At 38.8% G+C, this 72089-nt stretch overlaps 5 protein-coding genes across 5 annotated transcripts; 3 read left to right on the plus strand and 2 right to left on the minus strand.

The window, feature by feature from the left end:
• The first annotated feature begins 6460 nt into the window (after positions 1–6460).
• On the plus strand, positions 6461–42790 carry LOC107780390 (serine/threonine-protein kinase BSK1-like). The gene is given in 10 exon segments (XM_075254919.1): positions 6461–6664; positions 33840–33983; positions 34402–34535; positions 34670–34775; positions 35415–35500; positions 35838–36026; positions 39028–39179; positions 39181–39208; positions 39305–39418; positions 42197–42790. Coding segments are annotated over 9 exon segments (1101 nt in total). The 5' UTR covers positions 6461–6664; positions 33840–33946; the 3' UTR covers positions 42452–42790.
• Positions 28521–30819, minus strand: LOC142181922 (uncharacterized). Its single transcript, XM_075255612.1, has 5 exons — positions 30692–30819; positions 30235–30535; positions 29859–30153; positions 29306–29370; positions 28521–29171 (listed from the first exon to the last, which is right to left on the minus strand). The coding sequence occupies exons 1-5, from the start codon at positions 30817–30819 to the stop codon at positions 28521–28523; spliced, it is 1440 nt and encodes a 479-aa protein (XP_075111713.1).
• Positions 42791–45276: 2486 nt separating the features above from the next.
• Positions 45277–46824, plus strand: LOC107780391 (endochitinase 3-like). Its single transcript, XM_016600920.2, has 3 exons — positions 45277–45778; positions 45940–46093; positions 46219–46824. The coding sequence occupies exons 1-3, from the start codon at positions 45325–45327 to the stop codon at positions 46610–46612; spliced, it is 1002 nt and encodes a 333-aa protein (XP_016456406.2). The 5' UTR covers positions 45277–45324; the 3' UTR covers positions 46613–46824.
• An 11850-nt stretch (positions 46825–58674) lies between these two features.
• On the minus strand, positions 58675–61213 carry LOC107784433 (expansin-like A2; the record flags this gene model as incomplete). Its single annotated transcript, NM_001425834.1, is given in 6 exon segments — positions 58675–58935; positions 58938–59174; positions 59271–59403; positions 60386–60564; positions 60711–60820; positions 61035–61213. Coding segments are annotated over 5 exon segments (780 nt in total), but the record flags the coding sequence as incomplete, so codon positions are not given.
• Positions 61214–62042: 829 nt separating this feature from the next.
• Positions 62043–62744, plus strand: LOC142181923 (uncharacterized). Its single transcript, XM_075255613.1, has 2 exons — positions 62043–62235; positions 62329–62744. The coding sequence occupies exons 1-2, from the start codon at positions 62043–62045 to the stop codon at positions 62742–62744; spliced, it is 609 nt and encodes a 202-aa protein (XP_075111714.1).
• Positions 62745–72089: the final 9345 nt, after the last annotated feature.

A 72089-nucleotide genomic window follows, 5' to 3' on the forward strand; every position in this document is an offset into this window, starting at 1 on the left:
CATAGTTTAAACATCAAAGAAAGCAACAGTAAGTATGATTTGCTATCGAACTTTGTGTTCGCTGAAACACTAGAGTTTGAAGTACCACTATACCAGTATGTAATTCGTTCTATCCTGGGAGGAGATAATCCATAACCTTGGGTACTAGGAGGGGATTAAATTACTTAAGGAAACACTGTGAATTCAGTGGACTCGGATTAAAATTCTGTTTCTGTTTATGTTCATTTATATTTTCCAAAATTATTTGACAAATATAGTCGGTTTCTTCTCCAAAATCAAATGTGGACTCTCCAACCAACTTTGTTTCATACCAGTCGGACACCCATAAACATCAAAAGAATATATAACATCCATTTATGAGGATGATTTATGGCCAGTTTTCTGCAATATTACGTGTCGCAGTAGGACTGTATTTACTCAGTAGAACTTCCTTAGGCATCTAGTAGTAAATTGTAAAATGGAAACGACTATCTATTGGACTTTACTGATCAAAGAAAAGCTGATTGTTTAGATTTATCTTTTTTATTTATTTAAATTAACAAAAACTAAATAAAAAAGGATGAGGGAAAGAGGACAAAAAACAAGAAAAAAGGAAGAAACAGAGAACCTAAAAACACTTAAATATTAGTATAATCGAAATTGTTAGCATATTAGTGATTTTAGGAAATTACAATAAGCATGACAAAAAAGAGTATAGATAAAAAAAAATCTATAAAAAGAAGAAGAAGAAATGTGCATAATATGCCAGAATCAAAAGAATTAACTCATTCCGAATAAACTCTTCATTCATGACAAGAATATGTACATTAACAAATGAAGCAAATATGCAGAAGTTGATCGGGTCAGATTTCTTAGAAGAATATCCTCTATCAAATATAAGTAAATTGAATTCTCATAAAAACTTTAAAAAAAAGAGTAGATCCCACACAAGGAACTCTTTTTAATTAAAAAAAAAAAAAGTTAACTTATTTAAGAGTGTTTTACAGATGAAAAGAACTTGTGTGAAAGGCTCAATCAATTTATATGCCAACAACTCTCTATTTTATTCTTTCACTCTCTATCTTTTCAGGTAGAATATTGAGATGTTTGCAGATCCTAATTCCTAATCCTCCAAAAAAAAAAAGAGAGATAAAAGAATGTGATGTATATTATAGCGAATTGCTTTTCTGCTTATTCTAATTTGCAACTCCTTAGAGACTTGAAAAACTTAAGGTGAAATCCTAAGAGTAGTTCAATAATTCTAAACACTGAAGTAGAAATTTCAATACAACTACTGCCCTTCCACAATTTTATATATTGCTAGTAAGAAATTCTCAACACAAAGAATAAGGGAGGGCAAAAATTTGAGCTTATTAGTACTAAAATATGAGACTGAAAACTCCTCTCCGCCACTTTTCTACATTAAAGTGTGTATACAACAAAATAATATACAACAACAACGATCCAGTAAAATCCCACTAGCAAAGCAAGAAATATCCATTACAATAATTCAATTTATATTATTCCAATTCAGTTTAAACTCAAGAAACGGGGAACAATAAATACTAAAAACAGAAATTGAACTCCACAAATTAAACCAAAAAAATTGACTTCTTACCACTTTAATTTTCTTCGTTTTTTCTAGAGGAGCGATGGCCGCAAAAACTCAATATTGAGACAGAAAGACGAAGAAGCATAAAATGTCTTCTCTAACCCCATCCAAAAGCCCCATTATGGTCCAAATAAAGACCTTCCGATCAATCTTTGAGTAGTGCCAAGTCAAGCAACTTAGAGGTATGATTTACATCAGGGGCAACACTTCGTTCTGCACAAGGAAAACAAAACTGAGAAAGTCTTATCAGTGAAAACCTTCACAGGCACTATAAGGCGACGGTAAGCTGAGAGAAAGAACAAAATGAGAGAGGCTTGATGGTGAAACCCTTCAGGCACTACAAGTCGAATAAGGATCGTGAATCAGATTAGATAATTGGAGCATTGAAGCGCAGGTTCACGGTTTAGGGGTATAACAAGAGTTGAACATCAGACTTGCTTGACAAAATAGGCCACAGGTGCATGTCATGGTCATTAGAGTTGGTATCCACATATGATAGGTTTCTACTTTGTAGTTTTCTTGTTAGGAATCATCTATTTCCATTGTCCTTTACTCTGTTCCTTTTGTCTTGTTTGCTTCCTCTTCCTGAGTCTGTTTGGTCAGAACAAGTGAGAAATGACTTCAAAATTTTATACCAGCTTTTCAATTGTACAAAATAGGATCTAGCTAGCACATCAAAGTGGCATAAGTCAGGAAAGAACAACGTGCACACTGAGTTGGTAACAATCAACATGCTTTGGGGTTCACGTGAAATACAAAGGTTTGGTATATATCAATTCATGAACAATGCAACAGATAGAGGATGTTGGGTGAACGAATCAAAGGTATTCTCTGTGATGAGGTTGACAGAGAAAGTGGTTAACCAATGACAAGCAAGGTCTTCCAAGCGGAAATCAAAGTTATCATGGGAAGTGAAGGAGCAATTGCCCTCAAAGTCAAGGCCACAAACCAACCATCATATTTATAAACTCACAAGTTTTCTTTGTCTGAAACAGGGATGAAAATTGTGTCCAAATCAAAGCTTGGAAGTTTGATTTTTTTTCAAGTGTCATGCCCAAATTTTGTCAGCACAAAGGCGGTTTGAGAAGGGGAAAGAAAAATTTGTTCGATCTGCAGGAACCCTCCATGAGGAAAAGCATGGTTCAAGGGCAAAGAATTTTGTTCGTTCTGCAGAGATCCTCCTGGAAGAAAGCATGGCTCAGGTAAGTTCATTCTCGGCTTCTCAGGACCCTCCTGGATAATGGGATTTAATTTGAAGTTCTCAGGACTCTCCTGGATAATGGGACCTAGTTTAAAATTCAAAACATTCTTGAGTAACAAGATCTAGAATAAGTATACCCCGAAAGGAATATAAGTTGGCTTTAAAGTTTTCATTCTTAGGATATGATTCAATTCGAAATTTCCAGGACCCTCCTAAATAATGAGACTTAGCTTTAAGACCTCCATTAGATAACAAGATTTGGCCTAAGTTCTGCTGTAGGAAAGTATAGTTTAGCCTTAAAGTTGTCACTCATTAAAATAAGACTTGATTCTGATTTTCAGGACCCTCCTGGATAATGGGATGTAGTTTTAAAACTTTCTTAGATAACAAGATTTAGCAGAAATCATACCTTTAGGAAGCATAATTCAGCTTTAAAACTGTCATTTAACTAAGAGTTTTCAGGACCCTCCTAGATAATGGGATCTAGCTTTCAAATTCTTAGAGATATTTGGTAACATGATACAATTAACACTCACAGATGCACCCAGCTACCAAACTGGGGCAGAAAAGTTTCTTTGTTTTGTATATTTTGTTGAAATCAGGCACTCACCTGGAGAGCAAAGGAGAACAACACGAGTTTTAAGGATAGAAAGCAGTTCAAGTTCAGCAATAGGCACCCACCTGGAGAGCACGAGAATATAGTTCAATGTTTTGGCAATCAGGCGCCCACCTGGAGAGCACGGGAATACAGTTCAAGTTCAACAATCAAGTGCCCACCTGGAAAGCACGGGAATACAATTCAAGTTTAGGCAATTAGGTGCCCACCTAGAGAGCATGGGAATACAGTTCAAGTTTTGGCAATCAGGCGCCCACCTGGAGAGCACGGGAATACAGTTCAAGTTTTGGCAATCAGGTGCCCACCTGGAGAACACGAGAATACAGTTCAAGTTTAGCAATCAGGCGCCCACTTGGAGAGCACGGAAATACAGTTTAAGTTTTGGCAATCAGGCTTCTCCAAGGGAATACAGTTAAAGTGTTGGAAATCAGGCACCCACATGGAAAGCAAGGGAATACCGTTCAAGTTTCGGTAATCAGGCGCCCACCCGGAGAGCACAGGAATACAGTTAAAGTTTTGGCAATCAGGCGCCCACCTAGAGAGCACGAGAATACAGTTAAAGTTTTGGCAATCAGGCGCCCACCTGGAGAGCACGGGAATACAGTTCAAGTTTGGTAATCAGGCTCCCACCTGGAGAGCCCGGGAATACAGTTCAAGTTCAGTAATCAGGCGCCCACCTGGAGAGCACGGGAATATAGTTCAAGTTCAGCAATCAAGCACCCACCTGGAGAGCACGAGAATATAGTTCAATGTTTTGGCAATCAGGCGCCCACCTGGAGAGCACGGGAATACAGTTTAAGTTCAGCAATCAGGCGCCCACCTGGAAAGCACGAGAATACAGTTCAAGTTTTGGCAATCAGGCGCCCACCTGGAGAGCACAGGAATACAGTTCAAGTTTTTGCAATCAGGCGCTCACATGGAGAGCACGAGAATATATTTCAAGTTTTGACAATCAGGCGCCCACCTGGAGAGCACGGGAATACAGTTCAAGTTTTGGCAATCAGGTGCCCATCTGGAGAACACGGGAATACAATTCAAGTTCAGCAATCAGGCGCCCACTTGGAGAGCACGGGAATACAGTTCAAGTTTTGACAATCAGGCGCCCACCTGGAGATCACGGGAATACAGTTAAAGTGTTGGAAATCAGGCACCCACCTGGAAAACAAGGGAATACAGTTCAAGTTTCGGCAATCATGCGCCCACCTGGAGAGCACGGGAATACAGTTAATGTTTTGGCAATCAGGCGCCCACCTGAAGAGCACGGGAATATAATTAAAGTTTTGGCAATCAGGCGCCCACCTGGAGAGCGCGAGAATACAGTTCAAGTTTGGTAATCAGGCGCCTACCTGGAGAGCACGGGAATACAGTTCAAGTTCGGCAATCAGGCGCCCACCTGGAGAGCACGGGAATACAGTTAAAGTTTTGACAATTAGGCGTCCACCTGGAGAGCACGAGAATGCAGTTCAAGTTTGGTAATCAGGCGCCCACCTGGAGAGCAAGGGAATGCAGTTCAAGTTTGGTAATCAGGCGCCCACCTGCAGAGCAAGGAAATACAGTTCAAGTTTTGGCAATTAGGCGCCCATCTAGAGAACAAGGGAATACAGTTGAAGTTTTGGCAATCAGGCGCCAACCTGGAGAGCAAGGGAATACGGTTCAAGTTCAGCAGTCAGGTGTCCACTTGGAGAATAAGGGAAAACATCTCAGAATACAATTCAAGTCAGCAACAAAAGAAGCTCGTGGCAAGAATGCGAGTCAACAGTCCGAGGTGATCAACAGAAGTTAGTCACAATAAGGAAAAAAAGAGAATGGAAAGAAGGTAATCCAAATACAGAAGTTGATGAAAGATGTGGGCTGCTCAAGACATGACCGAGGTCACAAATACTGCATGCCCGGTTTTGATCCGAAAAGCTGAAGAAAAATGAGCTAGCACCTGCAACTAGCAATCGTCAAAGTTCAAATTCAAAGTCTGCATGAAGAACCATTCAAGACTCAAGATCAAACATCAGAAGACTTATAGATAGGAATCTTGTAACTCGTAGTTGATAGGCTTAGCTAGTCTTTTTCATGTTTTGATTTTTGATGTAACATCAAGACCGCGGACCGGAACCTCGGCGGAACGGCACCTCAACCGGCTCTCCACCTCGGCATACTCCATCATCTCACTCACTTCTGAACTACATGTGGCCTGATTCCTTTATAGCCAAGGATATGAAGACAGCTCAGATACCAGGGCTCGGTCACATTCCCTTTTCTCTTAATTTTGGTCTCCTTAAAAAAGGGTCGGGTAAAAAAATCTATCTAGTCGTTCTTTGTCCGAAAACTCTTCGCGTTTCCGGTCAAAGAGGGGCAGCTGTAGACATTTGATTTTTGACCCTCCCCAAGATTTTTCATATTTAGCACGTAAATATTTAATTTAGGCCTAATATCGTTATTTCAACTAATTTTGACTCTTTTACTTTATTTTATTACAACAAAATGAAAATTACAAAAAAAATATGTTTATTAATGTTTTGTAGTCATTTTTAATCTTGAAAAAATACCAAAAAAATAGTTTGTTTTAATGATTAGTCTTATTTTTAATAATTATTTTTATTTAAGTAGAGCTAATTAATATTTTTGATAATTTTTTTTAGTTAATTAAGCTAATTTTAAGTATAGCTAGTTATAAAGGCCCAATACCCAATACCCATTAAGCTAATCCTAGGGATTCTTCTAGACTCTTCTTTGGAATAAAAATAAATAAAAAGACCCTAAGAACCTAGGAACAATTAACACAAAAATACACATTTAGAGCTAGATGTATTATATATAATAAGGGTAATGCCTAATGCCGAAGGGGACTAAAATAAACACACAAAAATAACGCCTGAGACGGAAAAAAAAATCAGCGCCGCTTGACACAAAAATGGACAGACCCTACCGTTCTTGATTCTTCTTCAGCACAACTGAGAGCTAACCCCTAAATATATCAGCCAAAAAGAGAATAAAAAAGAGAATCGGTCGTTTAGCTTCTTGAGAGATCAAAGGAAAAACCAAAAAATAAAGAATTGACCTAAGAACCTAGACCCAAAAAGCACTCCAGCTTCATTCCAAAGAGCAAAAGAACGAACAGTCATCTCCCTAAAAGAAAAAGGGCTTTCACATTCATTTCCAAAGGAAGCTAACGCTTACTCTCCATTTCAAGAAGAGAGGTCACATTCAGGTGTTCAAGTTTCCGTTGCCGCCATTCGAGCTCCGGTCTGGGTTCGAGATTTTCGTACGTTTAGCTCCAAGTTTCTGCTTCGCTCTTCTATACAAGTTGTTATAGCTGTACTGAAGCTTGGTTTAGAGGTTGTTTATTTATATATGAAAAGTTCTACTCAGTTAAAGGTCCAATTCTAAACTTTCTTCTGCATTTTAATTCCTTGATTTATTCCTGTTGATGTTCGAATGAGTATTTGTTTGAATTGGTTTTTGCTTTTGCTCTTGCGTGGAAGGTACCGCGTAGCTCTTGTTTAATTAAATTAATTTTTTTTGGGTTTTTATTTAAAAGAAAGATGAGCCTTTAGGTGGGTTAGAGTGCATTTGTTTAATAGCCCCAGACTAAGCCGCTTTGAGAGTTAGTATTTCGTCCACTTTCTAATTTTCTTTTCATTGTTATTGACCTTGTAGGCCTACAGATCTTCTTGAAGTGACCACATGAGATTATGGTGTTGCTTTATTTTCTTCATGTTGTTTATAGTTTATTAATGTTTGTTTACTAAAGCAAGGTATGGAATTAGATTTAAAGTGAAATATAGCATTGTTGGGTGAACAGTTGGGTTCGGGCTATGGGTTCAACGCATTGGAATCAATTAATTGATAATGCTTTTAGGAGACAATCTTGAACATCCGTAGTTTGTTTTAGTTGAGTAAAGCTCTTTGGAATAATTTGAGGCGTGTCATGCCAAATAAAATCCCAAAACTCATGGCCCTCGCTTAATTAATTTTAATCCTTTAGAAATCGAGGTGTGCCATTTAGTTGAATTTTCCATGGCTCTCGCAAACTTGAAAAGGGCGTAGTTGCTTTGGGCGCGTAATTTAAATTACCTTCCTAAACTCGGGTGCGCATTTATGTGACCCAAATCCAAATCTCAACAATGTTATATAAAATGTGTTGCGGACTACGGGTGCATTTATGTGTCATGATTCAAGACATATTTTAAATGACGTTGCAATCTTCCTAAAAATGAATAAAAGCGGCTATAAAGTTAAAATCAAACCATAGGCTAAAACATGTACTAAAATCAGATAATAGGCCAATTGTAACAGTTGAGCGACTGTGCTAGAACCACGGAATTCGTGAATGCCTAACACCTTCTCCCGGGTTAACAGAAGTACTTACCCGGATTTTTGTGTTCGCGGACTGTAATACAGAGTCAATCTTTCCTCGATTCGGGATTTAAAACCGGTGACTTGGGACACCATAAATTATCCCAAGTGGCGACTCTGAATTTTTAATCAAATAATCCCGTTTCGATTGTCACTTTAAGTTGGAAAAAACTTCCCTATATACTCTCCTCCGGGGTGTAGTGAAAAAGGAGGTGTGACAAATGGAAGTGTTACAAAGTGGAGAAGGAAACACAAAAAAGGCAATGGAACAGTAAAGTAAAGTAAACTAAAAGCTGCGAAGAAGAAATAAGGAAACTAGGGCAAAAAGATAAAAGTGTTTCAATTCATAATACAAAAAGGAAAGCCTAGTACAATATATAAGAGAAAGAGGATAATTATTTCTATATCTGGTGGGACTACATATATAAAAAATATAATTTGGGCCAATGTGTAATTACTGCTAACTATATATCTCACTTAAGGGGGACTAAAATGTATATCTCAAGACTTAACTTCTATTTTGACAACTAACTATCTTAACGACTAAGTTTTTCTATTTAAGCTCTACGTACAACTCCTGAAGCCTCTCATTTCTCTACTTCGTATCAGATCTCTGATCTAAGCCAACCCTGCACCACTACAAAGTAGCGAGAGTGGTCGAAGCAGCTTTTACCCGAGAAGGTGGGGATCGATTTCCACAGGGAGCTAGAAATGGGAATTGAGTTTCTATCTAAACTAGAGATGCGTAATTGTTCCTAATTGCACTTCTAATCATAATTGGTTTTGATATTACTTCTAAATTTATACTACGAAGATGCTAGATTAAGCTAAGAGTAAGATATTTGAAGGTTGTCTAAATAGTTAAAAGGCACTAGGGAAGTGACTTTCTCCTAGATGGATACTTGACGGGTTCTTGAGTCTAAGGCTAGGTTGTCATATTTGAAGATTACGATATAACCATTGCATGATACTTCTCACTCTATACCTCTCGGTAGTTTGAGTGATTTTGCTCTAATTGACTTTCTCAAGACCAATTGGGTATGATAATTTGTGCAAGCAATAGAGATTCAAGTCGGGTGTTACTATCTCTAGGTTTAACCCTTTAATTGGGGCTATCAATCTCTTGAATACGCCCCAATTTCTTGTTGGACTAATTTTCCTAGATTTGGGCTCTCTTTCTCAAGAAGAGCCCAAGTCAAATAGGCATAAATTAGTGTTTGCAACCACTAATCCAACATTAAAACCATAAATTAGTCCAAATATCAAACACTCATAGACATTCAAGCCTTAAAACACAAGACCCATCAAATACCCATACTAGGGTTGAGCCACAACCCTAGCTAATGGGTCTAGCTACTCATGATAATAGAAGAAAACAAAGAAATAGATAAAGAAAAACCCATAATATTTAATTACAAGCTAAAATTTGAAGGTTCAATGATGAAACTATTGTAAAATTACTCAAAATAGTAAAAGGACACTATTCACGAGCGCAGCTCTGCTTAAAATTACAACTCATGACCAAAAAATGGGAAAAGAAACTATCTATACTAGTCCGAATTTTTTGGACAAAAATACCCCTACGAAGTAGTGCGGTCCGCACAAAATCGAGTGCGGCCGCACTGAGGCTCCTTGGCTTAAACTTCTGCTCTCTGAACTTGGCCACCGCAGGCCGCACAAAATGCTCCGCGGTCGCGGTGGCTTCTATTGCGGTCCGCACAAAAAGGACCGCGGATCGCATTGGCTATGATCCCTAAAATTAGAAACTCTCTGAACTCCAGCTTTGCGAACCACACAAAAACGAGTGCGGCCGCAATGAAGCCAATGCGGTCCGCATGAAATGCTTTGCAGCCGCATTGCTTGAATGTCTGAATTGAGCACCTCTCTGAACCTCCTCTTTGTGGACCGCACAGAATGAAGTGTAGCCGCATTGGTTCTATTACACTGTGCTTGGACTTGTTCTTGGTACTTGTGCATGTTTCACTCCTTTTTGAGTTGGTTTTGACGAATTGTCACCTTGTTGACCAAACCCTGCAATCAAGTATACCATGTAAGCCTTTGGGACTATTTTGTACATATTTCTAATCAAAACTCAAGTAAGAAGGAGTGTAAAATGCATCATAATCCCTAGTTATCAACTCCCCCAAACTTAAGCTTTTGCTTGTCTTCAAGCAAACAAAATAAGACTCATCCCTTAAGAGTAAACCCAAGAAAATTCAGCTGACCTAAAGTGACCTCATCTAGCATCAATTAGGACTAACAATTTCCCTCGATTCAAATAAATCATTAACAACACTCACTCTTTTAAGCACCATGGATTTAGTGCGACACAAGAGCATCAAGAGTTGACTCAACACATCAAAGAAACTCTTTCTATTACTTTGGTCATTGTGGAACCCAAACTCACACATCCTCAACTCTCCCTAAGCAAACTTCACCTTTAGGATTGTAGCACTCAGAACGAGGTAAATGGGAATACACTCATCTCCCTCAAAGAAAAGTCACAAGTCCGGCTCTAAGTACCATAAGCTTGCCCTTATGTGAGTCACCACTAATGTAAGCTTCATTCAACTCAAGATCATATAGGGCTTTTGTGGAGACATAGTGAAGGCTTTTGGTTCAGGGTAGGAAATGTTTGGTCTAAGTAGGTTCCATTTTCCCTTTAGCACTTGTTTTGCTTCATTTTGGCACATATTCTCTTGACTTTTTAAGTCATTTAACTTCTTTCTAAGGGGTTAGAGAGACAAACTGTCACTCTTTCTTATTCATTTCAAATCTTTTTCTCCTTTTCTCTACTTTCCACACCTTTTATTTCTTTACTTTTTTATTGAATCCCTTCATTCTTTTCTACATTGAACATTCTTTTTGTCTTTTTGATTTTCTTCCTTTTTCATTGCCTTTCCTTTTCTTCATTTTGTACATTTTTCCACTTTGTTGCATTCCTCGTCTCTCTCCCAAACTTATGTTTTTGCCCTGTGCTAAGGAAAGATTGGGTGCCAAGAGAGGGTATTTTAGAACGGGTAAAGGCTTGTATCATGGTTTTTGAAAGAAAAAGGTCTATGACTCAAAAAGATTGACTAGGGATTTTATCATTGGTAGGTTATGGAAGTGTTCAAGATATCATTCGGATCAAGGAGAGCCTATAATCACGTCTCAAGTCAAATTACACTTAGGATTTCGCTTAGACAAACATTCAGGGCAAGTTCTAGACCAATGGCTCGGGACTTGGACTTGCAATTCAAATTCTCACCGTACAAGGTATGGGATTGCTAAAGACACAGAGTCGGGAGCCCACAACAACCTTAGCTAAGATTTGAGCAACACAATGGTCCCGAAAAACCACTTGATGATTATCGGCCAACACAAGAGTTTCAAGGTCACAATTTTCACCATCCTATATATAACGATTTGTTTTTGACCATTTGATCAAAGGCAAATGTGTTAGGTCCAAGTGAAGCTTTGCTTGAGACACCCTTACCAACTAACTACTAAAAAGCAAAAAGAAAAACAGACTCAAACCCTTAAGAAGGTTGTCATGCCATCCATCATCGGGAAGAGCCACCCGGTTCACACAAATTCCACCTTTGAAAAGAACCGTGGCATTAAGAAAACCAAAGGCTTATTGCAAAAACTCAAAACAAGAAGTTACGAACATAAAATAAGAAGCTAAGAAAGGGAAAATGCCAAAAAGTGAAATGAATATGTACAAGAGGGGATTTAGTCAAATATACAATAGGGAAAATGAATATATACATAAGAACGTAACTTTATATACAGACCCAAAGTAAAAAGTACGAAAAGTGCAATAAAATAATAAAATTATGTACATACCAAAGGTAAAAAGAAAGCATAAAAAAGGTAATGTCATATATACAGTCATCCAAATAGGTCTACCCCTCAAATGAAAGATAGCATTGTCCTCAATGCTAACTAACCAAAATAAGCACAAAACAAGATAGAGAGGAAAAAGAAACTCCCTATTGGCCCTCCGTCTACATAGGATCCTGAGTCTGGGTCCCTGGGTCCTTGGTCTGCTTGGGAACCTATGACTAGCTCCCTGGGACCTGGGCCTGGACTGAGTTCTGGGCCTGTATTGGAATCTGGGGCTGGCTGGAGGAACCTCCCTGCGGGTCCTCCAACTGTATGACTGCATCGTCAGAACGGGGAATCACCATCTTCCTCTTGGGTGGCCTCTCTGACTCCTGCTCTGGCTGGGGCTGGGCTGCTGGCGCCGGGTCATGTAATAACAAATCTAAAGGCAGGTGATCCGCCTTCAACCTCTCTACCTCTATCCTTAGCTCCTTCACCGACTCTTTTGAAGCCCGAGTCTTTCTCATTTTCTTCGCCTCCCTAGCAAGCTCTTTCAATGTCTTTCCATGAGAGTCAACAACATTTATGAGCTTTTTATGGTTGTCCAGAATTTCCTTTAGAGTGCCCTCAACGGATTGTGGGACCTATGGCGGAGGGGGTGCTGATTGAGCTGCCACCGTAGTAGATAGTACAGACAACTTAGAAGTAGCTGTCTGCATCCAGTTATTGATGCTAGCGAGGGTCTAGCTCAGGCTGCGGGCAGTCAAGGGGTAGGCAGTGGATGATGGAATCTCTGGAGCTGAAGAAGTAGAAGGTCCTGGGGTCATGTCTGTTGTGCTGGACAGAGGCTAAGTAGGAGCCACTACCACTACTGGCTCTTCATACTGGCCAGTTGAAGTAGTGGCTTTGCCCTTAAAGTGCTTGCTTTTAGGGTTGTCATCACCCTATAGGCTGTACCAGGAGAATGGTGCCTTCGCCTTCACTTTCATATCAAATTTCCACTTCTCCACATCTAAGTCCTCGAGGTACATGGTCAGGAAGTTGGGGAAGGGATAAGATCTATCACCTTCGTTCACCACCCGATAATTACCCGGGACATCACATTCCCGATGTTAATCGGGTACCCCGCCATGATTGATGCTACCAATATAGCCCGGTGGATAGGAAGTGAGTTGTCGTGGGTGGTGGGGTCTAACCTGTTACACACAAATGTTTCCCACCCTTTTGCTTCAAAGTTCAATGTCCGCATCAGAATCTTCACTCCCACAGCCAACCAATTCGGTGTGGTACTTGGGATTGCCAGGTACTCTACCAGCCAAGGACGAGTAGCCTTACCCAATGCCATCTTCTCCAAATACAATGACTCATCCTCCTTCAGGAAGCCCAAGTAATCATTTATTGTCTTGCCATCAAATTTCACCTTCAAATTCCGCACTTTGGTCACTGTGGTGCCCTTTTTGATGTGGGCAACATTCGTGTAAAATTCCTTCACCAAGTGCTCATTGGCATCCTCCACATAGCCTATGAAATAATCCCATCCAGCTCTCTCTCTGAACTGGCTCAACACATTGGGGTTGTGAGGCAAAAGGTCCCGGGTGATAAATTTACGCTCAGGTATCAATTTCCTCTCGGGCCACCACTCTCTGAACTTGTGATAGGTAACCTCACTAAGAAACCGGTCCTGCCGTGCTTTCGGACTTCTGGTCCTCTCTACCCCTCCTACTTGGGGCTCACCCCCTTCTACTTCTTCCTCTTCTTCTTCTACGGGCCCCTCCCCGAATAGTGAAGCTGTAGGAGAGGTGGAATATTCATTGCCACTGCCTGCAGTTGAGCCCTCAGATGACTCAGAAGATATGCGCACTGATGCTTGGGCAGTGGGAGAGACTGGAGGTGTATCCCTCAACCTATTCCTCTCCGGCCAGTCAGGAACATACTTTGGCATGGAGCCTGACGATGCCTCCCGGGAAGGCTCATACTCACTCCCTAATTGGTCAATAGCTTTGTCTGCAGCTTTTATGAGCCTTCTGATGTTTTTGATATTTTGCCGGGCTTGCGGGGTTAATCTTATTATTCCATGTCCCCTACCCCGGGAGGACTCTCCTCTTCCTGATTGTTTACCACCTTTGCCTCGTCATTTCACCATTGTCTGCAACGAACATTTAATTAAGCCTTGTTAGTATCAATAGGATCAATGAAAGTCAGAATTGCAGGAAAATTGTTACAGAGAGTCAAAAGTTGCAGAATACGGACCGCACAAAATAAGGTGCGGCCGCAAAGTGGCTACCGCGGACCGCACAAAATCCATTGCTGTCCGCACAGAGGTGGGGTTCAGACTACCCACTCTCTAAATCTGCACCGCGGACCGCACAAAATACATTGGCGGTCCGCATTGAGGCACCGCGGACTGCACAAAATCCATTGCGGCCGCGGTCCTCAAGTGTCAGCTTTCAGAACTTAATCCACCGCGGTCCGCACAAAATAGTATTGCGGACCGCACAAAATCCACCGCGGTCCACGGTGAGTGCCCAACAGCAACACCAACCTATGGTTCAAGTTTTGTCCATTTTTAGTCCAAATCTTCACCTATTAATGATCCCCTAGGTGTTGCCTCAGTTTTGTAACTAATTATTCCTAATTAAAACAGGATTAACTAATCTATGCTACTAAATTAAAAGAAAAACGGGAAGAAAAGATGAAAAACTACGAGAAAATGAAAATCAAAAGAAAATAGCAAAATTAAATAACTAAAAAGGAATTAAAATTGCCAGAAATGAGATGTACTGATGATTAATCGAGACTAAACAGTTGAATTCGTGCAATTTAGAGAGTGAACAGTAATTTTTAGGTTTCTGAGAGTAAAAAGATCGAAAAGTTTAAATGGAGGGCCTCAGGTCCTGTTTATAGAAAAAGGTCCTGGCCCCCAGCTCACCTACCTACCGCGGCCACACAAAATGGCACCGCGGTCCGCGGTGCTCAGAAACATGAAGCACTGGGAGATTGGCCACTGCGGACCGCAAGAATTCCAGTGCGGCCGTAGTGGTCCACCGCGGACCACACAAAATGCAATGCGGTCGCGGTGGAGAACTTCAGAGACTCGCCACTTTTACAAATCACTCTGCGGTTCGCATTGATTTCTTTCCCCCGCACAAAGGCCTTTGCGGCCGCACAAAATGTAGTGCGGTCCGCATTGCAAACTTCAGAGAGTGATCATATTTCAACTTGGTCCTGCACTGCATCAACACAATCCTACAACATCTCACAACCAGTCAGTCCAAAAACAAATCCTACACTACAAAGAGAATCAAAGAAAAACAAAAAGAAAGACACATGGGTTGCCTCCCAAGAAGCGCCTGATTTAACGTCGCGACACGACGCAGGTTACCATCAAATCAATTTAGATGAAGAAGTGCCACCACGTGACTGTCATCAATCTTGCCCAGGTAGTGCTTGACCCTGTGCCCATTCACTCTGAAAACCTCACCATTTTTGTTCTTCAAGTAAAGTGCACCAAACGGAGTCACAAACACCACTTCAAAAGGTCCACTCCATTTTGACTTAAGCTTTCCTGGTAACAAACGTAACCGAGAGTTGAACAAGAGAACCAATTCACCCAATTTGAACTCCTTGCCACAAGCATATTTATCATGAAGGTACTTCATCTTGTCCTTGTACAAGGACGAACTGGAGTAGGCATGAAATCGGAATTCATCAAATTCATTAAGCTGTTCCACACGAAGATTTGCTGCCACATCCCATTCAAGATTCAGCTTCCTCAAAGCCCACATGGCCTTGTGCTCTAACTCAACTGGAATATGGCAAACTTTCCCAAACACCAACCGATACAGAGACATACCAATCAGAGTCTTGTAAGCAGTCCTATAAGCCCATAGATCATCATCCAACTTCTTTGACCAATCGGTCCTATTTGCATTGACCGTCTTTGACAATATACTCTTGATTTCCCTGTTTGAGACTTCAACTTGGCCACTCGCTTGAGGATGATAAGGAGTAGAAACTTTGTGGTTGAACCATACTTTGCAAGCAAAGTATCAAAAGCTCTATTACAAAAATGAGACCCCCCATCACTTATGATTGCACGAAGAGTGCCAAACCTTGTAAAAATGCTTTTCTTGAGAAATGCAACAACACTCCGGGCCTCATTGTTGGGTAAAGCCACGACTTCAACCCACTTTGAAACATAGTAACCACCACAAGAATGTATGTGTTCCCACATGAGCTAACAAACAGACCCATGAAATCAATGCCCCATACATCAAAAATGTCAACTTCAAGGATGGTATTGAGAGGCATCTCATCTTTCTTCGAAATTTCACCCGCTCTTTGACATTCTTCACACCTATTCACAAGTTTACTTGCATCTTTGTACAAAGTTGGCCAATAAAACCCACAACTAAGAACTTTGGAAGTCGTCCTCGCCCCGCCATGATGGCCACTATAGGGAGAGGAATGACAAGCCTCTAAGATACTCAATTGCTCTTCCTCCGGGACATTGTCGGATCACACCATCCGTGCAAATCTTGAACAAGTACGGCTCATCCCAATAGAGATCCAAACTATCCCGTTTGAGCTTCTTCCTTTGGTTAGAAGGGAGCTCACACGGGATTATACCAGTCACAAGGAAATTAGCAACGTCCGCAAACCATGGCATACCATTTACCGACACCGAAAGGAGTTGTTCGTTGGAAAATGAATCATTGATCTCTAGGCTATCATGAGGCCTCCCCTCCTCCTTCAAGCGGGACAAGTGGTCTGCCACTTGGTTTTCACTACCCTTCCGGTCCACAATCTCCAAATCAAACTCTTGAAGTAACAAGACCCATCGCATCAGTCTAGCTTTGGAATCCTTCTTCGTCATCAATTACCGGAGTGCCGCATGATCGGTATGGACTATGACCTTGGCACCCATAAGATATGGACAAAATTTCTCTATTGCGAACACAATAGCCAAAAGTTCTTTCTCAGTCACCATGTAGTTCACTTGAACATCATTCATTGTCTTTCTCGCATAGTACACCAGATGAAACATTTTGTTCACTCTTTGACCCAAAACCGCCCCAACCGCAATATCGCTTGCATCACACGTGAGCTCAAAGGGCAAGCTCCAATTAGATGCGGTAATAATAGGAGTGATAGTCAACTTGTGCTTGAGAAGTTCAAAAACTTGCATACATCTCTCATCAAACACGGACTTGGCATCTTTTTCCAATAACTTGCATAAGGGATTCACTACCTTCGAAAAGTCTTTGATAAATCTCCGGTAGAACCTCGTATGTCCAAGAAAATTTCAAACTCCCTTGACAGAGGTAGGGAGAGGGAGCCTTAAAATAACATCACTTTTTGTTTTGTTTACCTCTATACCATGCTTTGAAATTTTATGCCCAAGAACTATCCCCTCTTCTACCATGAAGTGGCATTTTTCCCAATTAAGAGCAAGATTGGTTTATTCACAACGTGCCAACACTCTATCATGATTTTTCAAACATTCCTCAAATAAATCACCTACAACACTAAAGTCGTCTATGAACATCTCCAAGATATCTTCCACCATATCGGTGAAAATGGCCATCATACACCGCTGAAATATAGCCGGTGTATTACACAACCCAAAAGGTATTCGAGAAAAGGCAAAGGTGCCATATGGACAAATGAATGTGGTCTTCTCCTGATCTTCCGGGGCAATCAAGATTTGGTTGTAAACAGAATACCCATCCAAGAAACAGCAGAAGGCACGCCCAACAAGTCGATTTAACATCTGATCAAGAAAAGACAATGGAAAGTGATCCTTGCGGGTCACTTTATTCAACTTGCGGTAGTTCATGCATACCCTCCAACCGGTGACGGTCCTGGTAGGAATAAATCCATTGAAAATGTTGGTTTATGTTTAGTTAACAATGGCATGCTGAAAATGTTGGTTTATGTTTAGTCAACAATGACATACCAATTGGAAGAGTTGGTGGAAAGAGTTGGTGTGGATGCTAGGAGGAAGCTTCCTCCTTTGATGTCACCCATGACATCAAGAGGAGGTAGTTTGATGTCACCAATGACATCAAGAGGAGGTCTTTACCTCTATAAATAGATGCACTCCTTCACTTGTAGATATCATCCCAAAATAATACAATACATTGTAGTGAGTAGAGAGTTAAGAGAGAAATTCTCTTAAGTGTAATTGGGAAATCTCCCCTTCCTTTGTTAATATTAAAAGGGCAATTGTTCTCTGGTGGACGTAGGATTATTTTGATCCGAACCACGTTAAATCTTGTGTTCTTTCTTTTACGTTTCCGCTAACAATTGGTATCAGAGCGACAAGATTCTTTAACGATCCAAGGAGAAAGAACAAGCAAATATGAGTTCCATGAAGTTTGAAATTGATAGATTCAATGGACGCAACAACTTCAATATCTGGAAGATCCAGATGATGGCGTTACTGCGGAGGGAAGGTTCAATCCATGCTATTGACGGAAAGTATCCTACGGATATATCAGCTCCCGACAAGGAGAAGATTGAAGGGGATGCATTGAGTGCAATCCAACTATCCCTTGCACCTAACGTGCTTTGTGAAGTGAGTACGGGTACCGAAGAGACGGCCAAACAGTTGTGGGAAAAGCTAGAAGGGTTATACCAAGACCGATCAGTGACAACAAGAATGTTGTTACAACGACGTCTTCACACATTTAAGATGGGGTCAGGTACTTCGTTACAAGATCATTTAGATGCGTTTAATAAACTTGTCATGGACTTACAGATTGCAGGAATTAAAAGGGAAGAGGAGACGCTTGCATGTGCTTTGCTATTTTCATTGACTTCAGGATATCGTGATATTGAGAATTCAATGATGTATAGCAAGGAGCCTATCAAGCTTGAGCAAGTGCGGCAGGCACTTAACTCTAGTGATGTGCGGAGGCACATTGAAGGAGATAGAGATGACCAGGCAAGTGGCCTCTTTGTAAGAGGCCGGACTAGCCAACAGGGAAAGACCAAATCAAAGCACAGATCAAAGTCTCGTGTGAACAAGAAGAATACAGAGTGTTGGGGTTGTGGCAAGAAAGGGCACTTTGAACGAGATTGCCCAATGTCAAAGTCCAAGGAAAAAGCGAGTGTATCTATAGTTGAACAGGTACATAATTTTGATAATGATTATGTACTAACAACATCGTGTAATAATAATAGTAGTTATGAAAACAAATGGGTGTTAGACTCTGCTTGTACTCTGCATATGACGTTCCAAAAAGACTGGTTTAGCAGCTACGAGAAAAGTGGAGGAACCGTAGTAATGGGCAATAATGCAACTTGTGCAATAGTTGGCATTGGCTCAGTTCGGGTTCGCTGCCATGATGGAATCGTGAGGACTATTACACAAGTCCGTCATGTTCCTGATCTGAAGAAGAATTTGATCTCCTTGGGTACTCTGGATGAACAAGGCTACAGGTACATGAGCGAAGCAGGAACTATGAAGGTGACTAAAGGTTCTTTAGTCATGCTGAAAGGCAAGCTGGAGAACGGCCTTTACACATTGGCCGGAAGCACCATTGTTGGTTCTGCAAATACATCTACAGTGCAGTCATCTAATGATGACAAGGCAAGACTATGGCACATGAGACTGGGTCATATGAGCGCACGTGGACTGGAGATGTTGAGCAATCGTAAACTTTTGGAAGGTGAGAAGATCAGCACGCTTGACTTCTGTGAGCACTGCGTTCTAGGGAAGCAGAAGAAGGTCAGCTTCAGCACTGGCAAACACAAGACAAGAGGAGTGCTAGACTACATCCATTCAGATTTATGGGGTCCTTCTAAACTTCCATCGAAGGGCGGAAAGAGGTATCTTCTCATTTTTATTGATGATTTCTCACGAAAGGTTTGGGTGTATTTTTTGAAGGCAAAAGTGATGCTTTTGAAGCATTTAAAGAGTGGAAGATTTTGGTTGAAAATCAAATGGAGCGGAAAATCAAGTATCTTCGCACAGACAATGGCTTGGAGTTTTGCAATGAAGAGTTTAATGAATTCTGCAAGGTTCATGGGATCTCAAGACATAGGACTGTCAGGCATACCCCACAGCAGAATGGAGTTGCCGAGAGAATGAACAGAACTCTTCTTGAAAAGGCTCGTTGTATGCTCCTACAAGCCAAAATGTCCAAAGTATTTTGGGCTGAAGCAGTTCACACTGCTGCTCATATTGTCAATCGATCTCCAGCATCGGCAATTGACTTTAAGACTCCGAATGAGGTATGGTCAAGTGAACCCTCTAACTATTCATACTTACGAGTATTTGGGTGTCCAGCTTATTATCACGTTAATGAAGGAAAGCTTGAACCAAGGGCTAAGAAGGCCATATTCGCAGGGTATGTGGATGGAGTAAAAGGGTACAAACTTTGGTGTTTGTCTTTACTCAAATTTATAGTTAGTAGAGATGTCACCTTCGATGAATCCTCTATACTTGATCCCCGTAAAGTTTCCGTGGAGTTTTCAGGAAACAAGAACAACGAGCAGGTGGAGCTTTCGGTGGAGCTTGCCAAGGAAAAGGATCAAGAGACTCAGGTTAAAGATGAGTCAGAAGATGTAGGCGTCGAAGAACTTGCTGTCAATGAACCATACACAATTGCGAAGGGGAGGGAGAAGAGGCAGACACGAGAACCGGAACGCCTTATAAATCAAGCAAACTTGATTGCATATGCGTTCGTAGCTGCACAAGAAGAGATTAAAGGTCTGGAGCCCTCCTCGTATATTGAAGCAACTTCTTGCAAGGATGCCGCACAATGGCGGTTAGCCATGACTGAAGAGATGGAGTCTCTTCGCAAGAATCAGACATGGGTCTTAGTGAAAAGACAAAAGGGGAAGAGGACAGTTGGATGCAAGTGGGTCTACCGAAAGAAAGAGGGAATTCCTGAAGTGGAAGATGCTAGGTTCAAGGCGAGATTGGTTGCAAAAGGTTTCAGCCAAAAGGAGGGAATTGGCTACAATGAGATTTTCTCTCCGGTCGTGAAGCATAGCTCAATTCGCGTGCTACTAGCATTGGTTGCACAATTTGACTTGGAGCTTCAACAGCTTGATGTCAAAACTGCTTTCTTACACGGTGATCTAGAAGAGACAATCTATATGGATCAACCTGAAGGTTTCCTAGCTGAGGGAAAAGAAGATCACGTATGCCAACTAAAGAAGTCTTTGTATGGTTTGAAGCAATCCCCTAGACAGTGGTACAAGAGGTTTGATGCATTCATGACTACACATGAATTCTCAAGGAGTGCATTTGATAGTTGTGTGTATCACAAGAAGATGTCTGGTAACTCAATGATTTATTTACTGTTGTATGTTGATGATATGCTTATTGCTGCTAACAACATTACAGAGATAAATGCTTTGAAGAAACTATTGAGTAAGGAATTTGACATGAAGGATTTAGGAGCTGCAAAGAAAATCCTTGGTATGGAGATTTCAAGAGAAGACGATGTTGTACATCTTTCTCAGAAGAGGTATATTGAAAGGGTTCTCGAGAGATTCAATATGCAAACGTGCAAGCCTGTAAGTACACCATTAGCTCCTCATTTTAAACTTTCAGAGTCACAAATGCCTCAGTCCGAGGATGAGGTGGAGCATATGTCAAAGATTCCTTATGCCAGTGCAGTTGGTAGTATTATGTATGCTATGGTATGCACACGTCCAGATATTGCTCAATCTGTAAGTGTGGTAAGTAGATACATGTCCAACCCAGGAAAGAGGCATTGGGAAGCTGTCAAGTGGATATTGAGATATCTCAAAGGAGCTTCTGGTGTTGGTCTTACCTTTCGAAAAAGTGGTACAGGTATTTCAATTCTCGGTTATGTGGATTCTGACTATTCATGAGATCTTGACAGAAGAAGGTCCACAACTGGATACATCTTTACCCTCGTTGGCAGTGCCGTCAGTTGGAAGTCGACTTTGCAGTCGATTGTCGCTTTGTCTACGACAGAAGCAGAATACATGGCAGCAGCGGAGGCGGTAAAGGAAGCTATCTGGTTGAAAAGTTTAGTAGCGGAATTGAGTTTGGTTCAGCTGGAATCAACTCTTAGATGTGATAGTCAGAGTGCTATTCATCTAATGAAAAATCAGAGATTTCATGAGCGCACTAAACACATTGATGTCAGATTTCATTTTATTCGAGATGTTATTGATGAGGGAACTATCAAGGTCGTGAAGGTTATCACAGACGATAATGCTGCAGACATGTTGACCAAGATAGTCCCGCTCGCTAAGTTTGCACACTGCAAGGACTTGGCGGGGGTGTGCATCAACTGATGCAACTCCGAAGAGAACAGTTGCTAGGTGGAGGTGGTATGTTCAACAATGGTTTGATTCTTCTTGTTTCTTACAACGGGGTTGCCCAGTAAGCTTAGAAGTTTTGGCCAGAGTTGTTCACACGCTCGAAACGCAAACCAAGGTGGAGATTGAAAATGTTGGTTTATGTTTAGTTAACAATGGCATGCTGAAAATGTTGGTTTATGTTTAGTCAACAATGGCATGCCAATTGGAAGAGTTGGTGGAAAGAGTTGGTGTGGATGCTAGGAGGAAGCTTCCTCCTTTGATGTCACCCATAACATCAAGAGGAGGTAGTTTGATGTCACCAATGACATCAAGAGGAGGTCTTTACCTCTATAAATAGATGCACTCCTTCACTTGTAGATATCATCCCAAAATAATACAATACATTGTAGTGAGTAGAGAGTTAAGAGAGAAATTCTCTTAAGTGTAATTGGGAAATCTCCCCTTCCTTTGTTAATATTAAAAGGGCAATTGTTCTCTGGTGGACGTAGTATTATTTTGATCCGAACCACGTTAAATCTTGTGTTCTTTCTTTTACGTTTCCGCTAACACCCATTGTGCAAATTTGCAACCACGGTCATGCCACCCTTCTTCGGCACACATTGCACCGACGAAGTCCAAGAGCTATCAGAGATGGGGTACACAACCCCGGCATCCAACTACTTGATCACCTCTTTTTCATAACTTCTTGCATTGCCTCGTTCAACCTCCTTTGATGTTCCAATGAGGGTTTTGCATCATCTTCCAGAATAATCTTGTGCATACAGAATGCGGGGCTTATCCCCGAATATCAGCTAAAGTCCATCCAATTGCCTTTTTCCGCTTTTGAAGCACCGCCAATGTGGCATCAACCTGCATGTTAGTAAGACAAGAGGAAAGAATAACTGACAAAGTAGAACTAGGGCCTAAGAACTCATACCTGAGGTGTGGAGGAAACGGCTTCAACTCCAACACTAGAGGTTTCTCAATTGAAGGTTTTGTTGGTGGAGTCTTCATATTCTCAAGGTCCAAAGATAGTTTCCTAGGCTCATAAGAGTATGAGCCCATTCCATGTAAAGCATTCACACACTCCACTCGGCCTTCATCATCATTTACATCAAGATTCAACAATACGGCCTCGAGAGGGTCCTCCACATTGATCATTGCGCTAGCATCATCAACTATTACTACTGTGACAAGGTCTACAAAAGAGCACACCTCAGAACTGTTGGGTTGTTTCATTGACTTGCACACATGAAAGACCACTTTCTCATCACATACCCGAAAGGTGAGTTCCCCTGCTTCCACTTCAACTAAGGCCTTCCCAGTAGCAAAGAAAGGTCTTCCCAATATGATTGGAACTTCATAATCTACCTCACAATCCAAGATCACAAAATCAGCTGGCAAGATAAATTTGTCCATCCGGACAAAAACATCATCAATAATACCCAATGGTCTCTTCATAGTTCTATTCGCCATTTGCAATCTCATGGAAGTCGGCCTCGATTTCCCAATACCCAAAGTCTTGAAAACTGAGTAGGGCATCAAATTGATACTTGCCCCCAAATCACATAGAGCCTTAGCAAAGTCCGGACTCCCAATGGTGCAAGGAATGGTGAAAGCACCAGGATCTTCAAGCTTCAGGGCCATTGAATGCACTATTGCACTAACTTGGTGGGTCATCTTGATAGCTTCACAATCCATGGATCTTTTCTCTCTTACCAACTCCTTCATGAATTTAGCATAGCCCGACATTTGTTCAAGAGCCTCCACCAAAGGCACATTAATGTATAAGCTCTTCATCATGTCAATGAACTTTTTAAACTGATTCTTATTTTTCTGCTTTGTGAGCCTTTGAGGATAAGGTGGAGGTGGCCTTGGCAAAGGAGCCTTGGCTTTAGGCACAACCAGCTCCGGCATGTCTATTATGTGTTCCCTAGACGGGTTCACATCATTCTGAGTGTCCACCTCGACATCTTGAATATCAATCCTCACTTCTTCATTCACATTGTCATCAATTACATTTTCAACCACCAAAGAAATTTCATCTTCTCGCAACTCAACTTCATCACTCAAAATTTGCTTTTGTTTGGAGGCATTCACATTACCGCCTCTCCCACTTCTTGTAGTTACCGCCATAACATGATTGTTCCCACCCTTCGGATTAACTATCGTATCACTTGGTAGTGCCCCCTTAGGGAGAGTATTCAAGGATTGTGAGATTTGGCCTAATTGAACCTCCAAGTTTCTAATTGAAGTATTGTGGGAAGACAACTGAGCATCAGAGTTCGCATTCTTTTTCATCATCTGTTCAAACATCATTTCAATTCTCCCCATTTTGTTGTTGGAGGAACTAGGACCTTGGGATGGAAATGGGGGTGAATTGTTCAATTGTTGGTACATTGGGGGCCTTTGAAAGCCTTGCCCCCGATTTCCTTGATTGCCATTGTTCCAACCTCCCTAATTGTTGTTACCACCCCATTTGTTGTTGTTGCCATTCCAATTACCCTGATTGTTCTGATTATTGTTCTGATTGCCCTAATTGGAACTTCGGTTGTTGTTCCCCCCATTATTGTTCCCTTGTTGTTGTTGATTTCCCCAATTGCCTTGGGGTCTCCATTGTTGTTGGTTGGAAGAATTGCCCCTTTGGCCTTGATAATTGTTCACGTATTGTACCTCTTCATTCTGCCCATCATAACCATCATCTTGGAATCCACCACAATCATTGTCAAATTACTCTGAATTCCCTTGGTTCTGTTGACCTCTTTGTCTTCTTTTGTTGACTAGCATGTTGACACCCTCCATAGCATTCACTTGGCGAGGATTTGAACTTGTTGCAACTGTGCCTTTGCTAGCTGATTCATTGTAGTTGTCAGCTCCGCTATAGCATGCCCATGGTCATGTAACTTTTTATGTAAGTGAGTAACTGTGGGGTCACCCTGTGGCACATTGACTCTACTTTGCCAAGCGGAGGACGTGTCAGCCATCTCGTCAAGAATGTCACAAGCCTCATCATATGACAGCTTCATGAAGTTACCCCCCAGCAAGTTGGTTCACTATGCACTGGTTTGTTGTGTTAATGCCCCGGTAGAAAGTCTGTTGGATCATCGCCTCAGTCATATCATTGTTGGGGCATTCCTTTACCATTGTTCTATAGCGCTCCCAAATCTCATGTAATGGTTCGGTGGGCTTCTGCTTGAAGGATAAGATCTCATCTCTCAATACTGCCATGTGCCCCGGTGAAAAAACTTTGCAATGAACTTATCCGCCAACTCATCCCAAGTAATGATGGAATGGTTGGGAAGTCGCTCAAGCCAATCCAATGCCTTCCCTCTAAGTGAGAAAGGGAAGAGTCTCAACCGAAGTGCATCCTTGGACACATTAGTTTGCTTGATCCCCCAACAGGTATCCACGAAACCCTTGAGATGTTTGTAAGCATTCTGATTGGCAGCGCCCGTGAAATACCCACGCTGCTCCAGCAATATCAGCATCACATTGGTAATTTGAAAATTGCCCGCCCGGATCTGGGGTGGGACAATTTCACTTGCATAGCCTTGGTTGTGAAGCACTCGAGGAGCCACTCTTGGAGGTGGTGGGGGAGGGTCTGAAATATTATCATTGGCCTGGAGGCCTCTCCTTTGTCCTTGAGGCACAATAGGGACCTCATCATCAACATTGTCATCTATCTCCTCCCCCGGTGGAAGATCTCTAAGAGGCGCATTGTTTAAGTTTGCTGCCATTTTGTACATGAAGTTGTGACACACACAAATTAGTAACACAGAAAGAAAGAAGAAAAATACCCAAACCATTTAGATAGATAGCCAAAACCATTAGCTCCCCGACAACGGCGCCAAAAAGTGGTCGAAGCCAACCCTGCACCACTACAAAGTAGTGAGAGTGGTCGAAACAGCTTTTACCAGAGAAGGTCGGGATCGATTTCCACAGGGAGCTAGAAATGGGAATTGAGTTTCTATCTAAATTAGAGATGCATAATTGTTCCTAATTGCACTTCTAATCATAATTGGTTTTGATATTACTTCTAAATTTATACTACGAAGATGCTAAATTAAGCTAAGTTAAGCTAAGAGTAAGATATTTGAAGGTTGTCTAAATAGTTAAAAGGCACTAGGGAAGTGACTTTCTCCTAGGTGGACACTTGACGGGTTCTCGAGTCTAAGGCTAGGTTGTCATATTTGAGGATTACGATATAACCATTGCACGATACTTCTCACTCTATACCTCTCGGTAGTTTGAGTGATTTTGCCCTAATTGACTTTCTCAAGACTAATTGGGTATGATAATTTGTGCAAGCAATAGAGGTTCAAGTCGGGTATTACTATCTCTAGGTTTAACCCTTTAATTGGGTCTATCAATCTCTTGAATACGCCCCAATTTCTTGTTGGATTAATTTTCCTAGACTTAGGCTCTCTTTCTCAAAAAGAGCCCAAGTCAAATAGGCATAAATTAGTGTTTGCAACCACTAATCCAACATTAAAACCATAAATTAGTCTAAATATCAAACACCCATAGACATTCAAGCCTTAAAATACAAGACCCATCAAATACCCACACTAGGGTTGAGCCATAACCCTAGATAATGGGTCTAGCTACTCATGATAATAGAAGAAGACAAAGAAATAGATGAAGAAAAACCCATATATTTAATTACAAGCTAAAATTTGAAGATTCAATGATGAAATATTGTAAAATTACTCAAACTAGTAAAGAGACACTGTTCACAAGCGCAGCTCTGCATAAAATTACAACTCATGACCTAAAAATGAGAAAAGAAACTATTTATACTGGTCCGAATTTTTTGTACAAAAATACCCCTGCGGGGTAGTGCGGTCCGCACAAAATCGAGTGCGGCCGCATTGAGGCTCCTTGGCTTAAACTTCTGCTCTCTGAACTTAGCCACCATGGGCCGCACAAAATGCTCCACAGCTGCGGTGGCTTCTATTGCGGTCCGCACAAAAAGGACCGCGGATTGCATTGGCTATGATCCCCAAAATTAGCAACTCTCTGAACTCTAGCTTTGCGGACCGCACAAAATCGAGTGCGGCCGCAATGCAGCCAATGCGGTCCACATGATATGCTTTGCGGCCGCATTGCTAGAATGTCTGAATTGAGCACCTCTCTGAACCTCCTCTTTGCGGACCGCACAGAATGGAGTGCGGCTGCATTGGTTCTGTTACACTGTGCTTGGACTTGTTCTTGGTACTTGTGCATGTTTCACTCCTTTTTGAGCTGGTTTTGACGAATTGTCACCTTGTTGGCCAAACCCTACAATCAAGTACAATATGTAAGCCTTTGGGACTATTTTGTACATATTTCTAATCAAAACCCAAGTAAGAAGGAGTGTAAAATGCATCATAATCCCTAGTTATCAATCTCTCCTATTGAAGTCTTCCTTGTCCTCAAGGAAGAAAAGAAGGAAACCTGATCTTCATGGACTAGTAATCTTCCCATGTAGCTTGTTCAGGTGTCAACTGATCCCATTGCACTAACTCTTGGGCAACTGCCTTATTTCCCTTTTGTATCATACGTCTGTCCAAATTCTTCTGAAGGTGTGAACAATAAGAGCTAAAAATATCTAGTACTGGGGGATAGGATATGTGTGTAGGTAGGTTGTGGCATGGTTATAGCTGAGAAACATGAAATGTTGGGTGTAGTAGCAGTTGTGGTGGAAGAGACAATTTGTAAGAGGCTGGTCCAACCCTCTATAGTATCTGATAAGGTTCATAGTATTTGGCTAACAACTTAGAAAAATGAGTTTCACATAAGGTTATATGTCGGTAAGGCTGGATCTTAAGGTAGACCCAATCTCATTCCTTGAATCGTCTATCTGATTTGTGCTTATTGGCCTGCATAGTCATCCTTTGTTGAGCCCTCTGTAGATGATACTTTAGTAGATGAAATTTGAATTCCCTGGTCCTCCTGTCTACTTCCTCAACAGCATAATCTCCAGCTATATAAGGCAGGTGCCAAGGGGGAGGCTGACCATATAATGCTTCATAAGGAGTGGTCTGAATAGAAGAGTGAAAAGTGGTGTTATACCACCACTCATCATTTGACAAGTAAGAAAACCAGTCTGTTTGGGAGTCAGAACAGGAAAACCTCAAGTATGTTTCTAAGTACTTGTTTATCACCTCTGTCTGTCCACCTGTTTGTGGATGATAAGTTGTGGAGGTGCTGAGAGTGACTCCATACACAGAAAATAACTCCTGCCAAATCTTGCTTGTAAAAATAGGATCCCTATTACTTATAATATCTTCAGACATACCATGAAGCTTGTAGACCTACTCCATAAATAACTTAGCCACATCGGTAGCCACATCAGTGGCTAAATAAGGATGAGATAAGCCCAAAAAATGAGCATATTTGGTCAGCCTATCTACCAGTACTCATATTACTGTTTTCCCCTTAGACTTGGGTAAGCCTTCTATAAAGTTCATACTTATGCTAATGCATGCTATTGTAGGTAAATTGAGGGGTTGCAGTAGCCCTGGATAAGGATATCTATCATACTTATGTTTCTGGTAAATAACACAACCTTTAACATATGTGTTCACATCTTTCCACATTCCCTTCTAGTAGAAAAGGGAAGATATTCTTCTATAAGTTTGTTCAATGCCAGAGTGCCCACCAGTAGTTGAATCATGTCACAATTGCATAATGTCCTTTCTTAATTGTTCATCTGGTCCTACCACTAATTTCCCATTTCTTCTAAGTTGCTCATGTAAGAAGGAATATCCCTGCATTTTTGCTTCTCCATTCTCCTTCAAGCCTTGGATCAATTTGAGTAGTTCTTCATCTATTCCGAACTCTGCCTGATTAGGGTCAACAAATTCTGCTACTAGGAGCCTTGATAATGCATCTTCCACTTTGTTATCTTTTCCCTTCTTGTATTCAATGGCAAAGTCATATTGCATAAGCTTAGTTATCCACTTCAACTGAGATGACGTGTGCAGCTTTTGTTCAAGAAGGAATTTGAGGGCCTTTTGATCAGTTTTTACTGTAAAAGGTCTCCTAGTTAGGTACTGAGCCCACTTATTCACTGCCATGATTAGATCCATTAGCTCTTTGTCATATACTGAGAGTGCTTGATGTTGAGGAGATAACCCTTTACTAAGATAGGCAATAGGTTGTCCATTTTGCATTAGAACTGGTCCAATTCCTAGATTGCAGGCATCTCTCTCTACTATAAAGGGTAGAGAGAAATCAGGTAGCATCAGTACTAGGGCAGATGTCAAAGCCTTTTTGAGCTCCTCAAAGGCCCTAGTAGCCTTGCTAGACCAACTGAAATTATCTTTCTTTAACAGATCAATAAGAGGTTTAGTAATGATAACATAACCCTTATAAACCTCATATAGTACCCTGCCAAACCTAGGAATCCTCTCAACTGTTTGAGGTTAGCAGGTATTGGCCATGATTGTACAACTTCCACCTTTTTTAGGTCTGTGGCTACCTCTTCAGCAGAAATATAGTGTCTTAGGTACTCAATCCTCTCAGCTACAAAAACACATCAGCTTTCTTTGTAAATAATTGATGCTGAACTAATAGATCAAAAGTGATCCTAAGATGTTGTACATTCTCCTCTAGTTTTTGATTGAAAATAAGAATATCCTTAAAAATACCATAATGAATTTTCTCAGGTATTTTTGGAAGATGTGGTTCAATTCCTGAAAGGTGGAGGGTGCATTAGTTAGTCCAAAATGTATCGCTAAGTACTCATAATACCCTGAGTGAGTCTTGAACGTTGTTTTGTGTACATCAGGTGTGGCCATCCTAATTTGATGGTATCCCGCTCTCAAGTCTATCTTAGAGTAAACCTTGGATCCTCCTAGCTAATTTAGTAGTTCCTCAATTATTGTAATTGGGAACTTATCTTTGATAGTCACCTTGTTTAGAGCTCTATAGTCTACACATAATCTCCAAGAGCTATCCTTCTTCCCCACTAGCAGGGGAAGCATATGAGCTGAAGCTATATTGAATTATACCCTGGTTCTGCATTTCCTGCACCATTTCTTCTATTACATCCTTTTGTATAGGAGAGTACCTGTAAAGAATAGAATTCACAGGGGTGCTGCTTTCCAGTAGAGGAATGTGGTGCTCAAACACCCCTCTAGAGGGAGGTAACTGCCTTGGTTCCTTAAAGAGAACTCTGAACTCTCCAAGTAACTGTTGAATCTCCTTATTTTTTTTTTTCTTTGAGCTGTAGTTTATCACCCTCCATGGATCCTCCTGCACATACTCTTTCACTGAAATTTTGTTTAGTGCCTTGGTATCGACAGTCTTAAAGGAAGGAACAGATCACTTCAGTGTTACCATCTTGTCTTGGTACATGAACTTCATAAAGAGTTTCTTAAAGTTAACCTGAATGTCCCCAAATTTGCACAGCCATTGTATGCCTAACACCACATCACAGCTTCCTACAGGGAGTACCAGGAAGTCATCTTGGAACACCACCCCATGCATCATCCATGTGAAGTTTTTGCTCCATTCTAATGATTGAGTTATCCTCCCACCTGCTACAGAAATATCTTGGGGGCTGATTTGATTAATTTTGCAACCAATCCTTTGTATAGCTTCTTTATTGATGAAATTTTGTGTGGACCCACAGTCAATTAGGACATGGATAGGCTTCTGTTCAGTGAACCCTTGGATTCTGAGAGTCCTATATCATCTAGCTCCATTTAAAACTTGAAGTAAAATTTCACAATTTTCTATAAGGTCTTCCACTAATTCTTGTTCTCCAGTCTCCTCTTCTTCTACAGTTGGTTCTTTAGCTGCATTCAGAACCTTAGTTTCTAGTTTCAGACAGTAAATTTACCTCTTTGCCTTACACTTATGCCCTGGTGTAAAGGGATCATCACAGACACAAGCCTTGAGCTCTTTTCTCACCCATTTCAGCTGGAGTCTCCTTCTTCTGTTGTTGTCAAAGGTTGCAGTAACATGCATCTTGAATCTAGCTGCATTTTCTTTAACTACTTCACTAGTTCATTGATTTGGTGCACCCCTGAACACTAAGTGAGTTGCAGAAGAGCCCTTGATGGCCTTGCTTTGGACAGCAAAGTTAGCCTCTTGTAATCTGGCTAAGTAGTATGCTTGAAGTTATCTACTTGGATTCCCTACCTTAACATCATTGTTGAGTTCAGGTTTCGAATTGTTCAAGAAGATACTGATGTCATGATAAGTGGATAAGTTAATTCTGGTCATCACACTAACAAATGCCCTCTGATAATCCTTCACTGATCATGTATGCTTCACGTTTATCAGTTCAGTCATAGGATCAGAGTACTTAGCTCCAAAGCTATCACAAAGAGCCCATAAATATTCTTCCCAGGTTGGAAGTGGCATTTGCCCTCTACTCCTTATATATCCTAGATGTCACTACAAGGCATCTCCTTCAAAATGCATAGATACCAACTTCATTTTCTGCTGGATTGTGATGTCTTCATCCCCAAAAAATTGCTCCACTTTGTATAACCATGTCCTGAGATCCTCCCCATTAAACTTGAGAAATTCCACCTTATGATACTTGGTAAAAGGTATGTTGGGTAGAGGAGCAGTGTGATTATATTGGGGGGTCTGATATTGATTAGGAGCTGGTGCATTTTGGTGTGAATAAGTAGTGGGTCCATATGGTACTTGATGGTATAATGTGGGTGTGATGTGTGTGACCTGGTTATAATAGATAGGTAACTGAGTGTATGTGTTGTAAGTATTGATCAAAGTTGGTACACCCAGGGGTGCTCCCTGCATCTAAGATTGAGCTACATACTTGGGTTATTTGGATGAGTAAAGGGTTATGGTTGGAACAAGGTTCTAGGAGGTAGGGTTTGGATGTGGTGAGGGATGTGGCTTTGAAATAGAGTGGGTTGTAGATAGGGTGTTTTGACAATATGAGTTTATGGTGGAGGATTAATATTTAGAAAGGGCCGTGGAGTCTGTGAAGCTGAAGGAGAGTTCACAGTAGCTTGGTAATTTAGGAGGGGGCTATCAACAATTGATGAACCAACAGATACAACAACACTAACAGGTACAGCAGAGTTATTAACCCCATTAGAACTAGGAGAAGCCAGGTCACCAAAATCAAAGAGTTTGTCATTGGGGGAATAAAGCTCACCTCCACTATAAGTCACAGATTTACCTCTCTCAGGTCTCCTTCCACTATGTATGATCTCATTAAGCACATCTCTGAGTTCATTCTCAGCCTCTTCCTAGTTCCTGCTTTGTTCTTGAGCTGCTTCGAGAAGATCTTGTCTAGCAGAGAACCCCGACACTTCTGTGGAGATTTTCTTGAGTACATCCATGACTTCATTTATGTTGGTAGTCATCGTTCCCACAGAGCCAAGATGTGCTCTAATACCACTGTTACAAAGTAAAGAAGAAAACACTAAAAGGGCAATGGAACAGTAAAGTGAAGAAAAAGCTGCGAAGAAGAAATAAGGAAACTAGGGCAAAAAGATAAAGGGTTTTAATTCATAATCCAAAAAGGAAATCCCAGTACAATATATAAGAGAAAGAGGATAATCATTCCTATATCTGGTGGGACTACGTATATAAAAGACAAAAGATTAATGTGGGTCAATGTGTAATTACTACTAACTATATTACTACTAACTATATATCTACTTAAGGGGGACTAAAGTGTATATCTCAAGACTTAACTTCTATTCTGATAACTAACTAACTTAGCGACCAGGTTCTTCTCTTTAAGCTATGCATACAACTCCTGAAGCCTCTCATTTCTCTACTTCGTATCAGGAAGATAGGAGAATTTTAATATGTAGAAGATATTGGTCGTGGTATGAACAGAAGCCTTTATGGATGGAAGATATGGAGGTTACAATCAGGCAAAAGGAAAAAAGAAGAGGAAGAGAAGAAGACTAACTAAGAGATCGACATTGCTTTGAAGTTTAGTGAGCACATAATTTGAAATGATAATGAGTAAATGGACAAAAGATCAGAAAGACAGAGACATTTGATTCGTAAAGTTGGCAGCTAGTAAAGAGACATGTCGTTTGGAAAAATTTTAAGCACCTAAAGTGAAGGAACAATGAGGAAAAAGACAAAAAAAAATTGGAGAAAAAAAAGGATAGGGCAGCCTGGTACACTATGCTCCCGTTATGCGCGGGATCCGAAGAAGGACCAGATCACAATGATCTATGCCACATCATCTCTGGCCTGCTTTATGTTATTATATATAGAGAGAGTGTTTTATCGCGCCACATGTCCAATGTCGATAAGACTCCCCTCCCGCTAAACAAATCGTACATCGTACAATAAAAATAATAGACTAAAGAATGAAACTACTATGAGTTTGACTTTAAGCTAAAGACAGATTTTAAAAGTCACCAAATCATGCTTTTTAGTATCCACTAAAATATCTTTACCTATTCGATTTCAGACAGGACAGGACAGAACAGGAGAGGGGTCGCACGACGGAAAAGTCTTTTTTGTAGTTTTAACTGTTAAAACACAGCAATCCAACTACCTAGAAGCTTATCACTCTCTTTCTCATTTCTAACCAACATGTTTCTCTCTGTTATCTGAGCATTTAATGGATAGAGTCATGGGCTGTTGTGAATCCAAGTTTTTTCCCAGTAATGAAACACACCCAGAAAACGACAAACCTCAAAATCACGCCCCTATCCAAACCGAGCCATTCATTAATCACCCATCCGCCGTCGCTGCTGCCGCGCCTGACGCTGCAACCTTCCCCTCCTTTTCCGAGTTCTCATTAACTGACCTCAAAACCGCCACCAATAATTTCAGCTCTGAATTAATTGTGTCCGAAAGTGGGGAGAAGGCCCCCAATGTAGTGTACAAAGGCCGACTCCAGAACCGCCGCTGCATCGCTGTCAAGAAGTACTCTAGACTCGCCTGGCCTGACCCTAAGCTCTTTGCCGTAATTATGCTTAACTAATTAATTTTAAATTTTCAATAATAATCAGCTTGAATGTTTTTTTTTGAAGGAGGAAGCGTGGGGAGTTGGGAGGTTGCGAGGTTGCGGCATAAGAGGCTGGCTAATTTAATTGGGTATTGCTGCGATGGTGATGAGAGGTTGCTTGTGGCTGAATACATGCCTAATGATACTCTTGCTAAACATTTATTTCACTGTACGTTTTCTTGATCAAACTCTATAGAAGTAGAACCTTAGATTCTTTAGTAAAATGAATTCTAACTGAATCTATTACTCCTAATTATTTAATGTCCGATAGGCTGTTGATGGGCAATGTTGGACACTACAACAAGATCTATTTTAGTTACTCCCTCTGTTTTAATCTATACAGCACGGAGTTTAAGAAAGAAATTTAGAGTTCGGAAACATGTGGTCTTAAATATGACATAAGTGGCTATAAAAGCTTGTCATATAAAATGGGAAGTTCAAGTTGAATATTTTTCAAACTTGAAAATGTTTTATTCTTTCTTCAGAAACTAATAAGGAATAGTGTCATTCTTTTGGAATGAAGGAGTATTTAATTATCGGCTCCTCACATGTCTCCTGTAATTCGCTGCTCCACAAATTGTGTCCAGGGGAAAGTCAGATGATTGAGTGGGCTATGCGCCTTCGAGTGGCACTTTCCTTAGCTGAAGCCTTGGAATATTGTACAAATGAAGGCCGTCCATTATACCATGACCTAAATGCTTATAGAGTTCTCTTTGACGAGGTATTATCAGGAACTATTTTCCCCTGTAATTGGAGAAACTTTTGCTCTAGTTCCTTCACTTAGTTAAAATATTGTATTTGTATCTTCAGCTTCTGCTAACAGGATGAGATTTCATACTTAACTGGTCTTTGTAGGATGGTGATCCACGACTTTCATGTTTTGGCCTAATGAAAAATAGTTGCGATGGGAAAAGTTATAGCACAAATCTTGCCTATACTCCTCCCGAATATTTAAGAAATGGTAAACATTTCTCAGCTTAGAAAAGTTATCAGTTTTCTTATGCTCTTACTTTATGAATGCAGTCAACTTATTGCACCTCAAATTCATATTATACCTTTTTGAATGAACCAAGATTCTACTTATGCATCATATTGCTATTTTCTTATGCTCCTATTCTGTCTCGCGGATGGTGAAGCTGAATATGAAATATTTTCTTCTGAAGTAGAAATGTTTAATGTACTCTATGTTGGGAGTACTAATAGGTCGTTAAGTGGATTCTAAATCAATGAATGTTTCAATTGTGTTTCCAATGGGCTTGTCATTAAACTATGTGAGAGACATGTGAAATCTGGAAATCTTTCAACTGCTTCCAGGAAAAAGAAGCAACTATATGTATTTTTTCATTTCTAAGTAATGGTGCCTGTAATATACTGTAGAACTGTTTTGTCGTGTAGCCATAGATGAACTACGTTCAACAATGAAGGTGAAGAAGAATCTTATCAATTGCAAACTTTCTTGAGACTTTTTGTTCGTCTTCATTATAAATGGTCTAGCAGTTGATGGTAAGTAATTAGTCTATCTGCAGTATAGGTTAATGTGTCCCTTAACGTGCATGAATGGTTCTTATATCTGAAACATGATCTTAATTGTATTCTCCAGGAAGGGTCACCCCTGAAAGTGTCATGTATAGCTTTGGCACGGTCCTTTTGGACCTTCTAAGTGGAAAGCATATTCCTCCAAGTCATGTGAGTTGCTCTCTCTCCCTATCACTCCCAGCAAATTAAAGTAAGATGTTGCATTTTCCTCTTTGTTGGTCTATCTTATCTATAATTTACTTATCTGTGATGGTGAAATTGCCATTAAGATTGTGAAATGGCATATTTTGATTTGATCTTTCACCCCTCAGTTGTGGGTGGCTCTGTTGCTTACGCCTGCTAACATGTCACTAAAAATTAACATGAAACTAAAGGGAGGAACCTTGTTGCAAAATTAGATGTTTCTCGGACAATTTTAATGTGGAACTACGATTGCACTACCTTTAAAGAATTATCTGAAATGGTGAGATTTTGTGTTGGGATGTAGGCACTTGACATGATACGGGGGAACAACATCATCCTTTTAATGGATTCACATCTGGAGGGTAATTTCTCCACAGAAGAAGCAACAGTTGTTGTTGGTCTTGCCTCACAATGTTTGCAATATGAACCTCGGGAGAGGCCGAGTACAAAGGATCTTGTTGCTACACTTGCTCCATTACAAACCAAAACTGAGGTAATGATCTAATTGGACCTTGATCAATTAACCCTAGAACAAAGATTCTTACTCCTAATCCCTATTTGAGGGGATTAAGACTCAAGAGCCTGGTTCCTAATCCTAACCAGATTGACCAAGGCTAGTAACTCATTCATCTGAGTTTATGTGTAGTCTCTCTCTCTTGGAACACGTGCCATCCAAATCTGTATTGTTAAGACTCTAAATTGTCAGGAGGTTGTCCTGATAATCCATAAGCAATATAACAACAACCCAGTAAGAGCCCACAAGTGGGGTCTGGGGAGGGTAGTGTGTACGCAGACCTTACCTCTACCCCGAGGGGTAGAGAGGTTGTTTCCGGTAGACCCTCGGCTCAAGAAGACGAAAAGAGACAATACATTAGTACCATCAACAAAAAAACCATAGAAATAATAACATCACAAGAACTAGTAAATAAATGGAAAGCAGAAATAATAACCAGTAAATAAGGCCTGACACTATGCAAACGAAAGAGTAGTGTAAATACAACATTGACCACTAGTAGTCTAATACTAAATCCTATCAGCCTAGCCTCACACTGGTAGACTAAATATGCTCAACTACCTCCTAACCTACAACCTTAATGCTCGACCTCCACAACTTCCTATTGAGTGCCATGTCCTCGGAGATCTGAAGCCTCGCCATATCCCTTCTGATCACCTCTCCCCAATACTTCTTAGGCCGCCCTCTACCTCTCCTCGTACCCACCAACAAGAGGCGGATCTAGGATTTCCGGAGGATAGGAGTACTATTACGTAGGGGATTTGATCCCCTAACCTTAGGCTATTGGAAATAAGAGCTCAAAACCAGTGCACCATTTGGTCTCTTTTGACCATGGGTTCCATCAAATATATATATATCTATTTTTGCCAAATTATATACATTATATCTATACTTTAACCCGAGGACCACGGGTTCACGTGAACCATGTTTTACATGGTAGATTCGCCCCTGCCACCAACGCCAACCGATCGCACCTCCTTACGAGGCATCCAAGCTTCTCCTCTGTACGTGCCCGAATCATCTGAGCCTCGTTTCCTGCATCTTGTCATCAATGGGAGCCACGCCCACCTTCTCCCGAATAACTTCATTCCTAATCTTATCCATCCTAGTGTGCCCGCACATCCACCTCAACATCCTCATTTCTGCTACTTTCATCTTCTGGACATGTGAGTTCTTAACTGGCCAACACTCAGCCCCATACAACATGGCCGGTCTAACCACCGCTCTATAAAACTTACCTTTGAGTAGCGTTACACTTTCTTATCACAGAGGACTCTAGGTGCTAACCTCTATTTCATCCACCCCACCCCTATACAGTGTGTGACATCCTCGTCGATCTCCCCATCCCCATCCCCCTGGATAACCGATCCAAGGTACTTGAAACTGTCTCTCTTAGAAATGACCTGCGATCCAAGCCTCACGTCCATGTCCGCTTCCCTCGGCTCGGCACTGAACTTGCACTCAAGATCTTTCGTCTTCTTCCTGCTCAACTTGAAACCCTTAAACTCAAGGGTCTGTCTCCAAACCTCCAGCCTCTCGTTAACACCACTCTGCGTCTCGTCAACCAGAATAATATCATCAGCGAATAACATACACTATGGCACCTCTCCTTGAATATGGCGTGTCAATGCGTCCATCACCAGAGGCAAATAAGAATGGGCTGAGCGCAGATCCTTGATGTAACCCCATAGCATTCGGAAAATGCTCAGAGTCACCTCCCACTATTCTAACCCGAGTCTTAGATCCATCATACATGTTCTTAATCGTACTAATGTAAGCAACCGACACACCTTTAGCCTCTAGGCATCTCCAAAGTACCTCTCTCGTAACCTTGTCATACGTTTTCTCCAGATCAATAAACACCATATAACGACATCTTATTGATTTTGGTGAAGAATTTCGAGACATAGAATAGATAGAACTTGCAAGTTGATAATCATTTAGATCTTAAATGAAGGTTATGGGCTAATCCGCCTCAATAAACTGTTTTTGAGCATGATTTCTTCATCCCCCTCTGCTATTTGGAATATCTTTGTGATGTCAACTATCATGTTTGTCACTTCCACTTATTTACTCTGTTGACATCACAAAGATAATTGAAATAGCAGAGAGTGACGGTGAATTCGTGCTCAAAACCAGTTTACTTCGATGGATTAGCCCATAATCTTCATTTATGATCTTGATAGTGATAGCACTTTCTCTTAATGCGTCGCAAAATCAAGAACTATTAATGTTGAAACATGCGCAGTGAAAAGCCTATGCCTGGAGTGGGAATGTGAAACACTGAATGTTGGACATAGTATATCACCATCCATGACATGTGAGAAAATAATGGCTACAGGAACATGTATTGGATTCTACCATGTCAGAAAGTAAATCATCTTAGCCAAAACCAATTGCCAGTGGCTGTGTTAAATTATTATTTTCCTATATTGTGACCTTTTAGTTCGTTAATTTGAGTTTTTCTCCTTACAATTTTGATGTCATGCACTTAAATACTATAAGTGGGCTGTTTAAAACTTAATTCCTAAGTTTCAACGAGTTCACACCCCTAGCATGTAAGTGACATAACTTAGTCATGACAAACAAAGTGCTTGCAACAAGCAGTTTGCTGGTTATTTTCTTACTCTAATCCTGTAAAGTTGGCAAAGAATATGGATGATAATCTGCTCGCTCATGGTTTAAATTTGTCTTTGCTTTCTCAACTGCTTGAAAATGTAATGCTGCATCACAGATACAATCGTCAGGTGCAATATGAGTAATATTGTGTTTCCAGCCTTTGTTGACTAGCCTTTCCTGAGAGCCTATAAAATAATCTGTTTTGTATGGTTCAAATACAATTAGGGAATTCAAGTACTCAGAACATTTTGCTTCAAGTACTCAGAACTCAAGAATCTATAGCTAGGGGGAAAGCTCAACTAATATTGGTGAGAGCGAATGTTTCAGGCAGTAAAATTATGCAGCTGTTATCCTATTTCAGATTCCATCTTACGTCATGCTTGGAATTTCTAAACAAGAGGAAGCCCAACCTGCCCCACCAGCCCCACCAGCTCCCCAGCTCCCTCCTTCACCAATGGGGGAAGCATGTTCTCGAATGGATCTCACAGCAATCCATCAGATATTGGTTATGACACTACCGAGATGACGAAGGAACCAATGAGGTAAAATTGACTGGCTCGATTGATTGCTTGGTTCGCGAATGTTAATCTCTCTTACTACTCTTACTAAAGGTCGGATCTGAACATTACTTGTACCAGTTATCTTTCCAAGAGTGGACTCAACAAATGAGAGATATGCTAGAGGCAAGGAAGCGCGGGGACTATGCTTTTCGTGATAAAGAGTTCAAGACGGCAATGGATTGTTATTCTCAGGTATGGTTTTCTACTGTAATTACTATGATTAAACATGTAAGTCACCTAGCAAATGGTGCAATATGAATGATACAATATCTTGAAGACGGATATTAACGGCAATTTTCAATGTATCTGTGTGGTTGAAATCCATGCAAAAAAGCAAAAACTAGAATACAATGGAAGTAAAAGATCTATCAATGTGATACCGATTAGTCGGATTAAGTTTTAGTCATGTTAGTGTGTTTTCTTTAGGTTCAATGTTTTCTAGAAGTCGTTTAGTCCTGTCAGAGATATATATTCCAGTAGAATCTAGAGAACTTCTAGTAACTAGTGCTTTTTCATTTTATTTTTTATATGGTTTTATAGTTTATTGAACTGAGATGAGCTTAAATGGAGTGACATGGCAGTGAGGATTCATATAGTCTACCCTAAGTTGTTTGGAATTGAGGCGTAGTTTTTGTTGTTATTTGTGTGATTCATCATTATTAGCTTGAGGAAATTATATTGATATACAATGTTGGATATTTGTAAGAGAATTTCTATATTATATGCAAAGTGCCAATCCTATGGAAATTTGTAAGAGAATTTCTATATTATATGCAAAGTGTCAATCCTATGGAATGTATTACCTTTAGTTTGGTGTACAACATATGTTTATACCCTTATAATATTCTTGAATAATAATGAGGAAAAGCACGGAAAATAAAACACTATACTCACAAGTTTTTATTTTTTTGAGTAAGGTAACAGCACTACACTTACAAGTTTTACAAGGTGAACTTTTATTCATCACTATTAGCTTGAGTAAATTATATTTATATACAGTGTTGGAAGATTGTAAGAGAATCTCTATATTATATACAAAGTGCCAATCATATGAATATATTACCTTTAATTTGGTGTCCTACATATGTTTATAATTGTTGAATTCTAATGAGGAAAAGCACAAAAAGTAAACACAATATTTACAAGTTTTACAAGGTGAACTTGCACATCTCTCTGTGGTGGCTAACTTTATCATGTTTTACTTGTAAGTTCAGCTCAAAGTTGTGTTCCTTTAATAGCCAACTGGAATTTAGCTAGAGAAAAATCACAGGAACACTCTATGAATTTGAAATATGCACTCTCATCAAGTGTGACGTAAGATTTGGTTAATGATAAAATATTACCACCTTGGAATATTTTGTTGCCTGGTTTTCAAAACAACTACTTGTGTTGTTAATTTCAGTTTTTGCCAAAACAAAGTAAATCTCTTCGAGGATAAATTATACAAATACCTAGGTTTCATAGTTTTGACTGGGCGATGAATTACTTGTACTAGATTTTCTCTTTTGTTGGTCTAAGTGTATGAACTGCTTCTTTCTAAAAACGTGTTGGGTTTGCGAACAAAGTCCGCATTAGTAGCTGAAAAGAAAGGGAAACATATAAGGTGTAGGGACACTCTTAATGGTGTGAAGCCTTTTGGGGAAAACCGTGGAAGCTTGGCCCTAAGCAGACAATATCACCCAATATTAAGAGTGTCTTTGGGCTGGCTTAGCCCAACAGATGTTAATGTGAAATTTCGGTATATGGTTTTTTATTTCAAATTAAACATTTGACAGTTGATACATCTGCTGAATTAGGATTTTGATTAACAAGGTTCAGTATCTTTTTTTTTTTTTTGTTCACTTGAATTTTCTTCAATGGTTTAAGCGGAGGCATCCCTAAGCAAGATACTCTTGGAATTGATTGGAAATTAAAATATTAAATTAACGTCCAAAAGTTATAAATTGTACATTGTTTAGTAGAGTGACATATACTGGACAAGGATTTGCTTATGAATCAACCTATACTATGATCTCTAGCTTCTGCCAATAGCTTTTATGTCATGGATAAGTTAAGGTGGATTTAGGATTTGAAGTTAGTGGGTGTAGAGTTCTACTACTGTAGCAGTCAGCTGGAATCTTTATCTAAGTTCTACTACTCAAGCAGTCAGCTGGTATAGAGTTCTACTACTCAAGCAGTCAGCTGGAAACCCAAACTATCGAAGAACTGGAGCCTGTTGCAAGAGCACGGTAATATTGAGGCGATTACTAATGGGATCTTTATCCATGTTCAATATGTTATTGCTCTGTAGGAACCTAAGCAACTTATTATGCTGGGCTTAACTATTTTTTTGACTAGATAAAAGTTGGCATGAATGTGAATTTTCTTTCCTACCTTAAGTTATCATTAATTTCTCAGTTGATCTACCCAAAAAAATGAAAAAAATCATTGATTTCTGAAAAAAAGGATCATATCAAACTCTGTACAGAATTCGGTTTGCGAGAGATATAGGGGAACTTACTGATATTTCAATTGAACAACTGAGGTTTTGGTCGTTTGGAGCAAGTTGTAGCTGGGAGAGTAAAAAAATATTAATATCAGTATTTAGTGTGAGATTATTAGTGGAAAGGACAACACAAGCTTACTGGTGCAAACTGATAGGAATGGCCAAATGGGATGGGTTAGCTGGTCAGGGCTTGGGTTTGGCCTTGGCCGAACTACGAACAACATTTAAGGTGCGGCCGTGGGACCATGGGCTGCTGAATAAGAAAACGGGAAGTCAAACGATGCAAAAGAGGAATTTCTATCGTGTTACTTTACTTTTATTTCCTGGCATAGCTCACAATTTTGTTTTAACTACATTTTAGATTCACACCCTTTTGGTGTCATTGTGTATCTTTCTGTAGCAATGGCTCACTTGAAGAAGCTGAATGAATGAAGTTAGAGGACTTGACTTTCTTAGCAAGTTACCTTTTGCTTTGTCTGTCACAGTTTGTAGATGTAGGGACCATGGTCTCCCCAACCGTTTATGCACGACACAGTATCTGTTATCTCATGTGTGATCCACCTGATGCTGCCCTTCGTGATGCTATGCAAGCACAATGCGTTTATCCAGATTGGCCAACGGCTTTCTACATGCAGTCAGTTGCCCTTACCAAACTGGACATGCACCAAGATGCTGCAGACATGTTAAATGAGGCTGCTGGACTTGAAGAGAAGAAGCAGAAAAGTTGGAAAGGATCGTAAAGGAATCCTGTTTCAGATAATTAAGTGATTGTCCAGAATTCATCTCCCCTGATTTGTAAAAATGTTGATAAGAGATATAGCCATCTTCTTGATTGCAAATGTAGCCAGTTATTGGTAAGTTAATGATAGGTTCTTCTCCTTTTGGTCAAATATGATCAGCTTTAACCCGTAGATGATGTAAGAGAGGAAAAATGCTCATTAGGCTGCACAGGTTTAGCTCTCCAGCCCCCACGTCTCCACTCTAAGATAAATAGATTTTGCCATACATATGTAATGATGAGAACGTTTAATGGCTAATCGTTGCTTACTAACATTCAGAATAATTGTTAATTCCAACAACTGGAGGCCTGATAGTTCTGGTAATTGAGGCCTTTCAGCTTCTTATAAACTCCTTTCTCTAATGGTAACTGTTTATCCTACTGTATGTGGAAGTAAGTAGGAACTATATCACGGCTTTCTGGGTCTCAAGTTAATGTTGTTATGTATGTTCATGGAATACAGTAACATGTGGATTCTTTAAGAGAAAATTTGAAAGAAGTTTAACAGAGGACATATTATGGACCTGTAGTAGTTTGTAGATTCAGAAGGATACACTACTGGTGGGCATCCACCAATCACATTTGTTCTGAATTTTCTATTGGATATGAGGGAGTTAATGGCTATTGATTCCTTTTTGGGGGTCGAAACAGAATTCACAATAGCCAAGATGACAAGGTGAAGGAAGTGAAAAAAGAAATTTAGCAGGAATGGTTGTGCCTGCACTACATGATGTAATTAAAGTAGAGAAGTCACCATTTTTAAGATTCTTATTTCTTCCCTTACATTAAACTTCCAACTGCCTCAGGAGAAATTTATTACAATAACAAATAAAGACTAGCCGAAATTTACAAAGTTTAGCCGTCTTAGAATTAATTTCAGACAAGCATGTATGAAGTGGAAATCAGGGGTCTGAAGTAGGGGTGTACAAAGGAAACCGACAAATCGCACCAACCCGATAATCCGAGTCAAACCGAGGAAAAAACCCCGACTATGGTTTGGTTTGATTTGGTTTGGTGTTGGAAAAAAAACCCGACCATAATTGGTTTGGTTTGGTTTTAACTAAAGAAAGTCAAACCGAAACCAAACCAACCCGACATTACATATATAGAAATTTTAGATATATTTAATATATAAATATATTTATTGTGATGTAATTTATAAATTTTCTTAAAAATTTTCATAATTTTATCTTTTAAGGTATTATTTCAAGGTTGGACTTAGAACTTTTGAATGCTCCAATAAGTTTTATAGCCATTAATATTAATAAATTAAATAATGCTAACAAAAGTCCAAACAAAAATCAAATCAATACTAATGCTAACAAAAGACATTCAATTCAATATTACGAACGAGAATTTATTGAATATTTATTTTTTGTTTTGCAATAATTTCGATAAAAATGCATAACCTATTTTTATTTTTCTTTAGCTAGCGTTTAGTCATGTAATTAATACTCCCTTCTTAGTCTATTTATTTTAGCGTGACTTAGTACTTTTAGATTATATTTATTTTTATTATGGCTTTTTAATTAGCAATATTAATATTACATAATTTTACTGTCTTTATTGTTGAATTTTAGGATAATGCCATGACACATCTCATATTTTGTATTATTTTCTTGGAAAATACTTTATATAGTTGTATCTTACTAGGATTAAAGAAATATTTTGAGCATACATTATATGTTTTGTTCTACGAAGATTTTACCGCAAAAAAAACCCTGAAAAACCCGAGATAAACCGAGATTGAAAACCCGAGTTTTATTGGTTTGGTTTGATCTTTAGATTTAATAACCCGACACAATTGGTTTGGTTTGGTAATTGAAAAATCCGAATCAACCCAGCCTATGTACACCCGTCTGAAGTGAAATTATTCCTAAATTGTATGCTAATACAAGTGAGCATATACAACAATAACTACACCTTAATCCCAAATAAAATTGGGATCGGCAATACAAGTTAAACATATGATATCGATTGTAGGGCAAACAGTGAGATGCAAGGCTAGCAAGGTACCTCCATCAATGAATTCGACATCAACCGAGGTCTGAAGCTAAATTTGCAAGCAGAAGAATAGCACAGTTTGTCGCAATAGAAAAGGCAGAAAAAGACGTAGGATAGCGGTCCAATAACAATACCTAATACTGACCCGAATTTAGCTTAAAGGATATATCTGTTTACTTTCTATGATTGGTTTGGTATAAAAGACAGACCATGAAAAAGATGTGATTGACTTTTTCAGGGGCTGCTACTAAGTTGATGAAGGTAACCTTAATAGGTACAATTTAAAGGGCTGATCCAAATATGACCAACGTAACCATATACTCCATGTGTTCCATTTTATGTGGTGACCTTAAGAGTATGAGAGTCAAACTATTTGATTTTTGTGGGAATTCTGGCAAAGAATTTTCAAATTTTGAAAAAATATTGACATATTTGAAAAGTAACACAAGTTGTTTATAATTTAAAATATTTGATAAAATCATTGTTAAAGAAGATACTTTTTCTTAATTGTAAATGATGTTAAAACAGTACTCCTATATCATATATTTACCCCACGTATAAACCTCAGCTCTTCATCCACACTCTACCAGCCGCCTATTAATATTTGTAACTTGTCAACTTAAGCTGCTGAATAAAATATTGGATAAGGCGGGCTATGAGGTTATCCTTCTTTATTGAACAATATCTGGTCACAAGTCACAACTACTATACTAGACTTCATACGATGTTTCCATCAACCTACAGGGTAGATGTATATATATATCCCCCCACTCCTTTACTTGCTTGCCATCTCTTCTTCACCAATTTATTACGCTAGTTAAAAAGGTCAAAATGAGACTTTTGGAGTTCACAGCTCTTTCATCTCTACTAGTCTTGTTTCTGCTCCTGGCTGTCTCGGCAGAACAATGCGGTAAACAGGCGGGAGGTGCACGTTGTCCCTCGGGAATGTGCTGCAGCAACTTTGGATGGTGCGGAAACACTCAAGACTATTGTGGTCCGGGGAAGTGTCAAAGCCAGTGTCCTTCTTGCCCTGGACCTACCCCAAGACCACCCACCCCTCCTGGTCCTAGTACTGGGGACATAAGCAACATCATCAGCAGTTCCATGTTTGATCAGATGCTCAAGCATCGGAATGATAATGCATGCCAAGGGAAGGGCTTTTACACTTACAATGCCTTTATCACTGCTGCAAGATCATTTCGTGGCTTCGGCACCACGGGTGACACCACCAGGCGTAAAAGGGAGGTTGCTGCTTTCTTTGCCCAAACCTCTCATGAAACTACTGGTAAGCCTGCCGGCTATGCTACCTTCATATTATAACCTTTAATTTCTCAAATGCCAAATATATATAGAAAATCAATTGAGATTGACTCGAAATGGTTGGTAAATTTGGATGTGCGCTTGTGTTGATTAATTAATTGACAATATAATGGACTCTTTTGGCAGGAGGATGGGATACAGCGCCGGATGGGAGATACGCATGGGGTTACTGCTACCTTAGGGAACAAGGCAACCCTCCTAGCTACTGTGTTCAAAGTTCTCAGTGGCCATGTGCTCCTGGCCAAAAATATTACGGAAGAGGCCCCATCCAAATTTCATAGTGAGTTTTTGTTATTCTGTTTATATTGACACATATCTTCTCGCAATAGTGCTGTGCTCCTCCAAAAAATGACTGTTGGTCATATCATGAAACATTAACTCTTATTTTCTTATTGTTTAACTCAGCAACTACAACTACGGGCCTTGTGGGAGAGCCATAGGGCAGAACCTCCTAAACAATCCTGATTTGGTGGCGACCAATGCTGTCGTCTCATTTAAGTCAGCAATTTGGTTTTGGATGACGGCACAGTCACCGAAGCCATCTTGCCACGATGTGATCACAGGGCGATGGACACCATCGGCGGCTGACAGAGCAGCGAATCGCCTCCCAGGATATGGTGTCATAACAAACATCATCAATGGGGGATTGGAATGTGGTCATGGATCTGACGCTAGGGTCCGAGATCGTATTGGTTTCTATAGGAGGTACTGTTCCATTCTTGGAGTAAGTCCTGGAGATAACATTGACTGCGGCAACCAGAGGTCTTTTAACTCTGGTCTCTTGCTTGAGGCTATGTAATCGCCTCAGTTGTGTTTACTTTCACCCACACCCACCCGGTGTATAATAATGTAGTAATTTGTGATATATAGGACCACGACTGTACCGTATACAATAAGCAAAGAGTTCGTCCACAATGTACAGTGGATGTTTCTTGTTTCTTTTTCTTTTTTTATATATACTGGTTTGGGTACTAATTAATAAACATCAACTAAGTGTACGGCCTTGTGACACATATGTGTGCCTTCTGCTCTAGCCTCTAAGTCACCAAGCAATTACTATTGATTTTATGGTCCATGAGGCAGAAAATTTTTATGTGCGCAGAATGGTTAATTTAAAATTCATTAGAAATCTGTCATCTTAATTCCGCGTCCACATAATTCTTTCTAGCCTTCACATTAGGAGTTAAAGATCATAGGTTTGAAAAAGATAGGTAACATTACCTTACTTGGCAGAGTCATTGAATTCGTGTAGAGTCAAGTCGATTAGCAATGCAGTTTCTGAATGAAATGAGCATGAAGATGACTCTGTCATTCCGCTCCATATCTTTTAATTCCATGCCGGCTGCCGCGTACAAAAAGAATTTTAGCTTATTGGATTAGCCCGCGTATTTTACGCTCTAGGGGTTATATAATTAGCAGGCCCTCAGGGAGTGCCCTGTTTCACCATAGAGTCAGATAGGAAGATGCCCTTGGCTTGTTCTCCAAATAGTTTAAAATCAAGGAACCAAACTTGACTGAAAAATGATCTTCTAGTTGTATATGTAGAGCTCGTGACTAATTAACGGCACTTTCCTTTTTAAACTAATGTCACTTTTTTAGTCCAATTGTGGACCATTAATATTACAAGTTTAAAATATCAATGCCACTTTGTCACTCCAATAAAATGAAATCAAACTACTACTCTTGGAACTGGAAGAGACAATTAAAAGATAGTTTAAATGGAAATTAAGATATCTTTAATATGATTTAATATTTGTAACAATGCGGCTGGTCATTTTGAGCAATTGCATTTAGTTCGACAGTTTGAGATCATGAATAACTTCACATAGTGTATTATGACTTGCGGGCATCATCGGCTCGGGTTTTTGAGTGGTTCGGAAATGATCTTTAGGAGCGACTCTCATCTGAGAAGCTCGGAGTCAAAACAATTGACCAATGTTTGACCTTTGAGTATTTGACCTCGGATAGGAGTTTCGATGGTTCTGGTAGGTCCGGATGGTGATTTTGGACTTGGGCATATGCCCGAATTTGCATTTGAAGGTTTCTAGAAGGTTTCGGCACCATTTGGCGGAAATTGGCAATTTAAAGGTTTTGAATTTTCCTAAGTTTGACAATGGTTTGACTTTAAGGCTATCGGGTTCGGATTCTAGTTTCGGGACTTGGAATAGGTCCGTTTCACCATATGGAACTTGCCTGCAAAATTTGATATCATTTGGAGTTGATTTGATATGGTTCAGATGCTTGGTTCGATTCTAGAAGTTCATTGTAATTTTCATGCATTTTGGCGTCCGATTCGTGCTTCTAGAGGTTATTTTGATGTTTTGATCGCGCAAACGAGTTCGTGTTATGTTTTTGGACTGGTGTGAGTGTTTGGTTTGGAGCCTCGGAGGCTCAGGTGAGTTTCAGATTGATTTCATTCAATTTTTAAGTACTGGCCCTGGTTCCATTTTGTCGCAAATGCGATAGCCTTTGCATTTGCAAACCTGGTGTTTGCAACAAATTTTCGTCATATGAAAAATAAAACGCAATCACAAAATAAGAGAAAAATATTTTTACTAATCAATTGTGAGTACAATTCTGTTTCTCTCTTGATTCTTCTCTCCTGATTATCTCTGTGATTCGAGGGCTGAAGCAGCGTATTTCTCGAATGTAGGATGGGCAGACCTCCTGGGATGTATTTGATCTCCAGCTTCTTGAACTATTTGATTGTCAAGAAGTATCCGACCATATTTTGATCTCTTTATGAATATCTCAAGAGTTTATGGGATTTTGAGACACCTCTTCAAGGGAATATGTATCCCTTTATATAGGTGTGAGTTAGGGTTTAGGGTAGAGTAGCCTTCAAGTTAGGGTTTCAGGTAGAGTAGCCTCCAAGTTAGGGTTTCAGATAGAGTAGCCTCTAAGAAACCTCGATGGATTCTACTTGTAGTATCTTAAATTTAGGATCAAACCCAAATTTCATATGGATTTGATCCGATAAAATTTGATGTCTACAAATGTCCCCTACTTCAAGGCTTGTCGGGGCGTAGATTTACAAGATCGTCGTAGATGAGGCTTGAAGTACCGTCTTGAAACTTGAAGTTTTTGATATGCAATAGGAAGAGATGAAGGGCAGAACTGGTCCCACTAGGCGTGCCAATTTGTTTGCAATAAATTTTCGTCATATGAAAAATAAACCGCAATCACAAAATAAGAGAATTTCTTTTACTAATCAATTGTGAGTACAATTCTGTTTCTCCCTTGATTCTTCTTTCCTGATTATCACTGTGATTCGAGGGCTGAAGTAGTGTATTTCTTGAATGTAGGATGGGCTGACCTCTTGGGATATATTTGATCTCCAGCTTCTTGAGCTATTTTGATGGGTTTTTAATTAACCTTATGTTTTGATTATCTAACAAACTTGTCGTGAAGAACCAGATAGAGAACCTTCTCCATAGGATACATATCTCATATGAACTGGTCGAAGCCTGAACATTAGCAAATGGATGAATGACCACATGGAGGAACACAACAAGGACCTGATAACCTGGTCCTAGAGGGTTCTCCGACAAAAGCACAAGTCAGTAACTGTACGCAATCAATATAAAAAGGAACACAACAGGGACCCTGATCCCTTAGGGTTCTCTGACCAAAGTACAAGTCAAGTGCACAGCCGGAATGCAGCAGAAGAAAGTGACCATCTGGCAACTGTTACAGAACGAGGAACACAACTAGGACCTAGTCCTAGTGTATGTCCTGACAGAAGTATTAGGACCTGGTCCGTTGGTATGTCCTGACATAAAGCACAAAGTCCAGCTGGAGCGCAACTACCCAGAAGTGGTTGTGCAGACAGTGCAGCAGTCACTTCTCACTGAGAAGAAGTACATCAAGAGTTGACACCACTATCTATTGTGATATCTTTTGTAATAAAACAACCTGGTGCAAGACACACCATCACTTGTGCATTCAGTAATATTCTCTCAAGAAGAAGAAGCATCGATCCAGCATTGAAATCACTGGTGTGTCAAGAACAAGAAGACAACTCCACTGAGGATCAGTTTCTAAACGAAGTCTTATGTATATCCATAGTTGAGTTGTAATCTTATTAATTGTTCTACATTTTAATTCCTAGTTTGCTTTCTTAGAAGCGCTGTTTTAGGAACAAACAAAATTCGTAAACTTTAGAGTTTATGTTGTGACTAGAAATAATCATAAGTTAAATCCTTTGTAACTAGGAGAGTTAGAGAATGGCTTGTGGTGGTTGTATCACAAGTTAGTTTAAAATCTTTGCAATAGGGAGATTGCAAAGTGTCTTGTAATAAGTAGATTACAAGTTAGTTGAGTTAAAAGCCTACAAGAGTAGGTCATGATTTTTTGATCCCCTTGTGTGGGATTTTTCCACGTAGAAAAATCTCTTGCCTTCTTTACTTTCAGCCTTTACAGCATTCTACGTATCAGTCTCATACGGGACCAGGTACTCTATAGTTTGGTGGACTCATATAAGCTATCAATTGGTATCAGAGCGGGTTCCTCCTATCAGGCTAACACCTAGAAAGGATCCTAAATGGCTGCTCCACCAAACTTTGAAGAAGGACAATCAACCTATAGACCTCCCAGATTCAATGGTCAATACTACAGCTGGTGGAAGACTCGGATGCATAATTTCATAATAGCTGAAGATTTAGAACTATGGGACATCATTTGTGATGGTCCACATGTTCCCATGAAGAAACCTGAAGAAACAGGACCATCGGTGCCCAAATGGAGAAGAGAGTACAACGACACTGACAGAAAAGCTGTAGAAAAGAACTATCGTGCCAAAAAAATCTTGATGTGTGGCATAGGACTTGATGAGTACAACAGAGTATCAGCTTGTGATACTGCCAAGGAGATATGGGAAGCCTTACAAACTGCACACGAAGGAACCACTCAAGTCAAACAATCCAAGATCGACATGCTCACCACTGAATACAAGCTCTTCAGGATGAAGGATGATGAGTCCATACAAGATATGCACACCAGATTCACCTCTATCATAAATGAGCTTCACTCGCTTGGAGATGTCATTCCCAGAAACAAGCTTGTAAGGAAAATTCTCAGTGTTCTACCTGGGTCTTGGGAAAGTAAGGTAAATGCCATCACAGAAGCTAAAGATCTACAAACCCTGACCATGGATGAGTTGATTGGTAATCTGAAAACACACGAGATGAAAAGAAAGAAAGACAGTGAAAGAAGTGAGCCTAAGATGGAAAAGAACCTGGTTCTTAAGGCTGAAATGAGTGATTCAAGTGATAAAGAGAGTGACATGGCCTATCTTACTAAGAGATTTCAAAAAATGGTTTGAAGAAATGGTGGCATACCAAAGTGGGGAAGTTCAAGCAAAACAAGGAACAACGATCTCTGTCACGGATGTGGAAAGCCAGGGCATTTCATCAAAGACTGCCCTCTCGTGAAATAGGAACAGTACAAGCAAAATCCTAACAAAGCTGGAAGAAGGAACCTGGTTCCAGAGAAAAGATTCAATCGAAAAAGTGTTGCAGACAACATCGTTAAGTAGGCTCTTGCTGCTTGGGGAGATTCCTCAAGTGAATCCGAAAGGGAATCAGATGCAGAAAACAGTTCCATGATGGCAGTGAAAACTGAAGCAACGAAGTACGATTCATTGTTCGCGCTAATGGCTCGGTCAGATGATGATGATGAAGAAGAAGATAAAGACGATGAGGTAAACTTCAGGGATGTTCAGAGAAATCTGAAATCCTATTCCTCTAAGAAACTAAGGTCTTTATCAAATGTCCTAATTGACGCTTATTATAGTCTTGTAAATGATAAGGAGATCTTGACTGTAGAACTAGGGGAGGCCGAACAATCTAGAGATGATCTAGTGGTCTGTATAGTGGACTTAAATGAAACCATAGCTAATCTTGAACTAGAGAAGGAGGCCTTAAATGAAAAAATAACCAGTGTAGAGAATGAGAGAAACAATCTGATGGTAGTAGTTGTTGATCTAAAAGAAACAATAGAAGGTCTTAGCAATGAGAAACATTCCTTAGAAGAAAAAATTGCCTCCACTGAAGAGAAAAAAGATAACCTTCTAGTGATATGCGCTAATCTAGAAAACCATTGAGGGACTCAATAGAGAACATAAGAATATAAGTATTGGGAAAGGGAAGGAAGTAGCCAGTGAGTCGCACATCTTGCTGGAAAAGGAGTTAACTGCTGTAAAACCTAGTCTTTGCAGTGAACTCGAGAAGAATCAGCAACTCCAATCTGAGTTGGAGAAAGTAAGAAATGATCTTGAGAAATCCTTGAAATGGGCCTGGTCCTCAAATGTTGTTACTACTATGTATCTAAACAATAGTGGGAATAAGCAGGGCATCGGGTTCCAAAGGGAGAAAACTCCCTACAACCCACACAACAAGTATGTCACTATACCTGATAACTGGCTATGTATCCACTGTGGAAACAATGGGCATTTTAAAGAAAATTGTCCGGCTAGGGTTTAGTCTGCTCAAGAACAAAGCGTTTACTGAGAGAGTGACTACTAGCAAAGGACCAGGTACCACTTGCAAAAAGCGTATGCTGCCTGCGTGGACTAGGAAAGCCCTCATTCATCCTTTTTATAGTAACAAGGGACCCAACCTAGTTTGGGTTCCTAAATCTAACCCTTGATTTGCATGAGTAGGAAACAGTGAGAGTTACTTTGGGAATCCTGTCTACTCCTACAGTTTTCCTATTTTTGATAAATCCTCTTCTACTATGACTACAATTTTCCTCTTCTACTCTTACAGTACTCCTCTTCTACTCCTACAGTTTTCCAATTTTTGATAAATCCTGTCTACCATTATTTTGGGAATCCTATGACTAGTCAATCCTATGATCTCATCAAAGACCACGCATGAAGTTTTACTTAAAGTTTTACTCCTCAAATGTCAGAAGCCCTTGAGGATGATCCTGATCAGTATCTGAACTCTTCCATGTTGGACTCAGCGACTCTCAAGGAGTTACCAGAAAAGGAAGCAGCTCATAGCATCATGGCTATAGCTGCTGAGAGATTGATGAGTGAAGGAGAATATATCTCGTCTGAATACTAGGGGGAAGAAATTCCATTCCTAGAAGATGTAAGAACCACAACACTCCTCGAGTCCTTAGCTCATGAGATATCCTCAAAAAAGCCTTCTAATGAACCTGATTCTCTTCCATGCAAACTCACTTATGAACCTCCTGTTCACTCCAAGCTGTTAGAGTCTTCCTCCAAATTTCCCATCACCAGGTCACTGCAGGAAGAAAGTCTTGAATCTTCACTGCAAAAAAGTATGAGGAGTGTCAAGACAAGGAAAAATAGGAAAATAAATCCAAATGATTTCATGAACAGTGTGTCAGTAAACCGGATAGACATGGATGCTTCCAGGGAACCTGGTTCCTTGGTACAAAAATCCATGACAGTTGGGGGAACTGTTGAGGAACTGAAAGGGTCAATCATGAAGAACATCAACAAGTCTAAACGGAGTCAAACTAAGCTAGCAGTGTCTGAAAACAATACTGTGGTGATGGCAAGCTGGAAAGGAAAGTTTGATGAAGGGTCTAGCAAACAAAAAGGGGAAACTACTGTAAAGGAACCTGGTTCAACAAGGTCAATGACCTGTGATGGTGTTCTGTGGCAGCAGAAATTAAGAACTCAAAAAGTGTTGTGGGGACGTACTTTTGATCCAGCAATCTCGGAGATGGCAGGCATGAGACAAATTCTGGAGATTGTGGAATTTCAACAATGGGAATACTTGTTTGAAGGGAGCATGCCTCTGGTGTACGAGGACGCAGTACAAACCTTCTATGCATCTCTTTTCACGGTTGAGGGGGACCGCATCTGTGTGCTTGTAAATGGAGTGGACATTGTACTCGACGCTTCAACATTGGGAAAGATTCTCAGAATTCCATGTGAAGGTGTGTCCTCAGTTAAGGATGTCTGTAGAATAAACTTTCGGAGAGACATCATGAAAGAGCAAGCCATTCAATAGGGGGAACATGTCCATAAAAAGGTGTTGCTTCCTGAGCAGCTTCTCTTTGAACTGGTTAATAAAGTTCTCTTACCACGCTCTGAGAGACGTTCCATTGCCATAAAGTCAGATTTGGTCCTGATGGAAGTGCTTGATGAGTTTGTACCAATCAACTTGCCAGCAATCATGAAAGATCACATGTAGAAGGTGGAAAATTTTAAGGGTGGCAATCGTGGGTTACCTTATGGCTTTCTACTCACTCAAGTGTTCAGATTCTATAAAGTTCCCTTGGGAAATCCTAGAGTGGGCACACGCAAGCAAACCTTTTCTAAGACGACTCTAGAAGAATGTGAATGCATAGAAAAAGTTGGCAGAAGCATCTCGACCATTTCTCAGCTGATAAACGCCTAAAATGTAGCCTCTGAGGAAATACGAAGGCTGAAGGCTCGAAATGCCATTCTAGAAACTCAGCTTAGCCAAGCAGCTAAGGGACCTGATTTTGTACATGAGGAGGTTGCCCAACTGAGAAAAGAAAATGAGAGACTTTGGGCTCAACTACTTGAAGAACAATTGGCTGCAAATGCTAGACTAGACCTGGTTCTCAAAACCATTGTTGTCTCTTCCTCCAAGCTTCCCTCCTCTAGTGTTCCCTAGGATCCTCTTAGTGTCAAGATATTTTTGCTCCAACATCTTGTGGCTACTGTTTTACTTGTGTTTACTTTTTTTGTGATGACATGCTGAACTTAACCATTACTCTTCCTGACTTGCTTAGTCCAATGTAAACATTAGTGAAATAACTCCCCTTTCTCTCCATATACAACAATGTGTTCCTCTGGCTTCTCTTTTCTGTCATGTTGTGTGCACATATGTGGCATGAGCTAGCTGTGTTAGACTTCTTTATGCTTATTACCTGCTTGTGCTCTTCTTCATAGTTGTTCTTTTTAATGATGCCAAAAGGGGGAAATAAGGATAAGGTGGGATAACATGGTTACATGGTTGACATAGATCTTTGATTAAGGGGGAACTTCGTCTGATTAGATCTGAGATTAAGGGGGAACTTCATCTGGTTATCCCTATCTGGTTCTGCTCTAAACAAATACTGTCCATGTTTAAGTTTGTCATCATCAAAAAGGGGAAATTGATGGGTTTTTAATTAACCTTATGTTTTGATTATCTAACAAACTTGTCGTGAAGAACCAGATAGAGAACCTTCTCCATAGGATACATATCTCATATGAACTGGTCGAAGCCTGAACATTAGCAAATGGATGAATGACCACATGGAGGAACACAACAAGGACCTGAAGACCTGGTCCTAGAGGGTTCTCCGGCAAAATCACAAGTCAGTAACTGTACGCAATAAATATACAAAGGAACACAACAGGGACCTGCTCCCTTAGGGTTCTCTGACCAAAGTACAAGTCAAGTGCACAGCCGGAATGCAGCAGAAGAAAGTGACCATCTGGCAACTATTACAGAACGAGGAACACAACTAGGACCTAGTCCTAGTGTATGTCCTGATAGAAGTATTAGGACCTGGTCTGTTGGTATGTCCTGACATAAAGCACAAAGTCCAGTTGGAACGCAACTGCCCAGAAGTGGCCGTGCAGACAGTGCAGCAGTTACTTCTCACTGAGAAGAAGTACACCAAGAGTTAACACTACTATCTATTGTGATATCTTTTATGATAAAACAACCTGGTGCAAGACACACCATCACTTGTGCATTCAGTAAAATTCTCTCAAGAAGAAGAAGCATCGATCCGGCATTGAAATCACTGGTGTTTCAAGAACAAGAAGACAACTCCACTAAGGATCGGTTTCTAAACGAAGTCTTATGTATATCCATAGTTGAGTTGTAATCTTGTTAATTGTTCTACATTGTAATTCCTAGTTTGCTTTCTTAGAAGCGTTGTTTTAGGAACAAACAAAATTCGTAAACTTTAGAGTTTATGTTGTGACTAGAAATAATCTTAAGTTAAATCCTCTATAACTAGGAGAGTTAGAGAGTGGCTTGTGGTGGTTGTATCACAAGTTAGTTTAAAGTCTTTGCAATAGAGAGATTGCAAAGTGGTCATCATCGAGAGGGAAAGAGCCCGGATCGTTTGCAAAGTGGCTTGTAATAGGTAGATTACAAGTTAGTTGAGTTAAAAGCCTACAAGAGTAGGTCGTAGTTTTTTGATCCCCTTGTGTGGGATTTTTCCACGTAGAAAAATCTCTTGCCTTCTTTACTTTCAGCCTTTACAGCATTCTATGTATCAGTCTCATACGGGACCAGGTACTCTATAGTTTGGTGGACTCATATAAGCTATCATATTTGATTGTCAAAAAGTATCCAGTCATATTTTGATCTCTTTGTGAATATCCCAAGAGTTTATGGGATTTTGAGATAGCTCTTCAAGGGAATATGTATCCCTTTATATAGGTGTGAGTTAGGGTTTAGGGTAGAGTAGCCTTCAAGTTAGGGTTTCAGATAGAGTAACCTCTAAGAAACCTCGATCGACTCTACTTGTAGTATCTTAAATTTAGGATCAAACCCAAATTTAATATGGATTTGATCTGATAAAATTTTGATGTCTACACCTGAGTTGCTGGGAAGAGTTCGCATTTTCAAAGTGTTGTTGTTCGCTTTTGCGAGTGAAGTTGTCTTCATATTGCAATGAATTTGGTCGCAAATGCAACTCTAGCAGAAAGTCTCATGTTTCGCTTTTGCGATGAAATACTCGCTTTTGCGGGATTCACATTTGCGAATCCCATGTCGCAAATGCGACATCTGCAGCCTGCATATAGGTGAGTATTTCGAGACTTAACTTCATTTTATCATGTTTTGGAACCCTAGCCTCGATGGAAGGCGATTTTGTCGATGGGTTTTCATACCAAACTATTAGGCAAGTAATATTAATCAATTTTCAATTATATTTCGCGATTATATATTAGATTTAACATCAAACTCATGAGAATCCAAGAGGAAGTTTAGAGATTTTGGTTAAAGTTTTGAAAAATAAAATTGGGATTTGAGAGTCGAATTGAACTCGAATTTGGAAACAAAATACGTATATGGACTCGTGGGGCTATGGGTAGTCAAAACATACCCTTGGACTCGGGCTTTGATCAAGGAGCGGGTTGCATGCCGCAACAGTAATGATAATAATGATATGGTGGAATAAGGGAGGATTATGATATTGATAAATGATGATATTGTGTGGGATCGAATTGCACGCCACAACGGATATGGTTATTATTGTGTGGGATCAGGTTGTACGCTGCAACGGATGTACATGTTGTAATTGTTGTGATATTAAGGTTATTTTTGGTTGTGATTCTCATGGTACATTTTATGTTAGGACAGTTATTGTTGTTTCTTAAATCACTTTATTATATTTTGATCGTATTTGATTAACCGTCAGTATTCTAATAATGGAATGATATTGACTTCTTGTGTAAGTCATGTATTCTACATGATATGTTGTGTTGCTTCAATATGCCAAATTTACGCCTATGTTATTTCCTGATAAATTGATCGTCAAGGTGAATTTATGTGCACGGGGTCATTAACATATATCCGATTGAGTTGTTGATAATTTAGCGGATTTTAAATGAAAGAATTCTTAAGGTGTTTTATTCGTGTGACTTTCAGAAAAATAAAACTCGTATCTCATTCAGCGTTTTACTAATTTAAATGGTCATTACATTTTTACTTTAATTGGTTTCTAAAATTTACACATCACCTTATTGTTGTGTTATTTATTTAAAATTGCTATCACGTTTTACTTTAACAAATTCTATATTTAACTCGCTAAATTTAATTGATGTTTTACTATGCTTAAATATGATATTTTGCTTCAACTCGTTTATTTCTAAACTAAGCTTATCTGATACTCTATTTGCACAACCTCTCCTTTATTTTACTTTATTCGAATCCTAAATTAGGCTTAATATCTCATCTGACGCTTTACTGTATTCAAGTTTGAAATTGAGTTTAATTGTTACAGTGAAGAGTGGCAAGCCTCAAGAATCCCCATTTGTTCTTCTTCCGGCACACATCGCCGGATCACACCATTGGTACATATCCGGAAAAGATACGACTCATCCCAATAATAATCTAAGCAATCCCGTTTGAGCTTCTTCCTTTGGTTTGAAGAGAACTCATTCGGTACAATGCGGCTCATAAGATGATTGGCTAAATCGGCGAACCATGGCATCCTGGTCATTGAAACGGCTAGGAGTTTCTCGTCGGGAAATGAATCATTGATCTCAAGAGCATCATTTGGCCTCCCCTCCTCCTCCAATCGGGACAAATGGTCCGCCACTTGATTTTTACTACTCTTTCGGTCTTGAATCTCTAGATCAAACTCTTACAAAAGAAGCACCCACCACATCAACCTTGCATTAGAATCTTTCTTGCTCATCAAATATCGAAGCGTATGGTCGGTGTTTACATTATCCATCGATCATCTTAGTTGATATTGGCACGGATACTATGTATATGGTAGTACGTGGATTTCGCCGTGCGGAGTGATTTGAAAAATGTGGGCACAAGGTGCCATGTGTGTAAGGTTTGGAAGTTGTGATTTATGATCTGAGATTACGAGAAGTGGTACTTGAGGTAACTCTTGTTGAAATTTGTGCATTAGGAATAATTTGATTGATTGAGTGTCATCGGTTTTCCTTATTTGAACATATTCATATTTCATCTGTACCCGGACCATGTTGTTGCCTAATTACTTGGCTGTCACTCGTTGACATTCGTGCTCCCATTAATTTCACCGTTGGTTGTAATTTGAAATCCTTCTGCTATTGGCCTTATATTGATGTTCTTTCCTTACTAGTTTTATGTTATATCCTGCACATGTTTACATGTCTTGTAGGTATTGTGCATGGTGAAGTCTTTGCAAATATGAAGATCTCTACATAAGCATAGGGACAACTGGGACAAGGAGAGAAGTGTTTTAAGATATCTGAACATTAGTGAATGTCTTGGAAAGCTATAATACATATTATGAGCAACTTATTAAAACCCAAAAATAAAATAAAAATGAAACTCCTATTATATCAATCTAGATATATATCTTCTTTGCACCTATGGACGCGAGAACTAATGTCTATTCACACAGATTGTGACAAGCGAAAAAAAAAAAAACTAAGGGCGTTTCCAGGTTCCATCATCACAAGGAGAACAACCCTCTTGAGCAATGTCAGTGATCTGAAGTCGTGTGTCATAGATCACCCCATTCCTCCAATTAGCCGGTAGTACTGCCTTAGCCCAATACCACTTGCCGTCAAACCCGGCTGTCACCACCAACCTAAATTGTAATGCTCCCTTCGGTACTCTGCTTGTGTCCCAAACTGCTCCCTCATTTCGGCTCATGAAACTCCAGTTAGATGATCCAACCTAAACGCACCACCAACATTAGTTAATTGGTACAAAAACCAATAGTTCTACTGAACTCGAAAAGAATTTGTGTATAATACTAGAGTAGTAGTTTACCTGAGCTACATCAATACCAACGATTTCAGTTTGACCCCCTTGATACAAGAAGGTGATTGATAGATAATTTGGCCTTTTGCTTGATTGTTCCACCCGAATAGCCAAATTCTTGTTTTTGAAATCACAAGGCACCCTGTCCCCACCAAAAATATTATTCCCGCAATATTAGCTTTAGCGTATAAGCATCCATCTGGAAATCTTATCCTATCAATTATTCTCTAATGCAATCGTGAATATGTGTACATATCATGACTTCAATATAATACACGTGCATAATGCTCTGGAGAGTGATGTTCACTTGTCTATCTAATCTAGTGGGGGCATGCTAACATAGTTTTGCTTTCTTAAAAGGTCCGTACTATTTTTAAAAAAAATAAAGATCTTTTGGCAGTTGTAACAAAACCACCTAAGCTAGCATCACTATCGATGTGTTAAGGACTTGGAACGCATTATTTGTGGTCCCTCCATTTGTCTTTTCTTAAGGAGCTCTTGAACAGTTTGGCCTAAACTCAAACAATTACGCAAGTGTAAGTGCACAATTTTGCACTCATGAGAAATTTGTACTCTCTCTAGCTTAACGCCACACGTTTCACTTCTCGAGACCATATAAAATTTGATTAAGGTTGGATATAAATTCCAAATTTATTTTGAAAAATTTGATTTGGGTGAAATTTGGTTTGAAAATAAAAATGTGCCTTTATTTTGGAAAAACTATGTATATAATTCCCAAATTTTGGAATTTTGGCCCAAAATCAGCAATTGGGGTGATTTTGGGATTTGAATTTGGGACTTTGTCAAAATGTGGGCAAAATTTATGGCTAAACATGAGTTTTGAAAATAAATCCCAAATTTATTCTGGCAAAACTCATGGTCAAACGAGTCCTAACATTTTGAAATGTATTTTTTATTGTATTGACATGACAAATTATAATACTTTCATATTTTTTTAATATTTATATTTATATATTAAAATATTAAATTGATCTAATTCAAATTAACCTCAAGATTGGTCGAATTAATTCTCAAAAAGCAAAAAATGTTGCATAAATTGAGATTGAAAGAGTACATAGTAGTAGACTAGTAGTGCACAGAGTAAGTGAAGGTAACCTACGGACCTTTTGTACTCAACATCGACGATACCGAGTTTGAGAAGGTCTTGAGCTTTGCCTTGATTAGCCATGGCGCTGAAAGCTCTGCTACTGACTACAAAATCTGTTTGGTTGTTGGTATTCTGATCAGTTACAGTCACCGTTGTGCCTTCTTTTGAACAAAGTTTTGAATTCTTGCATCTTATCTGCAATTCAATTAGGTTCCATAAAATCATCTGGAAAAATATTGAATATATTTACAGTAACTAAAATTTCCACTTTTTTTTTCTTTTGGTGAAGTAAATCGAATTGCATATGCGCTATGGGACGAAAATGGTAAGTAAATTAAAACCTGAAAACAAGCACCACAACGAGCTCCCTCTTTGTAGAGACTAGGAACTGCTGCTGCAAGGCGACCCCCATTAAAGCCTACAGCTGAGGAGCCATAACCACAAGCACCAGCTGTAAAAATGAAATCATACACAAATTAAAGAGTGATTAACAAGTGGAAAGAGTAATAGTATTATGTCTGAGAAGATGCTCAATAAGTTTAAAAACAAGGTTTCTTTTTAGTTTCAACAGAAAACAGAGGAATATATAGTTACATCAAGATTATAAAAATAAAGAAACGAGCTAGAGGGAAATGAGTAGGGTTAGAAAATATAAAAAAGCTTACACTGAAGGGCAGAAGCCTTGGAAAAGTAAGCAACCTTTGATTGGTGGACACAGCGATCGCAAGCTGTTGCAGAGGAGATCATAAGAAGAAAGAATAAGCAGGAAACTATGGGGAGAGCCATATTTCTTTGGTCAAGAAAATGTAGAGAGAGGATATACTGACTAACTGATTGACTAAATGGGGAGTGGCGAGGTCTATATATATATAAATACTCTGATAGAACTGATTGAAATAGTAATAGTAGCCTCTTAACGCGATGTCGCGTTTGTTTTGTAAATTTGTTGCCATGTATAGAGCAAAAAGGAGGAACAGTAAATAAATCCAAACAGGAGATAAGGAAAAAAGTGTAAGATAGTTTGTTATTGGCAAGTTAGAAGTGGGATTCTTCCCACATCGGAAGAAAGAAGTTCCGTGCCTGTTATGTGAAACACCTTCGAGACCGACCTTACTCGTATCGTGTCTGTTAGCCTCGGAACTGATCATTATGAGACTGACTCAACAGGCACGAGATTGACTCAACAGGCATGAGATCCTAAAGTTAATTATTTTTAACAGAAAAATCAAATTTATTTGAATTTTAAATTCAAAGTTCGAATAAATAGTCGTGTCTGTTTGTGAAACAAGACATCTTTTCTGAAAGGGTCTGTTGGTTGCCTATAAATACACAAGAATTCCAACGAAGTGACATAGAAAATCACAAGTGTTATTGCAGGCTTTGTTGTATCCTGAAGAGAATCGTTTTGTATTTTCCCTAAATTAGTATACAGACGATAACTCTTTAAGGACAGTCGATTTTCACGCCTCAAAGCCAATTTTGTTTATTATTTTCTAACAATCTTAAAGAGTTATTCTGCTATGGAGAAATTGATGTCTGTTGTTGAGAATCCGAAGGAGTTCATCAAACTTGATCGCTTTGATGGAACGAACTTTACCCGTTGGAGAGACAAGATGATATTCTTGTTGTCCGCTCTCAATATCTACTATGTTCTTGATTCTGCCTTGCCTCCGATGCCTGAGCCCACAGCAGAAGATTCTGACGTAGTCAAGGAAGAAAGGAAGAAACGAGAACATGATGAATTGTTGTGTCGCGGCCATATTCTGAATACTTTGACAGATCGACTCTATGATCTTTACTGCAATCTGAAGTCACCAAGAGAGATTTGGATTGCTCTACAAACTGCATACCAGAATGAAAAACGAGGTATTGACAAATTCCTGGCTCTATAGTACTTTGAATTTAAAATATTTGATACCAGGCCTATAATGGATCAGATTCATGAACTGCAAATCTTAGTATCAAAACTAAGTGATCTTGAAGTTAAAATTCCTGATGCACTTCAAATAGGTGCTATTCTTTCAAAATTGCCTTCCTCTTGGAATGACTATAGAAAGAAAATCCTACATTCTATGGATAAAATGACTGTGGAACAATTTCGTACTCACATTCAAATTGAAAGTGAGACTCGTGCTCGTGATTCTATTAGTCAGCCTTCGAGTTCCGCAGTCAATTTTGTCAGTCAGAATGATTCAGGAAGTGGGAACAAACATCTGAAAGTTTCCAAAAAGTCTTCTTTTAAAAAGAGAAAGAACTTTAGTTGTCATCATTGTGGAAAGAAAGGCCATATGATTCGGGACTGCAGATATAGAAAGGCAGGAATAAATTTCAATGCAGGCAATACCGAAAAGTCTGGAAAGATTAAAAAATCTTGAAATTCTGAAAAGGCTATAACTGTAACGACATGTTCAAATTGAGTATTAATGAAATAAATTATGTTTCTGCTTACATCGTTGAGTCTGATTCTTGTTTATGGCATGCTAGACTAGGACATTTAAATTTTGGCTCCTTGAATTATATGTCCAAAAATAGTTATATCTCATGTAAAACTCAACATATAAAATGTGAAATTTGCATACAAGCAAAGATGACTAAGAAACCATTTCGTAAAGTTGAAAGATCCACAGTACTATTAGATTTAATACATTCAGACTTGTGTGAATTAAATGGAGAATTAACTAGAGGAGGCAAAAGATATTTTATTACTTTTATAGACGACTTCTCTAGATTTACATATGTTTACCTACTTAGAACTAAGGACGAAGATTTTCAAAAGTTTAAAGAATACAAGTCTGTTGTGGAAAATCAAAGGAGTAGGAAAATTAAAATTATTCGAAGTGATAGAGGCGGAGAATATTTTCCTAACGAATTTAATAAGTTCTGTGAAGAGCATGACCTAATACATTAAATGAGGTCCCCTTATACTCCTCAACAAAATGGGTTAGCGGAAAGAAAAAAATAGAACTTTGGTGGATATGATTAATGCTATGTTACTTAATGCACATCTGCCACATAATTTATGGGGTGAAGCACTACTAACTGCATGTTATATTTTAAATAGAGTACCTTCAAAAAGTATGCATATTTCGCCTTATAAGCTTTGGAATGGTAGAAAACCAAATTTAAATTATTTTAAAGTGTGGGGGTGTATATCCTATTATAGAGTACCTGACCATCAAAGAACAAAATTGGGTCCTAGAGGAATTAAAAGTGTTTTGTAGGATATGCACAACACTCCAAAGCTTATAGACTGCTAGATCTAGAATCTAATGTCATTATAGAATCTATACATGTTGAATTTATTGAAAATAGATTTATAAATGACAATGTTGATGAAATGACTGAAATAAATGGAAAACGTATTGATGCTAATAAATTATCGCTTTCTGAAATTATTAAATACAAGGAATTACCGAGACCAAGAAGTATCTAACCTCAGTTTTAAAATGAAGGATTTAAATGAAGTTGATATTATTTTTGGAATCAAGGTCAAAAGAGATAACAAGCAAGTGACTTTGTCACAAGCACATTATATAGATAAAATCCTTACTAAATTCAGTCATTTAGGAATAAAGGGGTATAATACTCCTTATGATTCTAGTGTTAAGCTAACTGCAAATACTGGAAGAGCAGTAGCACAGTTGGAGTATGCAAGTGCGATAGGTAGTATGATGTATGCAATGCATTGCACTAGACCCGACATTGCATTTGCTGTTTGTAAACTTTCAAGGTTTACCAGTAATCCAGGTAATGATCATTGGAAAGCAATAAGTCGAGTACTTGGATATTTAAAATATACAAAGCACTTAGGCATTTGCTATAATGGTTTTCCTAATGTATTAGAGGGATATTCTGATGCAAGTTGGATTACAAGTGTTAATGATAATAAATCCACATCAGGATGGATATTTACTCTAGGCGGTGGAGCCATTAGTTGGGCATCCAAGAAACAAACATGTATTTCCCATTCTACTATGGAATCTGAATTTATTGCATTAGCAGCTGCTGGAAAAGAAGCAGAATGGCTGAGGAATATGTTATTTGATATAAAGTTGTGGCCACAACCTATGCCAGCCATTTCCATATTCTGTGATAGTGAAACTACAATGTGTGTTGCTCACAATAAAATATACAATGGGAAATCGAGACATATAAGCTTGAGACATGCTTATATAAGAGAATTAATTACAAATGGAGCTATAGCTATAATATATGTGAGATCAAATAAGAATTTGGCTGATCCACTTACGAAGCCATTAGGTAGAGATGTAGTACAACAAACTTGTGGAGGGATGGGGCTGAGACCCTTAAATTAAATACAAGGAATAGGAACCCCACTTTGAGTTAGTATACACTCTAACAATATAAGTTCAATGGGTAATAACAAGTTACTTGTATTGTTTAAGCACTGATCTCCTCTTTAGGAGCCCTAATTCTATTGTACTACTTACTGTTATGTGAGGAGTTAAGGAGTTGTTAAATGCTTGTTATAACAGGGGCATAAAGACAAACTCCAAAGTGCATACTGTTACATGAAGAGGTTGATTAATCTTAATGGAATTATTAATATCTGGAGTAACAGGGACATAGTAACTAATTCCACCTATATGAATATTGAAGTGGTGCCGCTTCTAGCAAGATTTAAATGGTTGATCTTGTAAATATTCATGAATTCAGGATGAGCACATGGCCGTAAACGTGCTAAAGCGAATACTGAATTTTCTAAGCTACTAGATAATATTGTGTGTGTGGTACTTTCGGTTTTGGCACAAGGAGTTGTGGTTCAAATCTTAAGATACCATTAACTTCGTCAAAATTTTAATATACTTACACTAAAGGAAAGTTCAAATCTGTAAAAGATACTTTCAATTATTCACAAGTGTTATGAAGCGAAATAACAAACTAGTGGGGGATTGTAAGATAGTTTGTTATTGGCAAGTTGGAAGTGAGATTCTTCCCACATCGGAAGAAAGAAGTTTCGTGTCTGTTATGTGAAACACCTTCGAGACCGACCTTACTCGTATCGTGCTTGTTAGCCTCGGAACTGATCATTATGAAATAGCACTCAACAGGCACGAGATTGACTCAACAGGCACGAGACTGACTCAACAGGCACGAGATTGACTCAACAGGCACGAGATCCTAAAGTTAATTATTTTTAACAGAAAAATCAAATTTATTTGAATTTTAAATTCAAAGTTCGAATAAATAGTCGTGTCTGTTTGTGAAACAAGACATCTTTTCTGAAAGGGTTTGTTGGTTGCCTATAAATACACAAGAATTTCAACGAAGTGACATAGAAAATCACAAGTGTTATTGCAGGCTTTGTTGTATCCTGAAGAGAATCATTTTGTATTTTTCCTAAATTAGTATACATGCGATAACTCTTTAAGGACAGTCGATTTTCACACCTTAAAGCCAATTTTGTGTATTATTTTCTAACAAAAAGAAACACGGATACATACACCAAATGCCAATACGCGGCGGGGAGTAATTCTAGGAAGGAAGTGAAACTAGATAAAATGAATAACGATAGTGGCGGATATGCTGGCAAGTAGCACACTCAGGTTAGTGCGGTGTCCACACGCCGACTAGCTGCTAATGCTCTTTTACAACAAAAGTCATACATCCAGAGAACTTCTATTGCCTATCTATTTGCTTTTTTTTTTACCTTTTTCCCCCTCATTTTTCTTACATTTAGAGATTCATCGGAAAAATTATATTGTATATATAAGTAAAATATTAAAATTTAGAGGTTTATAACATATATTGAATATTATTTATCGATTTTTTAATATTTATTTCAAGTTTAAACACCCTCAGGTAATTTCTGCCTTCGTCACTCAGCAAGACACCTCTCAGTATGAAATTTGTATGTTCAGCTCTGAATCGCATTTGCTAACTTTGTATTCCGACTTTCCAGATTAATTTGGTGACTTTATAGTCCAGATTTCTACTTGAAGATTATTTTCTCAGTAGAACTTTAAAATAGCATTAAGGCATTCACTCCACCAATTCTTTTAAAATCTTACGTTGAATATTCAAATTCTTTCATAATGTATTGCAGACTTGCAGTCAATGTTGGTTGAAATTGTTGCGCTTAGATTCTTTCCCAACTAAAAAGCTAATGTTTTGACAAAGTGGAAGAATTCAAGAGAAGGGGTAAGTAAGGAATGGGGTAGTTTTATTCCAAAACGTCAATGTTGAGCTGCATTTGCGCGTCCCCCAAAAAGTGTAGTAGTTTTATTGAGAGCTCCATTACATTTAGCTCATGTGATTGCGAGTATACGTTATGTCTTTCTATAACAGCATCTTTATATAACAACTATTCACTATAAAAGCTAAAACTTTTTGAACCGATTTTTATGTTATCTTATAATATATGTTCTATATAACAAAACTTCACTATAGCAGCCAAAAAATATCGGAACAAAACGAGATTATTTTAGAGAAATTTGAATGTAGTTTTAGATGAATGACATGTAGTCTTTGTAAATTTGAAAGGTTCACGTTTGCTTCTAGTTTATCCTTTATTCTTGGTACAATTTTAATTAATGTTGGGTCAGAAAATTGACAAATCGCCATTGAATTCGTGGACAAGAATTTAGGTAAAAGGAAAATAAAAAGAAGAGGAGTCATATGTTTTATTTCAGAAAGACGAATTACATCATCTGTCTCATCTAGAATATTTACTTGGTTATATACTTACAACCAAAGTGTAAAAAGAATACCGAGGGCTCGTATGGTCTGATGGATTAGGGGTAATTAATCTTAGGATTAAATTTGAGATGACCTTATCCCATATTTGGTTGGCATAAAATTATGGTATAACTAATATTGAGATTAATTATCCCAATATTGTAGTATTATTTTTATCTCTAACACCCAGGATAACTAATCCCGGAATAATTAATCCTGCGAGAACTCGTTTCCCACCAAACGACCATTGAAAGTGTAAAAAATACTACAAATATTACAAATGGACTGGGTACTTGCTACAATTGAGTCCGGAACCAAAATATGGTTCTTTTGGACTCAAACTACACAAATAGGTGGTAAAAAAAATAACCTTTTTATATATAGCGCCATAATACCTGGCGCTATATACTAACAGTAACAGTACCGTTAAAGTATAGCGCCAGGTATTGTGGCGCTATACTGTAAAAGCTGACATGGCCAGGTATAGCGCCACAATACCTGGCGCTATACATACATCATTAATGTATAACGCCAGGTATAGTGGCGCTATACATAGATTTTCCTGGCCCCACCAATAATTCGTGACTTCAATAATTCAAAAGCGTATAGTGCCAACTTTTTGGGCGCCATACCTATAAAAAAAAATCCGGCTAGCCATTTCCTATATAAAGAGGTTAGGATTGTATAGAAATTCATTCAAAAAAATTTTTACCTCTTGTTGAAACGTTTATTGTTCTTAAATTCTCCAGCATTTTTTCATTATGTCTGAAGAGCGTAGAATAAGAGTTTCATTATATTGGGGGGGTGATGTTGTGATGGAGAATAACTCCGTGGGCTACAGTTTACCTGCTCAGTGTCATGTTAAATTGTCACTTACAATAGAGTACGATAAATTGATATCGTTGTTATGCAAAAAACTGAGTGTGAGGAAATATTAGTGATACTTAAAGTAACCGAAAGATATCCGTATTCCGTCACTCCGCAAGGGGTTGCTTTTTACTCGGAGTTTAACATCGACGATGATGAAACTTTGAGTGATTTTCTGAGGACTCCGGACGAATGTCGTGAATTTCTTGTAATCACAATGTTGGAGATGTACGTGAAGGTCGAAGACGTTCCAAAAAACGAGGTTGTGCGTAGCAGAGATAACCCCCAGTCATCGGGTGGTTATTATGGAGCAGTTTTTGCCGGACAGGTTTCGGATGAAAGAGTTTTCCTTGATTTAAACTTATCACCGCCGGCGAATGAGCAGCGAAAAAATAATTTATACCCTGCTTTCCATAATTCACAAGACGAGTGGTAAACTTCAATTTTCATTTGTGTTAATTATGTATATTTTTGGCGTATTGAATTTGTATTAACGCTCATATATTTAATAGGGGGTACCAACCGGATATGAATTTTACAAGTGGCTCATCCGGTAGTCATCACTTAATTGAAAACGTCCATAATGAAATTTCATCACATTACGACTTGTATAATCCCATCTCCTCCAAGTAATGGACCACGCGGGGATGTAGAACGCGGGGAGGACTCAAAAACTCCCACAATAGATCCACTCTCATAGCCCGGAAAGTCTGCGTAAGCAACTGTCCGTCCCATATATACTCGGATCTATGCTGGGGCTGTAGGGCTAATAGATCCAACGTCCGGGGGCCGGGATGTATAGTCGCGTCCCTGTCGTCAACTGTAAATTCATATTTTTTAATAACTTAATTGTACAAATTATATATATATATATATAGTTTGGTGTCACTGGTCCTCAAAATATCGAGCCCTGAACCCATATATATATATATATATATATATATATATATATATATATATATATATATATATATATAAATATGGGTTCAGGGCTCGATATTTTGAGGACCAGTGACACTAAACTATCATTAATAATTATGTGTTTTTATTATAATTTAAATTCATATTTTTTAATAACTTAATTGTACAAATTATATATATATATATATATATATATATATATATATATATATATATATATATATATACATCAAACTATCATTAATAATTATGTGTTTTTATTATAATTTAAATTCATATTTTTTAATAACTTAATTGTACAAATTATATATATATATATATATATATATATATATATATATATATATATATATATATATATATAATTATGTGTTTTTATTATAATTTAAACTCATATTTTTTAATAACTTAATTGTACAAATTATATATATATATATATATATATATATATAAACTATCATTAATAATTATGTGTTTTTATTATAATTTAAATTCATATTTTTAATAACTTAATTGTACAAATTATATATATATATATATATATATATATATATATATATATATATATATATATATATATATATATATAATTATGTGTTTTTATTATAATTTAAATTCATATTTTTAATAACTTAATTGTACAAATTATATATATATATATATATATATATATATATATAATTATGTGTTTTTATTATAATTTAAATTCATATGTTTTAATAACTTAATTGTACAAATTATATATATATATATATATATATATATAATTATGTATTTTTATTATAATTTAAATTCATATGTTTTAATAACTTAATTGTACAAATTATATATATATATATATGGATTTTTATACAATTATTAACTTAATTGTACAAAATTTGCATTTTCAACAACCAGTATAAGTTACTTAAATAAAAGGAATTCTAAGCTAAAATACTACACATTACTACGCTACAAGGCTCTAAATTTTACTACACTATAAGAGTCTACGTTTTACTACGCTAAAAAGGTCTGGATTTTACTACGCTAAAAAATAATCTAAACTAACCATAAACAACAAATAAATTTAATTACAAATAAAATACAAAACGGCATGAAAACACACATATATATATAAATCAGGATGTTAACAGACAAATTTATTTTACTAATTTATATTTTTTTAGAAAACACTAATATTAAATCCGGATAAATTTAACATGCTAGTTTCGAAAAAAAAACACAAACCGAAATAGAACACATACAAATCAAATAATATACATTATTATAAATGTTTCAACTTAAAATAAATCGAAATACCTCGATTTAGAATTTTGGCAAAGCAAAAAGATTGAAATTTTGACTCCGGAATTGTGAATCAACAATCACGAAGCTCTACTCGAATGTGGGACCCTTTTTCTTCTAGTTTTATGTGTCGGGGGGACCCAAAATTTATTCTTTTAAAAAAAAATGGCAGAAACGGGGTATTTGGTGGGGGACCAAGAAAGATGGGGGTTTAAAAATGGAGGATGAATCGAGATGGAAGACGAAGGGGTATAAAATATCTATGTATAGCGCCACTATACCTGGCGCTATACATTAATGATGTATGTATAGCGCTAGGTATTGTGGTGTTATACCTGACCATGTCAGCTTTTACAGTATACCGCCACAATACCTGGCGCTATACTTTAACGGTGCCGTTACTGTTAGTATATAGCGTCAGGTAGTATGGCGCTATATATAAAAAGGTCATTTTTTATTACCTATTTGTGTAGTTTGAGTCCAAAAGAACCACATTTTGGTTCCGGTCTCGCTACAATTGGGCCTACTCTCTGAAACTCCAGTTTGGGCTTGATGTAGGCTCATGTTTATACTCCCTCCCTCCAGCTGGAGAGTGAAAACACTCCCAGCTTAGAAAAACAGCTCTATGAGCAGCACCATGCAAGGGCTTAGTCGTAAGATCTGCAAGTTGCTTGTAAGAAGAAAAAAATATAAAGAGATGAGGTCAGCATATAGGCAATCCCTAATAAAATGGCATTCAACCTCAATATTTTTAGTGCATACGTGAAATACAGAATCCTTAGCAATATGAAGTGCAGCCCTGCTATCATAAAAACAAAACAAGGACAAGATCAAAGAGGGGCGAACAAAGGATATTTAGAAGCCTACCAAGCCAAGATAGTTCAACAACTACCATCAAGACGCTATACTCAGCCTCAACAAGACAAAGAGATAGTAGACTACTTCTTACTCTTCCAAGAAAGGGGACTATCTCCAAGAGTAATAAAGAAACTAGTGACTGACTTTCTAGAATTTACACAAGCAGCTCAATCAGAATATGAGTAGGCCTTAGGTGAGAAATCAGCAGTGGGTCATAGAAAAGAAAATTCATAAAGCCTAACAAGCGAGCCATGCTTCCTTGAAATTTGCCAGAACTGTCATCACCTATGATTGATTAAGAAAAAAAACTGGAAACAAGAGACCTGGTTTTTTTTTTCCGCTAACACTTTTTCAGATATTCCCCCTTCCAAGGATGCTTTCTCGAGCCTTTTTCCCTCATCCCTTTTGGTTTGGGGACGACAAGTACTTCGTCTCGAGTAGGACACCGGTGATCTCTACATCCACCTATGTAATTCTGAAATCTGCTTTCAAGCAACTCCGTTTTCTAAGGGAGAGTGGTTAGACAAAAGAATACCTTGAGTAGAGTCATTCATAAGATATTTCAATATATGGAGACCAGTCATCATGTCAGGAAGTTGAGGCTTTTGCTAAAACTGACTCAGATGTTGGACAGAGAAAAAGATATCTGGTCTTGTGTGTTGGAGAAAGTCATACTTGCCGATAAGCTTCCTAAAAGCACTAGCATCACCAGAAAGTGCATTCATAAAAACCAATTCGGTAGGAGGGTCAAGAGGTGTGACAAATGGTGAGGGATGATGGCAATTAAATTTAGCTAGCAAGTTTGAAGCATACTTCTGTTGGCTCGCACGATATCCACCAGGATGAGAGGTAATCTCCTCCAGGCCCAAGAAATAATGTACATAACCCAGATCCTTGATCTTGAACTACGCATCCAAAAATGCCTTTAAACTATTCAATTCAAAGAGGTCATCCCCAGAAAACATAATGTCATAAGCATAAACAGATAACACTACCAATGAATCATCATAATTCTTGGTGAAAAAATAGTAACTATTTTTGCTTGATGTATAGCCTTTGGAGAGTAAGGCTTCAGACAATTTTGAAAACTA

The sequence above is a fragment of the Nicotiana tabacum genome, chromosome 6, assembly GCF_000715075.1.
Source record: "Nicotiana tabacum cultivar K326 chromosome 6, ASM71507v2, whole genome shotgun sequence".
NCBI classification, from domain to species: domain Eukaryota; kingdom Viridiplantae; phylum Streptophyta; class Magnoliopsida; order Solanales; family Solanaceae; genus Nicotiana; species Nicotiana tabacum.

Excerpts from the sequence above, each read along its gene's own strand:
- LOC142181922 (XM_075255612.1), bottom strand. The coding sequence starts at position 30,819 with ATGCATGTTACTGCAACCTTTGACAACAACAGAAGAAGGAGACTCCAG. Across the intron at positions 30,536-30,691 it reads CATAAGTGTAAGGCAAAGAG|GACTCTCAGAATCCAAGGGT; the intron begins GTAAATTTACTG and ends TAGATGATATAG. Across the intron at positions 29,172-29,305 it reads TAGCCACAGACCTAAAAAAG|AAAGATAATTTCAGTTGGTC; the intron begins GTGGAAGTTGTA and ends GATCTGTTAAAG.
- LOC107780391 (XM_016600920.2), top strand. The coding sequence starts at position 45,325 with ATGAGACTTTTGGAGTTCACAGCTCTTTCATCTCTACTAGTCTTGTTT. Across the intron at positions 45,779-45,939 it reads AACCTCTCATGAAACTACTG|GAGGATGGGATACAGCGCCG; the intron begins GTAAGCCTGCCG and ends CTCTTTTGGCAG. Across the intron at positions 46,094-46,218 it reads GGCCCCATCCAAATTTCATA|CAACTACAACTACGGGCCTT; the intron begins GTGAGTTTTTGT and ends TGTTTAACTCAG.
- LOC142181923 (XM_075255613.1), top strand. The coding sequence starts at position 62,043 with ATGCCTGAGCCCACAGCAGAAGATTCTGACGTAGTCAAGGAAGAAAGG. Across the intron at positions 62,236-62,328 it reads ATACCAGAATGAAAAACGAG|TATCAAAACTAAGTGATCTT; the intron begins GTATTGACAAAT and ends TGCAAATCTTAG.